This window comes from Phyllobates terribilis, unplaced genomic scaffold, assembly GCF_046119375.1.
Source record: "Phyllobates terribilis strain yellow unplaced genomic scaffold, ASM4611937v1 Scaffold_125__1_contigs__length_5108534, whole genome shotgun sequence".
Classification (NCBI taxonomy): domain Eukaryota; kingdom Metazoa; phylum Chordata; class Amphibia; order Anura; family Dendrobatidae; genus Phyllobates; species Phyllobates terribilis.
Genome location: NW_027362885.1, coordinates 2,327,781 through 2,399,869, shown reverse-complemented (window position 1 = coordinate 2,399,869; position 72,089 = coordinate 2,327,781).

The window sequence follows — 72,089 nt, the reverse complement described above, 5'->3', positions numbered from 1 at the left end:
GCCCAGAGACTCCAGTGTAGGGCCAGCAATGGCAGCCCTGGGAGCAGCAGCACAGTATATCACTATAACCATAGTGAGCATCCAGGAGATGTGTGGCTGGCATGGCCGTGCTGTTTCTGTAGCAGAAGCCACATGATATAAAGACAAAGTAGCACTCTGTAGTGCTAAAGCATGGAAGCATGAAATACATGGAATTTGAATGTCATTACTGCTTTAGATAATAAGAAAAAATGGAGATGTTTAGCACATAATTTGGCCAATTCATGCAAACCCAGCAGCCAACGACAAGGCACTTTCCGGTTTGCTGGGAACTGATCTAATGTGAATCCTCTGCTAGGCTAAAGCCTGAATTTATGGGTAGCTAGGATCCTGCTGCAATTAAATCCACCACAGGCTGGAGGGTGGAGCGCTCGGTCAGAGAGACCATATACAAATAGCAAAAAACTGACTGTCACTTCCAAATCAGAAAACTGGTGTGTACAAGGCCACTCTGGAGCGGGGCTGCGCCCACTAGTCGGGTTCTGCCCGGGAGTATGTATAATGCATATATCACCGCCGTCCCCGGGTCAGAAACCAGCGACTCCGCACAGTGCACAGTCTCTGCGCTGGAGGATTTATAAGTCTGCAGTTACACAGTGACCCCACAACCCCTTACAGCAGGGGTCTCAAACTCGGGTTGGTATATGGGCCGCACACGGAAAAAAAATTTATTTGGGGGGGTCATTCTTTGCAGGACAAAGTGACATTTTTAGTGATACCATTTTTTTTCTATACACATTCTAAACATTTTTGCTGTTTTATTTTTTATAGCTTGGGTCGTTGTGGATGTGGCGATAATAAAACATGCACTTTTTTTGCTTACTTTAGTTTATACAGTACAGACCAAAAGTTTGGACACACCTTTTCATTTAAAGATTTTTCTGTATTTTCATGACTATGAAAATTGTACATTCACACTGAAGTCATCAAAACTATGAATTAACACATGTGGAGTTATATACTTAACAAAAAAGTGTGAAACAACTGAAAATATGTCTTATATTCTTGGTTCTTCAAAGTAGCCACCTTTTGCTTTGATGACTGCTTTGCACACTCTTGGCATTCTCTTGATGAGCTTCAAGAGATAGTCACCGGAAATGGTTTTCACTTCACAGGTGTGCCCTTTCAGGTTTAATAAGTGGGATTTCTTGCCTTATAAATGGGGTTGGGACCGTCAGTTGTGTTGTGCAGAAGTCAGGTGGATACACAGCTGATAGTCCTACTGAATAGACTGTTAGCTGCTTTTTTCTTGCCATAATACAAATTCTAAGTAAAGAAAAACGAGTGGCCATCATTACTTTAAGAAATGAAGGTCAGTCAGTGCGAAAAATTGGGCAATCTTTGAAGCTGTCCCCAAGTGCAGTTGCAAAAACCATCAAGCGCTACAAAGAAACTGGCTGACATGAGGACCGCCCCAGGAAAGGAAGACCAAGAGTCACCTCTGCTTCTGAGGATAAGTTTATCCGAGTCACCAGCCTCAGAAATCCCATGTTAACAGCAGCTCAGATTAGAGACCAGGTCAATGCCACACAGAGTTCTAGCAGCAGACACATCTCTACAACAACTGTTAAGAGGAGACTTTGTGCAGCAGGCCTTCATGGTAAAATAGCTACTAGGAAACCACTGCTAAGGACAGGCAACAAGCAGAAGAGACTTGTTTGGGCTAAAGAACACAAGGAATGGACATTAGACCAGTGGAAATCTGTGCTTTGGTCTGATGAGTCCAAATTTGAGATCTTTGGTTCCAACCACTGTCTTTGTGCGACACCGAAAAGGTGAACGGATGGACTCTACATGCCTGGTTCCCACCGTGAAGCATGGAGGAGGAGGTGTGATGGTGTGGGGGTGCTTTGCTGGTGACACTGCTGGGGATTTATTCAAAATTGAAGGCATACTGAACCAGCATGGCTACCACAGCATCTTGCAGCAGCATGCTATTCCATCCGGTTTGCGTTTAGTTGGACCATCATTTATTTTTCAACAGGACAATGACCCCAAACACACCTCCAGGCTGTGTAAGGGCTATTTGACCAAGAGGGAGAGTGATGGGGTGCTACTCCAGATGACCTGGCCTCCACAGTCACCAGACATGAACCCAATCGAGATGGTTTGGGGTGAGCTGGACCACAGAGTGACGGCAAAAGGGCCAACAAGTGCTAAGCATCTCTGGGAACTCCTTCAAGATTGTTGGAAGACCATTTCCAGTGACTACCTCTTGAAGCTCATCAAGAGAATGCCAAGAGTGTGCAAAGCAGTCATCAAAGCAAAAGGTGGTTACTTTGAAGAACCTAGAATATAAGACATATTTTCAGTTGTTTCACACTTTTTTGTTAAGTATATCATTCCAGATGTGTTAATTCATAGTTTTGATGCCTTCAGTGTGAATGTACAATTTTCATTGTTATGAAAATACAGAAAAATCTTTAAATGAGAAGGTGTGTCCAAACTTTTGGTCTGTACTGTATATAGAGCAGCATTTTTAGTGGCAAAATATTTTTTCATGCTTTATTTTGAAGTTTTTCTGCCAAAATCTAGTAGTAATGTGCCCCAACCTGGTCTGCGTCTTGTAATGTCCCCCATCTTTGTCCCCATCGTGTTGTAATATTCCATACTGGGCCCCATATTGTCGTAATGTCACATACCGGTCCCCATATTGTAGATATGTCCCCATCTTGTTGTAATGTCCCCATCTTCTAGGAATGTCCCCATCCTGGTCCCCCTCTTGTAGTTCTGTCCCCAGCCTGGTCCCCATGTTTTAGGACTGTCCCCAGCCTGGTCCCCATGTTTTAGGACTGTCCCCAGCCTGGTCCCCATGTTTTAGGACTGTCCCCAGCCTGGTCCCCATGTTTTAGGACTGTCCCCAGCCTGGTCTCCATGTTTTAGGACTGTCCCCAGCCTGGTCTCCATGTTTTAGGACTGTCCCCAGCCTGGTCTCCATGTTTTAGGACTGTCCCCAGCCTGGTCCCCATGTTTTAGGACTGTCCCCAGCCTGGTCCCCATGTTTTAGGACTGTCCCCAGCCTGGTCCTCATGTTTTAGGACTGTCCCCAGCCTGGTCCTCATGTTTTAGGACTGTCCGCGGCCTGGTCCTCATGTTTTAGGACTGTCCCCAGCCTGGTCCACATCTGTTAGGACTGTCCCCAGCCTGGTCCCCATCTGTTAGGACTGTCCACAGCCTGGTCCCCATCTGTTAGGACTGTCCCCAGCCTGGTCCCCATCTGTTAGGACTGTCCCCAGCCTGGTCCCTACCTTTTTAGGACTGTCCCCAGCCTGGTCCCCACCTTTTTAGGACTGTCCCCAGCCTGGTCCCCACCTTTTTAGGACTGTCCCCAGCCTGGTCCCCACCTTTTTAGGACTGTCCCCAGCCTGGTACCCATCTTTTTAGGACTGTCCCCAGCGTGGTACCCACCTTTTTAGGACTGTCCCCAGCCTGGTACCCATCTTTTTAGGACTGTCCCCAGCCTGGTACCCATCTTTTTAGGACTGTCCCCAGCCTGGTCCCCACCTTTTTAGGACTGTCCCCAGCCTGGTACCCATCTTTTTAGGACTGTCCCCAGTGTGGTACCCACCTTTTTAGGACTGTCCCCAGCCTGGTACCCACCTTGGAGGACTGTCCCCAGCCTGGTCCCCATCTTGGAGGACTGTCCCCAGCCTGGTCCCCACCGTTTTAGGACTGTCCCCAGCCTGGTCCCCACCTTGGAGGACTGTTCCCAGCCTGGTCCCCATCTTGGAGGACTGTTCTTTATGCCGTTCTACACATACAAGAGAAAAAAAAGATTCTTCTCACCTGTCCTCGGTTCCCTCGGCGTCTTTTCTGCACCTGTGGCCCGCAGGCACCATAGACCCCGATCCAGGAGCTGCCGGCAGCTGCGCTTCAGTTCAGTGTACTGCCGCGCAGAGACCGGCTCTCTGTACAGCAATACCAGTGGCAGCCGCCGGCCTATCAGAGGCCAGCAGCTGACATCTGCGCGTGTCAGTGACGTCATACACTGCTGCGCTGGGACGCAGATGTCAGCTGCTGGCCTCTGATAGGCCGGCGGCTGCCACTGGTATTGCTGTGCAGAGCAGTACACTGAACTGAAGCGCAGCTGCCTGCAGCTTCTGGACCGGGCCGCCATCGGGGTCTATGGTGCCTGCGGGCCGCGTGTTTGAGACCCCTGCCTTACAGCAAGCCAACCATTTGCTTTGTGTGTAATACCAGGGTGAACCCAAGGTTATGGAATGATTTATACTCACAGAACTATAATAAAATAATAGATTTGTCACTTAGTTGATTTTCTTATAGAATGATCAGACTCGCAGAATTGCAAGAAATCAGTTCTGCAGTTTTGTAGGAAAGACTTTGCCCATAAATCCAAAAGACTTTGCTAAAACATCTGAAAAGAATTCTGCCACCATCCCTTTCTTTTAGGAAGGATAATGGCCGTTCTCTTTCTTCCCTTTCAGAAGGCGTTTAATGTGTCCAGCGACTGCTCTGCACTTATACCGCTGGCAAACACCGCAATGAGGAGCGACGTCCAGGAAAGTCAGGCGCGCGGCTTACTACGTCTGGGGAGGCGCAAAGAAGCGCTGGAGAGCGCAGAACTGCTGGCAATGGAATTGGAGACATTATAGGGAAACATTATTTGTCCAACTTGAGAAGAAAAAGTTGCTTTATTATGTTTAAAAGTAAAAATGGATGAAACTTACTATTATGCTCTAGTTAAAAAAAAAGGTATGGAAAAGTTGTCATCTTTGCATTGGTCCAGGATCTCCTTCTGCCAGTGACACCTATGTGGGAATGGAGCTGCCAACACCTGGGACCAGCGCTGATATAGTGTTGTGGGAAAACGCTGCAAAGTCAGAATGCTTTAAAAAATAAGTGTTGTGTAGGGGGGGCATGTCCGGCAGCCATTGGGTGCGTATGTGTCCAAGGGGGCTCCGAGCTACACAGAGGGCTCATCCCGGCATGGAGGGCCATCAGTGTGACTCCTCTTGGTTACAAGAAGCTTATGGGCCCATTTTCAGATGAGTTTGGCTGTGCTCCATTAGCATGGCCTACGCGATGCTCAGAGTTGCGGCCTCACTTGAGCTGAGGTGGGAGACCAGAGGACCTTGTCTGCCATTGTCCTGTTACCAATGGGCCCCAGACTGTGAGACCCGACTCAGAAACACATGGCCCCTTAGCAGCGCTTCACTAATTGGTACTGTCCCTTACCACAAGATGGCGTAGTTGGCCCAGACCAAGGGTGCAGTTGTAGGTAGACATTGTTCCCCCTGATACCATCACCTATTTACCAGCGCTCAGAGGGAGAGCGAGAGGAGACTGAGGAACAGGGCACAGATACGCCCTCACAGACATTATCGGGCGCACTTACAGTCTGATGTCAGCCATACCAGTGCAAGTGGCAGTATCTCTCATTAGTCAGCACATGTAATATGCAGGTACTGTTATGTCTGACCTTATTCTGAGCATAGTACTCTGCTGCCCTCATGTGGTGAATGTGAAAACTGAAACATCTCTGCACATATAAATAAAAATGATTATTGTATCATAGCACCAACATATTCTGCAGCACTTTCCAATTAAGTAAGGACCTGTACAGTCAATAAAAACAATACAATGTAACACATTTTATCCGTTACAGGAGGAGTGAGGGCCCTGCTCGCAAGCTTACAATTTATATACTGAACTCTCTCAGTATCTTAAGCTGTGCAAAGCCCCCCGCTCTCATTGTCTGATGCCGGTGACATCTGCAGCATTAACTCTGGCTTTGTGGGGTCCGTCCTTTTCAGGCTCATTATAGCTCATTTGCTAATTCTACTTTGGCTACATGAATCCAGTTCTCTATGAATTTGTCTGTCACCCCTCCCCCATCAGATCCTCTTGTTTGTGTGTCTGGAGTAGATCATTAGTGATCCGGTCTCCTTGGGAAACTGTGCGATCTCCTTTTGCATTGGATTCTATCCTTCTCTTCCTGCCCCTCTTGGAGTTGTACACCCCCGGTAGCACACCGGACCCTTACCTTATTCTGTGACAGAGACCACCTACTACACGGCTCATTAGAAGGGGAGATGTAGTGTCCGTCCTTTGCTCGGCTTCACCTGCATCCGGCTATTGCTAACCCGGGCTGTGGAGTCAGTAAGCCAAACCTCCGACTCCTCCATTTCCAGGCCTCCGACTCCCTCATACACGGCTCATGTGTAAGTGATGAATTTACTGTAGCACAGATTCATCTCAGCTAAAAGTCTAGACCCTTAGATCAGGAATAGGACAGACATTTATAGGACATTTCAGAACTTTACCAAATTCTTGTGAAAAAAATATTCCCCACAAACTACTGTACCCAATTTATTATATATTTTAGGAGTCTGAGCTGATCCATTTTATACGGACTCCACCAAAATGGGCTTCATCTCACAACAGAACAGCAGATAAGCTGCAACTTGTTAGGGTGCTTTCACCTTGCATTCTGTGTCCCCATCGGGGCATACTTCCGAAGTTCCCCAAAAAACAGGGTCCAGGCGTATTCACTGACTGGACATAGTAGACTGGGTCTGGGTGTCTGTCTCCGGGAGGCGTATACTGGACGTTCGCTCAGTTTGCATCATTACAGTCTATGGCCCCTTTGGCGCATTCTCCTGGACCTTGTTTTGTGGGGGTATTTCAGACATATTCCCAAATATCCACGGCTCTTTTTAGGGAATGTACTGATCTCCACCTATGGCCGGGATAGTTTCTCGGCTATGTACATTGCAGAGGGCATATCACATCCCTCCATCCCTTGCCCCTTGGGTCTGCACCTTACACCTTCATTGCAAAATTCTTCAACTGTAGGGTCAGAGACTTTCTTCTTTGCTTGTCTCGAAAAGACCATATGTAGTTTGAGAATACTCGCTCAGTTCTGTCAAATTCCTGAAGGAACTCAACCTTATATACTCCATGTTCTCTCTGTCTCGCCTGAAGGTCATTGCTGACAACCAGTCTGACTTCTTTGAAATCCCACTGGAGGCGTTTTCACGTTATCTGTCTTCAGGTGGGCTTACTATTCAGTCTTTTGTACATATGCCCGGGAAGTTTCTATCCTAGTTATGCGCACCCTAAATTGTACCCTTTACAACATTGAAATTTATATAAAGAAGGTATGTGTGTATTCTTGTACTGTACGGCCAAGACATATGCAAACACTAAGAAAATAAGATCTAAACTGCACTATTGCTAAATAAAATGTACTTAGAAAAAATCACGGTTCTTAGCGCATAAATTGGCCAATTCATGTGTGCCCATCAACCACGGCAAGGTGACCTCCGCATGATGGGTAACTATTTTCCTAAACATGCCTCTCTTGGGCTATAAGCCTACAATTTTAAGTGGGCAGTTAGAAAGCAACACTAATTAAAAGCACCCTTGGGTTGATGGGTGGAGTGCAGAGTCAGAAAAGGAGGCAGTCAAAACCTCCATGGTAAACTGCAAGAAAACAAAAAACCTGACCACCACCTCTTGGCCCTTACAGAGTGCTGCTGTTCTTTCTTATTTTATGTTATGCAGTCATTGCAGCGTGCACCTGTTCACACTATATGGAGGGTGTTAGGGATCCGGGTGGTGGAACCTCTGTGCTGCGGTGCAAGGAGGGACCAGAGGGGCGTAACTAGGTATCTACTCGAACTGACCAAGGTCGCACAGCGGCTCAATCGACTCCGTGAACCAGGGAAGGACCGAGCAGAGGGACTAGGTGCTACTCTGGGCCAGTCCTTGTATGAGAGCAGGTGACTCCCATGGGTCAGAAGGCAGGGACTGACCAGTACAGCAGATGAGCACGGCAGGCAGACTGACGGGTGATCTGGGTAGACGGACTGGCTTACACCACAGGTAACTGGCAGGAGCCTCCGGGTAGGCTGGCTGGTAGGCACGGCAGGTAACTGGTACGTTCTCCGGGTAGGCAGGCAAGCCTGGCCCATAGACAGACTGGCGGGTTTGGACCGTAGGCAGACCATCGGGCTGGAGAGTGTATTTGGCTGGCGGACTGGACTGGTAGTCAGGCTGGCGAACTGGACTGGTAGTCAGGCTGGCGGACTGGACTGGTAGTCAGGCTGGCGGACTGGACTGGTAGTCAGGCTGGCGGACTGGACTGGTAGTCAGGCTGGCGGACTGGACTGGTAGTCAGGCTAGCAGCGGGACCTGAGGGCTGAAGCAGAGTTTAGAACACCGAGCTACAACCTTGCACAGGCACCTCCATTTTGGAGGAGGTTCCTTTTATATGATAAGACCTCCGGCCATTGGCCGGGGAGTTCTTAGGACGGCGCGTGCGGCCCCTTTTAAGAGGGAGGGAGCGCGTGCCATAAGCACAGTGCCCGGGAAGCTGCGCGCGCCGGCAGCAGCAGGAGAGCCGGAAGGTGCCGGGCCGGGAGCGCGGCGGTAAGGGGGACGGCGTCTCTGCCTATCAGGGGGCAGAGACGCCGATGCTACAGAGGTTCTGGTCAGGTTTTTGTTTTCTTGCCTCTCCCACATAGATCTTGCCCTGGTGCCGGACTCTGCCTTGGCTGCAGTCATTTTCTATTATTACCTCTGTCACTCCATCCCAGATCTTACTCCTCTCCCTGTTCCCCTCTTGGGAGGGTCCATTTCCAAGGCCACTGTGACATATAAATCCATCTTGTGTCTCTCTCCTTCTCCTTTTTTTTTTTTATTATAAAATAACAATGAGGACCGTATAATACAACAGGTATGGGAAACTTTTGAAGCATTTGCTCATGATATCCTGGCTCCTGCTGTGAGGGATGTGGAGATGACTGAGGTATCACACAGGAGCTCCAGTACCTGTGGAGCATAAGTCCCAGTGGCCGGCAGCCTTACTTGTTACACTCCCTCTGCTTAGAGATGATGAGCAACATGCTCCTTTTATGTATGACAGGAATACTAAATGGGGACAAATGTGGTAAACTACTTACCTATATGGCAAATCGTTACTGTGACCCCCATGGTAATCAGGGCACTTAGGGGCGAGGAGAGGAGAACTAGAGGGGACCCTAAACATGTTCTGTCGGAGTTTGATAATTTTTACCAATCTTTATTCCTCATACAGGCCTGTTTATTACTTCAGTTTGATGTAAAAATTCTAGATAAAGTATTGGAAATTCCTCTACGTTCATATATTCGGCAAATTATTCATTGTGACCAAAGTGACATGGTGCCAGGAAAGTCGACAACCCTCAACCTCCAGCGTTTTTATTTATTTTTCTCTAAGGAGGACACGTTATGGTCTCACTTGATGCCAATAAAGCCTTCAGCTCTATTGAATGGTCTGTTCTTTGGGCGACCAAGCGTTGGATGGGCTTTCGGCCAGTGATTACTAAATGGGAGAAGCTCCTATACGCGGACACTGTGGTGCGTATATGCTTCCCCCTGATCCAGGGCGCGCAGCAGGGATGTCCGCTGTCCCCAATGCTGTGACTGTAGTGGAGCCACTGGCCGCCCTTATCCGCTCCACCCCAGAGATTCAGGGGTTTATCCCGGCCCCAACACACAGCAAACTTAGTCTCTACGCAGACAGCACTTTCCTGTACCTGCAAGGTGCTAACGTGTCAGTACCAGCAGCGCTGAATGTGATTGATGAGTGCGGCCTCTTCTCAGGTCTAAAAATCAACTGGGATAAGTCTTTTGTCTTCCCTGTAGACCTGAAAGTCCCCTCCAGACAAGCCTCCCTCCTATCTTTAATATGGGTTTCAAAGTTCTCTTATCTAGGAGTCCAAGTATCTACATATTTAGGTGAATTCGCTACACAGCTTCGCTCTTTTGTTGATTTATAAAAGCTAAGATAAGGAGATAAGAGAAGTTACTCCTGTCGGTCGCGGCTCACATCAGGTTATATCCCCAATATATGTGAATTTCAATACCTTCAATAAGCGTAACTCCATGTTTTCCTCATTCATTTTGCAGGGTCATAGAACTGGGATCCATCTGTTATGTTCTGCTACCAGAGCTAAGGAAAGAGAGGAGATCTGTCCCTACGATAGAACTCAGCTGAATCCCTACGATGTAACAGGGAACCTGATCCTGCGATCAGACCTGCTAAAGTCCTAAGCTAGTCTGTACGAAGACCTATAGATGTGGGGGAGGAATCCCTACAAGTACTAAGGACTGGGAGGAATATGGGACACCTCCTAACAGAAATAGTAGCAGACAGATGAACAAACAAAATATAAAGAACATAGAGGTCAGTAAACCAAGCAAACTAACAGAGCAAGACACAGAGCACAGGCTAGCTAGAAAGTAGATATACAATGAAGTCCAGCAAAGCCAGAAGGGCGGAGCAGGATTAAATAGGCCAACAAGGTCATGTGACCAGCAAAGGAAAAAAAACCTAACAGCAAGGTTCTAACAGTACCCCCCCTTCTAAGAGGATCCTCCGGATCCCCTAGGACCAGGCTTATCAGGAAATCTCCTGTGAAACGCTCTGATAAGTCTGGACGCGGAAACATCATCTGACCTCACCCAAGAGTTATTCTCGGGTCCGAAACCTTTCCAGGCCAAAAGATACTGCAAACTACCTCTATACCGTCTAGAGTCAAGGATGCGAGAAATTTCATATTCCCCGTCCTCCACCACCGGAGGAACAGAGGCAGAGGCGTCACCATCCGACACAACAGCTTTTTTTAACAGAGAGACATGAAAGACCGGATTAATTCTCCAGGAGGTAGGAACCTCCAACCTAACAGCAGATTGGTTGACAACCTGAAGCACCTTAAAGGGCCCTACAAACTTGGGACCCAATTTCTTAGAAGGAATCCTCAACCGCAGATTCCTAGAGGACAACCAAACCATGTCACCAACAGCGAACAAAACCTCCTCTCGTTTCCTATCAAAGTAGTCTTTAGATTTTCTGTTGGCCTCCTGAAGATTACCACGCACATCCGTCCAAACTCTTTCCAAATCACCGGAAAAATTCTCCTCCTCAGGCACGGCAGATCCCAACTTGGAGAACGACCCAAACGACGGATGTCTCCCAGAACAACAAAAAAAAGGCGAACAACCAGCAGAAGAAGATGTATGATTGTTCAGAGCAAATTCGGCAAGTGGCAGAAACTCAGACCACCCCTCTTGATTGTCTGTCACAAAACAACGCAAGAACTGCTCAACATCCTGGTTTTTCCTTTCTGTCTGGCCATTAGATTCAGGATGATATCCGGACGAAAACGACAAATGAATTCCCAACCTGTCACAAAAGGCACGCCAAAAACGAGCCACGAACTGAGGACCCCTATCAGAAACAATGTCAGTAGGAACGCCATGAAGTCTGACAATTTCCTTGACAAAGGCCTTAGCGAGAGTTTTAGCGCAGGGCAGTTTGATGAAGGGAACCAAGTGACACATCTTACTAAAACGGTCCACGACCACCCAGATGACAGTAAAACCCTCAGAGGGGGGAAGGTCAGTTATAAAGTCCATAGCCAAATGTGTCCAAGGAGCACTGGGGACCTCCAAAGGACAAAGCAACCCCGCAGCAGGAGTATGTGAGGACTTAGATCTAGCACATACAGTACATTGGCGTACCCACTTAATGACTTCCTTCTGCCATCCAGGCCACCAAAAACTGCGACCCACCAGTCTCTTGGTCTCAGAGATTCCGGGATGACCTGCCAACCGAGATTCGTGACACTCAACAAACAAATCTCTCCTAAAGGTCCCAGGCACAAACAACCTCCCATGAGGAGTGTTAGATGGGGCATTCTCCTGAGCTTTAAGAATCTCATCTTCCAAAACGGAGTCTAAAGCAGCTATCACAACACCTTCTTGTAAAATGTTTTCCTCTTTCTCAGCACCGACTATGGGAGAAAAACTGCGAGACAAGGCATCCGCCTTAACATTCTTAGTACCAGGGATGTAAGTAACGGAGAAATTAAACCGCGAGAAAAACAGTGCCCACCTAGCCTGACGGGCATTCAGGCGCTTGGCAGCGTCAAGATATATCAGATTTTTATGATCCGTAAGAACCTGAACGGGAAATTCCGCACCTTCCAAGAAGTGGCGCCAGTGTTCAAATGCGAGTTTAATAGCCAATAATTCCCGATTACCAATATCGTAATTCAATTCAGTCTCCGAAAATTTTTTTGAAAAAAAGGCACAGGGATGTAATCCATCCCCGTTATCCTGAGACAATACTGCGCCAACCCCCACAGAGGAAGCATCAACCTCAACCAAAAACGGCCTAGTAACATCAGGCTGCATAAGGATGGGAGCAGAGGTGAACCTCTCCTTGAGATACACAAAAGCTTCAATGGCCTCAGAAGACCACTGAACCGCATCACTACCTTTCCTGGTGAGATCAGTCAGAGGTTTGACAATACTAGAAAATTTTTTTATGAATTTTCTATAGTAATTGGCGAAACCCAAAAACCTCTGTATCGATTTCAAACCAATAGGCCTAGGCCATTCCTGCACAGCCTGAACCTTAACCGGATCCATCTCAAAACCTTTGCTGGAGATAATGTAGCCCAAAAAACTAATTCTCTGTACAGCGAACTCACATTTCTCCAGCTTAGCAAAAAGCGAATTGTCCATTAATAACTGTAATACCTCACGCACGCTCCGCCAATGAGACTCCAGATCTGGCGAATAAATCAAAATGTCATCCAAATACACAACCACATTTTTACCGATCAAAGGTCTAAGGATGTCATTAATCAGATTCTGAAAAAATGCAGGAGCATTAGTAAGACCAAAAGGCATAACCAGATTCTCAAAATGACCCACAGGAGTGTTAAAAGCAGTCTTCCATTCATCACCCTCCTTCATGCGCAACAGATTGTATGCCCCCTTAAGGTCAATTTTAGAGAACCACTTGGCCCCCATTAACTGGTTAAACAGATCAGGAATCAATGGCAGTGGGTAAGGATTGCGTACCGTAATTTTGTTAATCTCACGAAAATCCAGACAAGGACGTAAACCGCCGTCCTTTTTTTTTTACAAAAAAAAATCCAACCGCCACAGGAGACTTAGAGGGCCTAATGTGACCGGCGGCCAAACTTGTCTGTATGTATTCCTCCAAAGCCTTCCTCTCAGGAATAGTAAGGTTAAATAAACGACTTTTAGGAAGAGTCGCTCCAGGGACAAATTCAATAGAACAATCATAGTCTCTATGGGGAGGCAAAACCTGCGATTCCTTCTCAGAAAAAACTCTCCAAAAATCCTGAATAGGAACAGGCAATTCTCCCCTATCCAAAGCTGCAATACGCCCGTTACAACACTTGTCATAACATTTATGGCTCCAGGATTTAATTTCACTGGTAGACCAATCCAGTACAGGATTGTGACATTTTAACCAAGGCAATCCCAATATTACTGGAGAAGGCAAGTTATTCAACACTACCAAATCCAATTTCTCATGGTGAACACCATTAATAGTGAGAGGAAATTCACAGACCTTGAGAGTAATATTCTTCAAAGGGGAACCATCCACAGAAACCACAGCAATGGGGGATGATAAAGGTTCAGGTTTTAAATTGAGTTTTTCCACGAATCCCCCATCAATTACATTCAGAGTAGACCCGCAATCAACAAACACCCGAAATTCCATTAATTTTTCCTGAGCGATCGTGGAAGCAGCTAAAAATATACCCTTGGAATTTAAACAGGCAATACGGGCGTGACTGACCATTTTTTTTTCTTTCTTCATACGAAGCTCACAGCCTTTAATCAAATGACCAGATTTTCCGCAATAGAAACACAAGCCTTTCGAAAATCGACGGTCTTTTCCTTGAGAGCGAGGTGCCACCGATCCAATCTCCATCGGTTCACCACTGTTAGTACACACATTATCATAACCAGAAACTGACATAGCAGAGGATTTGCTCTCATTAACCCTTGCACGCAGTCTTCTATCCACCCGTATAGCTAATTGCATAGCCTGTTGCAAATCCTCAGGTGTAGGATAAGCAATTAGCAGGTCTTTAACCCTTTCACTGAGCCCAGCAAGAAATAGACTTTTCAGAGCAGAATCGTTCCACCCTGTTTGAGTGGACCAACGACGAAAATGTGTACAATATTTTTCGACATTACCTGATCCTTGTTTTAAACGTCTCAACTCAGTCTCAGCTGATGCGACACGGTCAGGATCATCATATAATAGTCCTAAAGCAGAAAAAAAACTATCCACTGATCTGAAGCATGTATCACTAGGTTGCAAAGAAAAGGCCCACTCCTGAGGCTCTTTGCGCAAAAGTGACATTATGAACCCTACGCGCTGGGATTCATCCCCAGAGGACTTGGGTCTCAAACGAAAATACAATAAGCAAGCATTTTTAAATGAAAAAAATTCTCGATGTTCACCAAAAAATAAATCCGGCAAACATACCTTAGGCTCCAAGAAATGTGCTCCAGAACAGTTACTCACGTGCTGACGGAGCTCGGCCACTTCCAGAGAGAGTCCCTGCAGGCGATGAGCCAAATCCTGAACCGACACCATGATGGAACAGAAAAATCTTTCCTTAGAGAATTTGCTGGCTGGACTTACTGTTATGTTCTGCTACCAGAGCTAAGGAAAGAGAGGAGATCTGTCCCTACGATAGAACTCAGCTGAATCCCTACGATGTAACAGGGAACCTGATCCTGCGATCAGACCTGCTAAAGTCCTAAGCTAGTCTGTACGAAGACCTATAGATGTGGGGGAGGAATCCCTACAAGTACTAAGGACTGGGAGGAATATGGGACACCTCCTAACAGAAATAGTAGCAGACAGACGAACAAACAAAATATAAAGAACATAGAGGTCAGTAAACCAAGCAAACTAACAGAGCAAGACACAGAGCACAGGCTAGCTAGAAAGTAGATATACAATGAAGTCCAGCAAAGCCAGAAGGGCGGAGCAGGATTAAATAGGCCAACAAGGTCATGTGACCAGCAAAGGAAAAAAAACCTAACAGCAAGGTTCTAACACCATCGCCCGGTCCTGTAATATGCTCGGGTGAGGGGGTGGCTTTATCGGACCCTAGACTGTATTATTGGGCGTATTATTATCCTTTTGCGCATTATTGGTTTGTTCAGCTTTCCTGTATATGTAGGTGGAACAGGGATGACTTCCTGAGAGCCCTTGTGGCCATTGTTTGACCCTATGACCCAGAGATTAAACACCCTTTGCACATACTTTTTTGCTCCTCCAAGAGCATACATGGAAAGCTCTGGCCCGCAGGGTGATTTATATTTGGCTTGCGGCACCAGAACCGCCACCCCTATGTGGGGTCCATTACCCTGTATGGAGGACTATGTGGGGCACATTATACTGTATAATGTTTGGCTCACGACTTTGTCCAAGTTTGTCATTTTGGCCCTCTGTGTGTTTGAGTTTGACATCCCTGTTCTAGAGGGCCCCTTCAATACATAACTGATTTTCATGCAGGCTATATCAATCTAGACCATGGTATGGAAACTTTTCTGTGCTCCTTTTTCTCACAATCATACCCCTCTCTGGCATAGCAGCACTCTTATTGAATTATTAGATTTGGAGTGAGGGCCTTTATGGGAAAGGGCAGGCTCGGTTTACCTGGGTCAGGTCTATGTGGCTGGTGACCCATTTCATGTTCTGAAGTGAAATCTTCTTTACCCTTCCATTTCCTACAGCTTAGACAAACTAATTCCTAGCTATTCCGAGAGAGCGGCTCAACTCTGTATCCTACATTGCACATATTACACCACAGCCAGGATGAGTAGGGTCCAGCCCCAGTTCCTGGATGTATGCCTCATGTGCCGCAAGGGCCGGGGGACGTTCCTCCACCTTCTGTGACACTGTCCAGAGATTTGAGCTTACTGGCCAAGTTGGTTAGATTCCTACATGACAGTATGGAGAAGCCCGTCGCAGAGGACCCTGTAACCTGCCTTTTGGTTCTTGACCTTGAGGAGTGCCCGGGTCACTCCTAACTGCCTACACTCTTTTGGGGCTGGTGGAAGGGTGAGAGCGTCGATCCTCATATCTGGTGGCAGAGTTTGTGGTATGGTGGAGTGTTCGTCATTTTTTTCCTTCTTACTGTTCCTGGGTCTCACCCCCGGCCCATTCTCTGTTTCCAGGCCCCCAGTGGGAGCAGTTTATTTTTATTTTTTTATTATTAAAATTGTTTGATCCCAGGCCTTCATAATGTACAATCTCATGGCAGTGCACTTGGTATACGTGATATTTTCTTTGCACATCGGTCCCTCCTAGTTGTACATTTCAATGTTAGGTTTGGAAATGTTCATAGAATATTTAGATATTCGCCGAACATTTCCGAACACCATACTGTTCAATGGGGGGGGACAAAAAAAAAAGCATATGCAACACCTTCACTCTGGCCCAAAAGCTGTCAAAACACATCAAATTAAGGGTGTAGACACCAGGAAAGTGGGTCAATTGATGCCAGAGTACAAATACTATGTTTATTATTACTATTGCAGCGACATTTATTCCGTGGTGCTTTGCATGTGAAAAGGGGTCACCGACTGGTACAAGAGGAGAGAGGACCCTGCGTGCGAGGGCGCACAAACAATCTGCAAGGGATGGTTGAGGATACAGTAGGTTAGGGTACAGCTGGTTGTGCAAAAGTACGCTGGAGTGAGGGTTACCACATATTGTACGCTTGTCAGAAGAAGTGGATCTTCAGCTTCTTTTTCAAGGTTTCCATGGTAGGCGACAGTCTGATGTGTTGGGGTACAGCGTTATCACAGTAGGGGAGATGCATGGAACAAATCTGCTGAGAGCCTAAATCACGGTAAGCTTCCAAGAGCTCACAACTGAGCAGATAAACCCCTGCACCGATTAATATGAAGGCGAAAGGCTTCTAATGACTGCAAGCTTCAACACAATGTTCACAAGGTAGACAGCAGTGGTGGTCGGTCTCCTACACAACGAGCTAACTCCATGATGATAGACGACAACATCTGCAAGTAGTTTGTATGTTCTCCCCGTGTTTGTGGGGGTTTCCTTCAGGTTCTCCGGTTACCTCCTCAGTAAAAAAGCAGCCATACAGCAGTGTTCACAGTTCAAAAAATTAGGGACTGACACCACCATTTGCGTGGCCAACAGTTTGGAGATGGTGGAGTTCGACCTCTTAGCTTTGTCATGTGTGGGAGGAAACAATCTTTTACGTGACCACAAATGCGGGACTGAGGGCTGGCTGTGGTGCTGATAGAGGACGGAGTATGGTGAAACGGACAAACTGCTGGACCGTGAGTGAGGTGCAAGCACAGATGTAACGGTGGATTGAGAAACATGGTGTGCTCAGTGAAACAAACACAGCAGGCATGTCTGCTTCTGATACAGCTGACAGGCTCTCTTTCAGCCTGACTGGAGCGGGTACAGAACTAGAAGTTCTGCGGTGGGAGACCTGCGTGACAATACTTGGCACGGTAACAGAGGAGGAGGAAGAAGCAGCTGATGCGGTTGATGGGGCAGCTGATGGTTGTTGAGGTCCGCATTTTAGCGCGGTAAGATTACCAGCGTAACACATGTTGTGTGCGCATGTGAAGGTTCATGCATGTAGTAGTCAAATTATTAGCACTTTTTCCCTCTACTGAGTTTTTTATCGCAAACTTTGCAGATAACGCGATCTGGCTCATCCTTTGCGGTCTCAAAAAAAAAAAAAAAGCCCAGACTAGGCAACCTTTGCCGCCCCTGCGAGCTGCAGACCAGCGACCGCTGCCGGTCACTGCCTCGGTTGTCGCGAAGGATGCAGTGCTCCTCGTGTTTGCATTACTTTGTGTCTGCGCCATAGGACGCAACGTAACCTTCTAGTCTTCCTCCTCCACCTCCTCAGATGAGCTATTCAGCTGCGTACCTCTGGGTTCACACCAAGTTGGATGAACAACCTCATCATCCCATGTGCTATCCCATTCCTCACCTTCAGAGTCACCCTCCTCCTCTTCTTGCCCTGACCGCACAGTACAGTCGAGGGTCACGGAGCTGCTCTTACTCAACCCCCCCCCCCCTGTATGGAGAGCAATATCTGTCCCAAAGAATTTTAAGCGGAGATGTAGCCTGCTTTATATACCAATTTTGAGTTTATCAGGTTTGTGGAGAAAAATATCTGCACCAAAAAATTTATTTCACTAGAGTATAACTATTGTAAAGGAGACCAAAACCTCTTCGAATACAGCCAACCCAGCACATCGAGATCCAATCAGGAGTGTTCACATTTCCCTAAATTAGGGCCTAAAACCACCGAAGTGGCATCAATTTCACTACAGTAGAAATTGTAGAATTAGGAAGGACACCTCTTCCCCTACAGCCAACCCAGTAGATGGAGATCTAATCAGGATTCCCCACATTTCCAAAAATTAGGGCCTAAATCCTGCAGCAGCAGCAAGAGCAGGCACACAACCCACATCAAAGACGCAATTCCGCAAGATCAATGCAGCACACTAAAAACTACAACATCGCCTACTCTGTACAGTCTGCAGTTATGGTGCAAAAGTCCTTGGAGATCCATGACTTGTTCATCTTAATGAAAGTTAGGCGGTCAACACTTTCATGGGACAGCCGGCTGCGCTTATCCGTCGGGACACGACCAGCAGCGCTGAAGACACGTTCTGAGGGAATGCTGGCTGTCGGGCATGATAAAACCTCCAAGGCGTGACAGGCGAGCTCAGGCCATTGATCCATTTTTGAAGACCAAAATATAAAAGGGTTAAAATCCTCCCTGATGGTATTCATATTGAGCTCTAGATACTCCTCCACCGTCCTCTCCAGTCGTTTACCATGTGTCAAACTTGTACTCTGTTGTGCTGGTGCATGAGCTGGTCTAAAAATGTGTGAAAGGACTCAGAAATTGCTTCTGCCACTTACGCTGCTGCTGCTAATGTTTTGGCGTTGACAAACTGACGTGCTGGAGGTTGAAAGACTACAGCTGCGACGCACACTGTGTGCCTCACTCCTATCTTGGGGAAAAGCTCTATTAAGGTTGCTTAAAAGCTTGTTTCGAAACTCCAACATTAGCAGGTCCCTTTCCAGGGCGGGAAGCATCTGGCAAAATTTAGTCTTATAACGTGGATCTAACAAGAGTGGCAACCCAGTAGTCAGCATTATTTTGAATCCTAACTATACGGGAATCATGTTGCATATAGTGCATCAAGAAGGCACTTGTATGTCAGGCTCTTCCAGGTGGCCCAAAGCCAGGCTCTGTTGCTGGCTGCGTAACACTGATGCTTTTTTCCTCAGTCCCCTCCTGCAAACCACGTTCAACAGAGAGGGGATGATTATCCTCTTCATCCTCTGACAGCTACTCGCCCATCACCTCTTCCTCCTCCTCCTCCTGCATTTGTTCCTCGGCTCTTGCACCTTCACTAACAGTATGTCTGGTGTCACCAAGCCCCTCGATCGCCGGAATCCACCGTCACTTGGCATCCGCCTGTGTGACGATAGTCTGGAACTTTGAGACATTCTTATCCCTTCCGCATCCTCCTCTTCTTCTGTGAAAACCACCTCGTGCTGCACACTATTCAAATTCTGCTCCAGCATGTGTATGACCGGAATAGTGATGCTGATGATGGCATCGTCAGCGCTAACTATTTTAACCCCTTTCCGACCTTGTCAGTAATAGTACGTAGCTGTGCCCTGGGACTTATGGACCAGCTACGTATAATTACGCGCGCTGCGATTGCGCCCGCACACAAGCGGGGCGATCGCCGCCGGGTGTCAGCAGATTGTCACAGCTGACACCCGGCACATTGCGGTGGCAAGGGGGGAGGTGATCGGTATACTCGCCTCTCCTGCCGGCGTCCAGCGATGTCTGCGGCGGCTTCCGGATGTTGCCATGACGATCCGATGTCATCATGACAACATCCGGGTCACCAGGAGGCAGGACGTTCCTTCGGTCATGCGCAGTGCGCGACCAAAGTAATGTCTCCCTGGTGTGCTGCGCTGACAGGCAGCATGACAAAGAGAGCTGCTGCTCTCTATGCCATGCAGCCGATCAGGCTGCAAAAAGTGAAAGTCCCATAGTGGGACAATGTGTAAAAGTAAAAAAAAAAAGTAGAAAAGTGGAAAAAAAAAAAAAAAAATTAAAAATGGTAGAAATATAAAAAAGTAAAAAATAATCCCCAAAAAATAAAAATATATTGAACCCTAATATTTATTTATTATGAAAAAAAAAAATAAACCAATAAAAGTACACATATTTGGCATCGCCGCGTCCGGATTGACCTGACCTATAAAACTTTCCCACTAGTTAACCCCTTTAGTGAACATAGTAAAAAAGAAAAAGAACGAAGCAAAAAATAATGCTTTATCATCATACCGCCAAACAAAAAATGGAATAAGACGCGATCAAAAAGACGAATGTAAATAAAAATGGTACCGCTAAAAACGTCATCTTGTCCCGCAAAAAAACAAGCCACCACACAGCAACATTGTCCGAAAAAAAAAAGTTATAGCTCTCAGAATACACTGTGTTCCAAATTATTATGCAAATAATATTTTCTTAGATTTTCCCAAATTACCTATATGAATTGCAGTCATTGTAATTTTCCAGTCAAATAACTATTAGATTACAATTGAAAGGTTTTTGTACAAACTGCCTATGATAACAGTATATTTAAAAAAAAAAAAACACTCAAACTGCACTCAAAATGCATGTTCCAAATTATTATGCACAGCAGAGTTTTCAACCTTTTCATTTTAATAAAGAACAAAAAAATAGTCATTTTTAAAATTATAAGCATTAGCAGGTTATTACAAACTAAAATCAAACAGTTTTCAACTCAAAACTTTATTCTAGGTGATGTTACATTTGCACATAGGACCCCTTGTTCGAAAGGAGCTTCTGAACTCTCTCATTCATTGAATTTGTCAGGTTTTGGATGGTTTCTGCTTCAATTGTTTTGCATGAGGACAGAATACCCTCCCAGAGCTGTTGCTTAGATGTGAACTGCCTCCCGCCATCATAGACACTCCTTTTGATGATGCTCCAGAGGTTTTCAATGGGGTTGAGGTCAGGGGAGCATGGGTGCCACACCATAAGTTTGTCCCCTTTTATGCTCATAGCAGCCAGAGATGCAGATGTGTTATGTGCAGCATGAGACGGGGCATTATCATGCATGAAAATGATCTTGCTGCGGAATGCACGGTTCTTCTTCTTGAACCATGGCAGGAAGTGCTGTTTGAGAAACTCAGCATACATTATGGAGTTCATCTTTACCCCTTCAGGGATCCTAAAAGGGCCGACAATCTCTCCCCATGATTCCAGCCCAAAACATTACTCCACCTCCTCCTTGTTGGCGCCGTAGCCTTGTTTGCATGGGGTGTCCATCAACCAGCCATCCTCCACTCCATCCATCTGGACCATCGAGATCATTTCATGCATGATAATGCCCCGTCTCATGCTGCACATAACACATCTGCATCTCTGGCTGCTATGGGCATAAAAGGGGACAAACTTATGGTGTGGCACCCATGCTCCCCTGACCTCAACCCCATTGAGCACCTCTGGAGCATCATCAAAAGGAGTGTCTATGATGGCGGGAGGCAGTTCACATCTAAGCAACAGCTCTGGGAGGGTATTCTGTCCTCATGCAAAACAATTGAAGCAGAAACCATCCAAAACCTGACAAATTCAATGAATGAGAGAGTTCAGAAGCTCCTTTCGAACAAGGGGTCCTATGTGCAAATGTAACATCACCTAGAATAAAGTTTTGAGTTGAAAACTGTTTGATTTCAGTTTGTAATAACCTGCTAATGCTTATAATTTCAAAAATGCCCATTTTTTTGTTCTTTATTAAAATGAAAAGGTTGAAAACTCTGCTGTGCATAATAATTTGGAACATGCATTTTGAGTGCAGTTTGAGTGTTTTATTTTTTTAAAAATATACTGTTATAGGCAGTTTGTACAAAAACCTTTCAATTGTACTCTAATAGTTATTTGACTGGAAAATTACAATGACTGCAATTCATATAGGTAATTTGGGAAAATCTGAGAAAATATTATTTGCATAATAATTTGGAACACAGTGTAAAGTGACACAAAAATATTTTTTCTAGAAAATCGTTTTTATTGTGTAAAAGCAGCAAAACATAAAAAAAACTATATAAAAAATGCACTGACCTGAAGAATAACGCTGCATTATCAATTTTACCACACGCGGAATGGCATAAAAAAAAACGCAAAAAAACAATTCCTGAATTTTTGCTTTTTGTTTATTCTGCCTCCCAAAAATCAGAATAGAAAAAAAATGTCACGTGCCCGAAAATGGTACCAATAAAAAAAACTCAACTTGTCCTGCAAAAAACAAGCCATCACATGACTCTGTCGGCCAAAATATGGAAAAATTATAGCTCTCAAAATATGGTGATGCAAACACTAGTCTTTGCAAAAAAAGCGTCTTTTAGTGTGTGACCGCTGTCAGTCATAAAAGCCCGATATGAATCTGGTATTGCTGTAATCACACCGACCCGAAGAATAAAGTAGTCTAATCACTTATACCACGCGAGGAATGGTGTAAAAAAATAAACTTTAGGGTTACAGATGTGCTAGGGTTAGGGTTGGGGTTGTATTAGGGTTGGGGCTAGGGTTGGTTTTTTTACAAAAGTAAAGAAAAAAAAAAATGATAATATGGCGACCAGTGTTGAGCGCAAGTGCTCGTTACTTGAGTTTGCATCGGGTACTCGGGTATGCACTGAGTATCGCGGGTGCTCGAGTGACATGCTCGAGTCTCCGCCCCATATGCTTCGCGGCCCAAAAAAAAAACGTTGCTGGGATCGCCTGCCATGCACGAGCGATCCCCGCATGTTTTTTTTGGGTGTCTAACAACCGTGAAACATGTGGGGCGGGGACTCGAGCGTGTCATTCGAGCACCCGCGATACTTGGTGCATACCCGAGTACCCGATGCAAACTCAAGTAGCGAGCACTTGTGCTCAAGACTAATGACAACTTATTTAATATGTTGACCTAATGTTATCAAATTCTGTCGTACCTTTGGGTTCAAAATGTACACTATACACCTTGATAAAATTCTTGAGGGGTCTAGTTTCCAAAATGGGGTCACTTGTGGGGGGTTTCCACTATTTCGGCACATCAGGGGCTCCCGAAATGCGACATGGCGTCCGCTCTTGATTCCAGACAATTTTGCGTTCAAAAAATCACACAGTGCTCCTTCCCTTCTGAACCCTGACGTGCGCCCAAATAGTGTATTTTCCCCACATATGGGGTATTGGCGCACTCAGGAGAAATTGCACAACAGTTTTTAGGTTCCATTTTCTCCTCTTACCCTTGTGGAACTAAAAAAAAATCACTGATCAAATTTTAACCCTTATAGCGCACTAATAAAAAAAAATTTTGGTTCCAAAATTATGCTGATGTAAAGTAGACATGTGGGAAATGTTATTTATTAACTATTTTGTGTAACATATCTCTCTGATTTAACGGAATAAAAATTGAAATTTTGAAAATTGTGAAATTTTCAAAATTTTCACCAAATTTCCAATTTTTTCACAAATAAACGCAAGTGATATTGAAGAAATTTTACCACTATCATGAAGTACAATATGTCACGAAAAAACAGTCTCTCATAATCAGCGGGATCCGTTGAAGCGTTTCAGAGTAATTACCTCCTAAAGTGACAGTGGTCAGAATTGTAAACATTGGCCTGGTCATTAACGTGTAAACCACCCTCGGGGGTAAAGGGGTTAATAATAGCCATTTAAAAACTGTGCAGAAGGGTGCAGAGGTCCTTAATCTGTTCCCACTCCATAAACGTGATACGCCCCACGTCCGTACTGCGTTGGCACAGGCTATACGACATGACATACTGCGTCAGGGCTCGTTGCTGCTGCTACAGTCGCTGCAACATGTGCAGAGTGGAATTCCACCGCGTTGGCACATCACTATCAACCTGTTAACTGTCATGGAGAAAGACCTCTGTATCAATGCAAGTCGATGACATGAGGGGTGCGAACGGCGGAAGTGAGCACACAGCTTCCGGACTTTCTGAAGCAGCTCATCCAGGCCGGCATAGTGGCGGAGAAATCGCTGTACCACCAGGTTGAGGACATGAGCCATGCAAAGCACGTGTGTGGGTTCGCCTTGGCGTAGAGCCGCAAACAGGTTCGCACCGTTATCGTCCATGGCCTTCCCTGGCTCCAGGTTCAGTGGAGACAGCTATTGCTGAAACTGAGCCTGGAGAGCTGTCCACAACTCTTCAGCTGTATGACTGCGATCTTCAAGACATATTAATTTGAAGACTGCCTGATTGCTGTGCTGCGCAGTATGGAGGTGGTGTGAATTTGCTCTGCACTGTTGGAACGCGTGTCTCGTTAAGGCAGAGGTTGATTGCCAAGTGAAGCACAGTGGATGGTCCATGCAATTTAGCAAATGAAGTTAGGGATTTAGTCAGGATTGATGGCTAATTATCTGCCTTTATTTTTCAGCATTAAGGACTCCATCATACAATTCCATCAGGGAGGCGTCTGATTGCCTCCAACATTATTCTGCAGCAGCAAAACGACCACAAATATACAGCCAATGTCATTAAGAACTGTCAATGGCATAAAGAAGAAAAAGGAGTCCTGGAAGTGGTGATATGTCCCCACAGAGCCCTGATCTCAACATCAAGTTTGTCTGGGATTACATGAAGAGACAGAAGGTTTTGCGAAAGCCTACATAGGATCTGTGGTTAGATCTCCAAGATGTTCGGAACAATCTCCCTGTCGAGTTCCTTCAAAACTGTGTAAGTGCATCCAGAAGAATTGATGCTTTGATGATGTATTGTGTTCATTCACTTTGTATTTTGTTAATTGATAAAAATAGACACTTCTACTTTTTAAACCATTTTCACTGTGCAGCATTTCTCCACACCTGCCTGTCTAGTTGATTGGAGGGGTTTCGGTCCTGAGGAAAGGTCTTGGGAGCCTGCCGACAACATCGTTCTCCCCCCTCTTCCCCCCTGTGATTTTTGAGCAGTTTCTCCGTCGGGTTGGCCTAAAGAACAGTGGGGCGTCAGGGGGGTGCTGTCACAGCAGTAACTCACGTGCCTCCTCAGCGTCGTCCTACTCTCCATCGTCAGCGTTCAGCGTCTCCTCCCATCAGGTCGGCTCGCTGAGGTTCGCCTCTTGCAGCTCTCCTCTGCACAGCTGCAACAGCATGGTGTTTTCCATTTGGCCTTAGGGGGCGTGGCCGGTCTCTGCAGGAATTTAACCCTGCTTTGTCCTGCAGAGATCAGGAGTGGTACCTGGCGACTACCTGCGGCCAAGACTATCCTCGCCACCAGAGGCTCTAGTGAAAACCAGTTAGTTGCTTAGTCACGCCACTCCAGGGTCAGCCCGGCCCCAGGAGCAGTGGGTCCACACCCAGCCGTGTTACAGGAAGTTTCATCAGTTTTTATTTTAAGTACATTAAGACAACTTTTTCTGTTGAACAACTTCCTTTGTAGAGAAGCTGTCACTTGACATAAATGTGTAATTTTTTCCGTTCTCATGAATCTGCGTCATTTAGTTTTTCTTTCCTGTGCCCCTTCGTTTCTAAAATATGGCACTTTACGCCTTGTGTAAAGTAGTCTTTTTAGCCAACTCGGAGTGGTCTTTAACCCCTTACTGGCCAGGGGTTATTAGTACACCCCAGGCCATCACCCCTGGTTCAGCACTGGCTCCGGCGCTGAGCCCGCACTGAACCAGGCACATGTCAGCTGATTCTTACAGCTGACATGTGGCTGCAACAGCCGTTGGTGGAATTGCAATCCACCCGCAGCTGTTAACCACTTAAATGCCGCTGTCAATCTGCAACAGCGGCATTAGCCCCGCCCATCGGTGACCTGTCACGTGATCGCGGGTTACCGATGCGTGGGCATGGCAACCCGGGGTCTGCAGGAGACCCTTGTGGTTGTCATGTCTTGCTTGCTATGAACGCCACCTAGTGGTTGGCGCTCATAGCGCATGAGCATTTATGCTACATAGAGGCAATCTGCTCATCGCCTTTCTGAAGCCGAGCCGATCAGGTATCTGCAGCTTCTGGTCTCCTGTGGAGACTATTGAAGCATGCGGAAAGTGGAAAAAAATGTTTTTAAAAATATGAAAAAGGTAAAACAATATATAAAAGTTTAATTCGCCCCCTTTCGCCCCATTCAAAATAAAATAATAATAAAGAAAAAACACATATTTGGTATTGCTGCGTTCAGAATCGCCCATTCTATCAATATAAAAAAAAGAATTAATCCGATCGGTAAACGGCGTAACGAGAAAATTCTAGACGCCAGAATTATGTTTTTTGGTCGTCACAACATTGAAATAAAATGAAATAACGAGCGATCAGCTCGACACGCAAAAAATAAGCCCTCACTTGGCCCCAGATCCCGAAAAATGGAGACTCTACGGGTCTCGGAAAATGGCGCCATTTTTAGCAAACTTTGGATTTTTTTTTTCACCACTTAAATAAAAAAGAACCTATACATGTTTGGTGTCTACAAACTCGTAATGACCTGGAGAATCATAATTGCAGGTCAGTTATAGCATTCAGTGAACCTGGTAAAAAAAAAACAACCGTGGAATTGCATTTTTTGTTGCAATTTCACCGCACTTGGAATTTTTTTCCCCGTTCTCCAGTACATGATATGGTAAAACCAGTGATGGCGTTTAAAAGTACAACTTGTCCCGCAAAAAATAAGCCGTCACATGGCAATATTGACCTAAAAATAAAAAGGCTATGGGTCTGGGAAGAAGGGGAGCAAAAAATGAAAATGCAAGAATGGAAAATGCTCCGGTCATTAAGGGGTTAAAAAGCCTCCCATGTAGAGGAGTTTTGTATCACTACCACTTAGCTAAAGGGAGAAGATGAATATATAAGTAAGAGGAGTGGAGTGGCCGATGGAAAAGGGAATAAACCAATCCCAGATTCAGAAGAACAGCGGCATTTACACCAAATAAATGTCACAGATTTATGACAAGTGACAGATCCTATTTAATGTGATTGTTTCTGTGACAAAACAGACATTTTCTGATGTTCTATAACTCCTTTCCATATAAATGTATTGTGGGCTGTAGATGGCACCGTGTATGCTATCATTGTAATCTCCATTACTGGATAGAATTAGAGAAGAAAGACTAAGGCTCGAAGCTGTGACCAAAAATTATCAAAAGTGACTGCAGATTTTATTTGTATTTTTTTTAGGCAAAAGGAGTTAATAACAGCGACCACCTGACCGGGGTCTTACATCTTCAAGCAACTATTCCCAATCATCCGGGGAATCTACAAGAAGAAATGTCTTGTTTGCAGCCACTGATTTCTCTGCCTCCATTCAGTCCACAGTTGTGGATTTGTCCGGCTGAATCTTCCATGAGGCTTTTCCTCTCCATCACTGACTGCGAGGATCCATCACATAACTGCCATAGATTCAGCTTATGTGCTCAGACATCACTGGGAGCCCCCCAGCAATGTATACATGACATTGCCAGAGCAGACCACCCCACTGTATCCAGAGCTGATCACTCCGTACTAGGACCCTGTAATAGAAGTGGACGGCCCCCACACACAGGGAGCAGCTGTGGACGTGGTCCTGTGCCGGCTTCATTAGGGCAAGGTATATAGAGGATCTCATCTGTACCGAGAAGCCGGACGAGCAGTCCTGCAGCAGAAGTGACCGAGCACTGCGAGGGTCAGTACCTAGGACCACCTCTTGGGAGGAGGACGATGTTTTAATGCATTATAAAAACTTAGGACACTATAGTCCTGATTGATCAATGCAATTATGCCAGAATTCTGGTGTAAATCACTTTGAAAAGTCACAATTTTTGTGCATTGTTGAGTTGATCAAAAATGTTGTGACTTTTGGTGTTTTCACATCAGTTTTGCCCAGCTTCACCAAAATGGGCAGAGTTGGGGCAAGATGGAAGTGTGGCACCACAGCTTGTCTAATTCATAGCGAACTGTGGCTTCCCTTACACCAGAAATCTTACTCCAGTCCGTGACTGGAGCAAGATTTGTGGCAAGGTGCACGCACCACTTGTCAGAAGCGCATAATTCATGCGCCACTTAATGAATCTGGACCGTCTGACTCCAGCACGCTCCCTCATCAAGAGCAGCTTGAATATGGCCAGTCTTAATGAATCCGTGTCCTAAGTGCTTTATTAGTTAAAGAATAACCGTTGTTTTAATTTTTGTTTTGTAAATTAATATTACACATGAAAATAAGTAATTTTATAATCTTATCAGAGAAGTCTTCTTTTTCCTGCTGGATTGATCTTTCAGTCTCAATTGGCGGTAACATCTGTAAAATCTGTATTCAGTGAAGACAAACTTTATTATTAGTGAGATAGATGACAGTTAGTGCTATTAATACTCTTTAAAGAAGGAAGGGGGAGGAGCTAGCGGAAGGGGAGGAGCTAGCGGAAGGCACAGACCTTCTGCTGCAAGTTCTCCTGAAACCACAGTTACTTCTCCATGGAAGATTGCAGCTGGTGTTTATACATAGAATCCTAGAACATTAGAATTGGAGGAACCTCCAGGGTCCTAGTGTCCAACCCCTGCTCAATGCAGGATTCACTAAACCATCTCAGACAAATGTCTGTCCAGCCTCTGTTTGAAGACTTCCATTGAAGGAGAATTCACCACCTCTCGTGGCAGCCTGTTCCATTGAAGAACGCACCAAATCTGCAGCGTGTGCACACAGCCTTGTTGTTCTTTTGGTCACAGGCAGGTCTTTGCACAGTCCTGAATGATAAGTACAGCACATACACGCTAAGGCTATGTGCCCACGTAGCAGATTTGATGCAGAGCGTTTTTGCCTCTCTCTGGCAGATTTACATGCAGATTTACATGCATTTTTTCTGCCAGAGAGAAGTGTTTTTTCAGCATTTTTTCAGCGTTTTCGCATGCGTTTTTTCAAGCACTTTTCCAAGTGATTTTGAGCATAACTTGGAAAAGTGCTTGACAAGTTGGTCACACAATATAAATCCATACAACCGGCATGGATTTATATTGTGTGACCAACTTAGATGCTTTAAATGCTGCATCTATAGTAAAAAAAAAAGAATTAAAAAGTTAAAAAAAACAAAACTAACCTGTATACTCACCTCTCCAGTCTCCTCCCGGCGGCGTTCTCTCTCTTCAGCGTCCCGCGGTATACTGGCAGGATCTGCGGTGACGTAATTTAGTCAGCTGATGGTCACGCGACCATCACCTGACCTCTGACGTCAGCGGTCGCGTGACCATCACCTGACTAGATGACATCACCGCAGGTCCTGCAAGTACACCGCTGGACGGCGAGGAGAGAGGATCGCCGCCGGGAGCAGACCGGAGAGGTGAGTATACAGGGTTTTTTATTTTTAACTTATTTATTTCTTTTTTTCACCGCTTGGTAGCCGGGATGAAGAGGAGTTGTAGTCTCTTCTTCATCCTGGGTACCACACGCACCCCGATTACGCTGCAAATTCTCGGCCATTGAATTTAATTGAAACGCAGCAAATCCACATATACCTGCGGGGTTGCTGCTTTTCCATGGCCGCGAATTTGCGGCGTAATCGCAGTAGAAATGGTCATGCTGCGTTTTGCAACGCAATGTGAATTCGGCTCTCTAATTAGCGCATCATGTGCACAGCACATCCGAATTCACATTGCTTTGCATGGCAGACGGTTTTACAAGCGTTTTCATGGGCACATAGCCTAAGAGCGGGGAGCGGCTCTAGTGTCACCTGCTGGGATGGCACAATCACTGTCACCAGGATACAGGGGACATTATCAGAAAGGAGGAGATGACGTCTCTTCCCTCTCGCCTATCAGAGAATAGATTGCTGTATACGGGGGGCCTTATCCTCCTCTATTACACATCACTCAGTTCCTAAAGGGAATGATTTGACCATAATACAATATATTTGAGTGGGGCCAGTGCTCCAGGTTTACGTTCATAATGTTGAATGGAGATTGATCAGTTCCAGTGTGTCTGAACAGGGTCCGAGCCCACATCTCCTGAGCTCAGGCTTTACACTGAGCATCACTGTCACGGACGTCAGATGAGAAGGGCATGGAGCACGATGTGGATGGTTGCCTCCGTATCCGCCATTACCTGGACTGCTAGCTTTACCTGGACACTCTGGATCAGCTCCTCCGTCTAAGGGCCTGTTCACACAAGCAGATAAAATATCATTCAGAGTTTCATCCAGAAAAGTGGGAGAATTCTTTTCTCACCTGTCATCCATGTGCAGTCCAGATCTAATCTGGCTTTTTAACCATTTACAGTTTCCAGGGCTACAGGATTGCAATGTATCTGTATAAAGCAGATTTTTTTCTGTACCCATAGACTTGAATGGGTGAATCTTGTCTGACGGATGAAACGAGGACATGCTGCCATTTTCTTTCTTTATTTTTTGCTCACACACAGATTCGATCAGTGACAAAAAAAAAATGACTCCTCTGCACTTTCCCATTGAATAGCATTGGTCTGAGTGCTGTCCATTTGTTCCACAGACAACTTTCCTACTGAAAATACATTCGTGTGAACGAGTCCTAAGAAAGACATTGTAATTGGTTATTAGATGTTGACTGAAGTTTGGCTCTGAAAATGCAGGGCTCTTAAAGACGTTCTCTAATACTTTAATGCAGATGATTTATGCATAAAATAGGTCGTCTATATCAGATGGTTGTAGGTCCGACTCTTGGCTCCCCACCAATAAGTTGTTTATAGCTCTGGCAACGGCCGGATGTAACTTGTGCACAGAGCGCACCCCAGTGGCCACTGCCTGGTGCTGCAGATCACCTCCGGTACTCCTCAATAGCTGGTCTGCACCCGGCAGCGGCCGCAGTGTACGGAGCGGTTTTGTTCCACTTTGAACATTGCCTGCATCTTGCCAGAGGTGATGGCGGCTGATCATCGGGGGGCCGATGGTTGGACCCCCACCTATCTTATATTAATGACCTATCCAGTGGAGTATAAAAGTGTTTGATAACTCCTTTTAAAATCTTGTTTCCATACCATTGTCTTATACAGCGTGTATCTGTGTTCTTTCTGTAACCAGATCGGCCTGACCTCTGATGGTTCTTCTAGGCCTCTATTACAGCTCTTACAGCCCCAGCATGCATCATTTGTGCTGGAGAGGAATATGAAGACGCAGGAGCAAATAGAAGAACAATTAGGAAAGCTTGGATTATTAGAAGAGCAAAAAATGCTCATAGTGGAGGTGAGCCTATTATTATTATTTTATTTTTTTTAACTTTCATTTTTATATTTTTTTATTTTTAGGACATTTGTTTCCTCTCTTCAGAAAATAACAGTAGATAAGATTGATTAAAGCTTCTGGAAAGGTGTTCAATAACGTCTGATCAGGTGGCTGGTTTGTAATGGTTGTCCCATCTTACCAATCCCTCTCTCCTGCGGTGAATGTGACATTGTGGGATGAATATATATATATATATATGTGTATGTGTGAAAAGTTGTTTGCCCCTTCCTGATTTCTCATTCTTTTGCATGTTTGTCACACTTAAATATTTCAGATCTCAAAACAAATTTTAATATTAGACAAAGATAACACAAGTAAACACAAAATGCAGTTTTTAAATGAAGATCCTAATTATTAAGGGAAAAAGAAATCCAAACCTACAGGGCCCTGTGTGAAAAAGTGATTGCCCTCTAAACCTAATAACTGGTTGAAGCACCCTCAGCAACAACAACTACAATCAAGTGTTTGGGATAATTGGCAATGAGTCTTTTACAACACTCTGGAGGAATTTTTTCCCACTCATCTTTGCAAAATTGTTGTAATTTAGCCACATTGGAGGGTTTCCGAGCATGAACCGCTTTCTTAAGGTCAGGACTTTGACTAAGCCACTGCAAAGTCTTAATTTTGTTTTCCTTAAGCCATTCAGAGGTGGACTTACTCCTGTGTTTTGGATCATTGTCCTGCTGCATAACCCAAGTGCACTTCAGCTTGAGGTCATGAACAGATGGCCGGACATTCTCTTTCAGGATTTTTTGGTTAACCAGCAGAATTCATGGTTCCATTTATCACAGCAAGTCTTCCAGGTCCTGAAGCAGCATAACAGTCCCAGACCATCACGCTACCGCCACCATATTTTACTGTTGGTATGATGTTCCTTTTTTGAAATGCAGTGTTACTTCTACGCCAGATGTAATGGGACATACACCTTCCAAAAAGTTCAACTTTTGTCTTGTCAGTCCACAGAGTATTCTCCCAAAAGTCTTGGCGATCATCAAGATGTTTTCTGCCAAAACTGAGATGAGCCTTTGTTCTTATTGCTCAGCAATGGTTTTCGTCTGGGAACTCTGCTATGCGTGTCATTTGTAGTCATGAACACTGTCCTTAACTGAGGGAAGTGAGACCTGCAGTTCTCTGGATGTTGTTGTGGGGTCTTTTGTAACCTCTTGGATGAGTCGTTGCTGCGCTCTTGGGGTAATTTTGATCAGCCGGCCACACCTAGGAAAGTTCACCATTGTTCCATATTTTCGCCTATTGTGGATAATGACTCCCACTGTGGTTCGCTGGAGTCCCAAATCTTTAGAAATGGCTTTAGAACTTTTTCCAGACTGATAGATCTCAATTACTTTGTTTCTCATTTGGTCCTGAATTTCTTTGGATCGCAGCATGATGTCTAGCTTTAGAGGATCTTTTGTTCTACTTCACTTTGTCAGGCATGTCCTATTTAAGTGATTTCTTGATTGAGAACACGTGTGGCAGTAAACAGGGCTGTGTGGGGCTACGGAAATTGAACTCAGCTTCCCAAAGATGTGACAAATCACAGTTAATTTATGTTTTAAGGAGGGAGGGGCATCACTTTTTCACACAGGGCCCTGTAGGTTTGGATTTCCTTTTCCCTTAATCATAAAAACCTGCCTTTTAAAAACTGCATTTTGTGTATACTTGTGCTATCTTTGTCTAATAGGAGTCTGCTGCTGACATTGGTATTGGGGTAATGTCCCCCAATTCTGTTAATATCCTCTATCCTGGTATGTATGGTCCCTCCTTCCTGGTATATGTGGCCCCCATCCCATTTTGGTATACGTGGCCCTCATCCCCATCCTGGAATGCATGGCACCCATTGATCCCCCATCCTGGTATTCATGGCACCCCTTTGATCTACCATCCTGGTATGCATGGCACCCCTTGATCCCCCATCCTGGTATGCATGGCATCCCTTGATCACCCATCCTGGTATGCATGACACCCCTTGATCCCCCATTTTGGTATGTATGGCACTCCTTGATCACACATCCTGGATATATACAGTAACAGACCAAAAGTTTGGACACACCTTCTCATTTAAAGATTTTTCTGTATTTTCAATGACTATGAAAATTGTACATTCACACTGAAAGCATCAAAACTATGAATTAACACATCTGGAATTATATACTTAACAAAAAAGTGTGAAACAACTGAAAATATGTCTTATATTCTAGGTTCTTCAAAGTAGCCACCTTTTGCTTTGATGACTGCTTTGCACACTCTTGGCATTCTCTTGATGAGTTTCAAGAGGTAGCCACCGGAAATGGTTTTCACTTCACAGGTGTGCCCTGTCAGGTTTAATAAGTGGGATTTCTTGCCTTATAAATGGGGTTGGGACCATCAGTTGGTTTGTGCAGAAGTCTGGTGGATACACAGCTGATAGTCCTACTGAATAGAATTTGTACTATGGCAAGAAAAAAAGCAGAAAAACACGTCCCCAGCATGAGACACCCATTCAGGGCCAGCGTAAGGGCAGGCAGACTAGGCATCTGCCTGGGGCCCCCAGCCCGTGGCGTGCCGCTATAGGGCCTGTGAGTTCGTCCCCCCGCATCGCGCATTGAACTGTATCGGCAGCGGGGGAATGACTGTGCCTGCAGAGTGGAGCTGCTGAGACGCTCTGCAGAGCATGGAGCAGCTGGAGAACGAGGAGAGGTGAGTATTGTATGTATTTGTTTTTTATACGTGGTGACCATAATACTGCAGAACTGGGGGGCTGCACTATACTGTATGGAGTGGCTGAATTATACTCTATGGTTGGGGCCGAATTATACTTTATCGAGGACTATGGGTTGCATTATATTATATGTACTATATGTTTGGCTGCATTATACTATAGGGAGGCTGCATTATACTCTATTAAGGACTGAGGAGAATGCATTATACTTTATGAAGGACTATGGGGAGTGCATTATACACTATGAAGGACTATGGAGAGTGCATTATACTATAGGGAGGGCTATGGGGAGTGCATTATACTATAGGGAGGGCTATAGGGAGTGGCATTATACTATATGGAGGGCTATAGGGAGTGCATTATACTATATGGAGGACTATGAGGTGCATTCCATTATATGGAGGACTATGGGGAGTATATTATACTATATGGAGGGCTATGGGGAGTGTATTATACTATATGGAGGACTATGAGGTGCTTTATACTATATGGAGGGCTATGGGGAGTGCATTATACTATATGGAGGACAATGAGGTGCATTATACTATATGGAGGACAATGAGGTGCATTATACTATATGGAGGGCTATGGGGAGTGTATTATACTATATGGAGGACTATGAGGTGCATTATACTATATGGAGGGCTATGGGGAGTGTATTATACTATATGGAGGACTATGGGGAGTGTATTATACTATATGGAGGGCTATGGGGAGTGTATTATACTATATGGAGGACTATGAGGTGCATTATACTATATGCAGAACTATGAGGTGCATTATACTATATAGAAGGCTATGGGGAATATATTATACTATTTGGAGGAATATGGGCCACATTATACAATATGGAGTGCTGTGGGGCACATTATACAATATGGAGGACTATGGGGAGTACATTATACTATAGGGAGGGCTATAGGGAGTGCATTATACTATATGGACGTCTATGGGGCAGTGTATTATACTATATGGAGGGCTGTGGGGCAGTGTATTATACTATACAGAGGGCTATGGGAAGTGTGTTATACTATATGGAGGACTATGGGGAATGTATTATACTATATTGAGGAATATGGGCCACATTATACAATATGGAGGGCTGTGGGGCACTTTATACTATATGGAGGACTATTTGGAGTGCATTATACTATTTGGAGGACTATGGGCCATATATTATACGATATGGAGGACTTTGAGGAGTGCATTATACTATTTAAAGGGCTATGGGGAGTGTATTATACTCTATGGAGGACTATGAAGTGCATTTTACTATATGGAGGGCTATGGGGAGTGCATTATACTATATGGAGGGCTATGGGGAGTGTATTATACTACATGGCGGACTATGAGGTTCATTATACTATATGGAGGACTATGAGGTGCATTATACTATGTGGAGGGCTACGGGGAGTGTATTATACTATTTGGAGGAATATGGGTCACATTATACAATATGGAGCTCTGTGGGGCACATTATACAATATTGAAGACTTTGGGGAGTGCATTATACTATAAGGAGTGTATTATACTATATGGAGGGTTATTGGGCAGTGTATTATACTATATGGAGGGCTATGGGGCAGTGTATTATATTATATGGAGGGCTATGGGGAATGTATTTACTATATTGAGGAATATGGGCCACATTATACAATATGAAAGACTATGGGGAGTGCATTATACTATATGAAGGACTATGGGGAGTATATTATACTATAGGGAGGGCTATGAGGTGCATTATACTATATGGAGGGCTATGAGGTGCATTATACTATATGGAGAACTATGAGGTGCATTATACTATATAGAGAGCTATGGGGAGTGTATTATACTATTTGGAGGAATATGGGCCACATTATACAATATGGAGGGCTATGGGGAGGGCATTATACTATATAGAGATCTATGGGGAGTGTATTATACTATATGGAGGACTATGGGGCACATTATACAATATGGGGGGCTGTGGGGCACATTATACAATATGGAGGACTATGGCATGTATTATACTAAACAAGCAAAATGCTGCCTATTCATCGAGTAATTGGATTGTTTATGCCAGAACAAAAATCCTTGTTCTCAGCAGCACATCGCCCGGTGTAACCTGCAGATGTGCTGCTGATAACATGATGCTGTATGGGGACAGATTGATCTATTAGTGATTGTTCTGTATCCATCATTCTTCCTCAGCTGGTGTAAAGAGGTCGGGAAACAAGCGTCGAACGGCTTCAGTATTGTGGATTGCGCTCGTTTAGCTGCCTGATCTCAGCGCATGTAAATACAAGCTAAATGTTTGTGCGGTGCTGTATGTCAGCATTTGGGACCCCACTTTAAACTTTTCCCCAGGGCCCCACTTGACCGTATACGGCCAACCCGGGTTCCACCGTTCATATGCTTCCGCCCCCATCTTACCGCACTTACATACTTTAACAAATAAAAACACTGCACCTGTAATTTTCTTTGGATAAATTTGGCCACAGCGGCCATTTTATTAACAAACAACATTAACATATATACATTATTATGAAATAAATAAGAAGGGAGGGTTCTTGGAGTTAAAAATTGATCTGGCAAAACTAAACCGAAGTCGAACCACCGTGTTACCCTCAGCCGTCCATCACCAGCTCGAGGGCACCAAAAGCTCCCAGGGTAAAACCCCGTCCAGAGCCCCAAAAACCAGATGCCAGATCACCCCACTTAATCAAACCACTGCCTGTAAAATTCAAATAATTTTCCACCGACACTTCTGTGCCAACTCCAAGAACCCCACCCCCCGCCACAAACGAACAGCCCTGACCACCTCAGGCTTGTGAGCGCCCCAACACCGCCATGGCCCTCTCAATCCCCTCCTGTATAGCCAATGTCCACAAATCAATTCCAACATCGTTCAGATGTACGCCATCCTTTGCCCAAAATTCTCCAACCCCTGCCTCAAGATCAAGATGCCGAACACTTATTCCCCCGTTCCTACCGACAAACGCTGCTATGGCCCTATTTAACTTAACTCGTGCCCTTCACTGATCTAGCCTCCCTCCATTTTTTTCTCGGTACAATGTCAGACCAAACCGTTAACACCCCCGGAAAAGATGTCCACAACCTTAAAAAAATCAATCTGAATATCCCTCATCAATTCCCTAACCGGCCGAGACCCCAAATCATTCCCCCCCAAATGCACTACCAAAATATCCGGCGCCCGGTCCAAACGAGCCGCCTTATGGAATTCAGACAGCATCCTCCTCCATACCATCCCTCGAAAACCTAGCCACTGAACCACCGCTTGCTCCCTGCTAAAACCCAATTGCCTACCGTTCGGCCTCACATCCGCCCGCAGCGCCCCCCAATGAACGAAAGAGTGTCCGAGAATCCAGACTAATAACGAGATGCCACCTGCAAAAAGACAACCAAAGAATTGTATTCACTTCTGACCAGATAAAACATAAGCCTGCACACTTAATGCCGTACATAGGACAGATAACGATCTGAACTCCACCTCCCGATGCGCTTTATCACCTCCTGGCTTAAACCCAAACCGTCCGCTTCTGACGCCGCACCGATTCTGAACGAATGCGACCCGTATACCTCAGGGCTAAGGCCCAATTCTATGATCCCTTTCTTAAACACTGCAATAAATTGAAAACGAGACAAAAACTCACCATTTTTATGACACAATAATGGGCCCTTACGTCCCGACCAGACTTGCCAATAAGCCATTAAACATCTCCTAGGACACATAAACGATCCATCAACTTCCCCCAATACCACTCGCTTGCCTCTTCCCAATTGATCCGTCTTCCCCCTCCTGATCCAGAATTCAATGCACCTGTCCCGACCGCTCACGTCCTCGGCAAACAAACCCCCAGCCTTATTCCTACTTGGTGCCACCAACTCACCTAATCTTAGTGCGCCGAAAAACGCCCATGAAAAAGCCAACCTAAACAGTGTGGCTTCAAAAGCCGAACAACAGATCTTATCCAACGCAAAACCCAACTGCTCTAAAATACTAAAAGTCACCGGTCTTCGTTTATCTAACACTTTACTTCCCCTCCTAAAGCCCTTAATTGCTTGTTTCACTAAAAACGATTTTGTAACATCTTTTAACCCCTGTAATCTAAAACCGAATGCCAATCCTGCAACAAATTTACTAACTTTTGAAACGGACCATCCGCTCTCCGCTGCCTTTCCCACAAGAAACAACACCGCCATCTCTCTATCTCCCTCACTCTCCACGCCACCCCACTGCAAAATCCAGCTTTGCCATACTCGCCATGATGCCTCGTATGATGCCCAAGTCTGCCTTGTAATGGACTCCTGTATTAAACGTCCTGCTCTTCCATAACCAGCTGCCACAAATGCGAAGGGCATTCCTGTCCCACGTCCTCGGCCTCTGGTGCTAGCGCCCGAAAACGGTCCCACTGAAAACGAGACAAGGCATCTGCTATGGTATTTTGCACACCTGGAACATGTACCGCTGTAATCCAAGCATTCAAGTTAAGGCAACAAAGAACTAGTTCCCTCAGCAGCCTAATCACAGGCGGGGACGAGGCCGACAAGCTGTTTATGACAGACACCACTCCCATGTTGTCGCAATGAAACTGAATTCTCCTGTTGGCAAAACACTCACCCCAAATAGTAACCGCAACAACGATGGGAAACAATTCCAAAAAAGCCAAATTCTTCATAAGACCCTTCTCCGTCCACTCGCTCGGCCATACTCCAACACTCCACCTCCCTTTCCAATAGGCCCCATAACCAGCACCTCCTGCCGCATCCGTAAATATCTCACAATCAAAGCTGCTTAAGAACTCCTGCTGGATTAATGACCTGCCGTTATAACTTTCCAAAAACAGCTTCCAAACCTTTAGATCCTCCTTGTGTTCCCTATTTAGCCGAATAAAATGATGGGGGGCCCGCACTCCTGCTGTCGCGCCTGACAACCTGCGACAAAATATTCTGCCCATTGGCATAATCCTGCATGCAAAATTCAGTCGCCCTAACAGCGATTGCAACTCCCTCAGGGTCACCTTGCGCAGCCTCCCGACTCTATCAACCTCCTGCTTGAGCAAAATCAGTTTGTCCTCCGGTAACCGACACTCCATCCTTTCTGTATCAATTACAATGCCCAAAAAACTTATGGTTGTGCAAGGGCCTTCTGTCTTTTCTTCAGCCAATGGTACGCCAAAATGCTCTGCCACCCACACCATAGTACCTAATAAATTCCTACACAACAACGATTGCGGAGGGCCTATAAACAAGAAATCATCCAAATAATGAATGACTGACTTAACTGATGCCAGGTCCTTCACAACCCATTCCAAAAATGTACTAAACGTTTCAAACAAAGAACACGAAATTGCACAACCCATTGGCAAACACCTATCCACGTAATATGCCCCATTCCAAAAACAACCTAACAACGGGATACTATCCGGGTGAACTGGCAGCAACCTAAAAGCCGACTCGATATCCGTTTTTGCTAGCAACGATCCTGACCCATATCGCCGTACCCATTGCACCGCAGCATCAAATGAAGTATATTCAACTGAACACAATTCTTGTGCAATGCCATCGTTCAACGAGAGCCCCTTGGGGTACGACAAATGCTGAATTAACCGAAACTTATTCCTCTCTTTTTTGGGCACAACCCCCAGTGGCGAGATAATCACTTTGCTACTAGGTAAGTCCTGAAACGGTCCCGCCATCCTGCCCAACTCCACTTCCTTAGCCAATTTCACACTGACCACATCAGGATGAAGGGAGGCAGACAACAAATTTTTTACTGAAACGGGGACCTCGTGCTCAGGAAGAGGTATTCTAAAACCTTCCAAAAAACCTTCCGAAATAACCTTAGCCTTCAACTGATCCGGATACCTACTTAGAAAGGGGGCCATTGCGTGCACCCTCACTGGAGTCACCCCCTTGACCGGTACCCACTGTCGGCTTTCCCTTACCCTTTTTAAAACATTTTGTTGCTCCGTGTGACCCTCCACTACAATGGGAGCACACATGTTTAAATTTACAGGAGCTCCCATATTTGCAATGGCCATCGTTGAATTGCCAGCAAGTTCCCGCTTCTTTCTTAGTGCTTTGTGCCCCCTGACTGTTTCCCCCATGTCCTGCTGATTGGTTCCCGCCACTGTTGCTCCCGTGAAAGGATTGCCCATACCTCACTGGGGTCATAACCTTCAGCCACAATCCAATGTCCTTTTGATCCCATCTAATCTCCGGGCGAACTGTCTTCCTCTGACGAAATTGCTCGTCATACCGTAACCATGCCTGACCCCCATAAGTCCTATGAGCCTCCCCAATGGCGTCCAAGTAGCAAAACAGCCCCGAGCAATTATCAGGAGCCTTTTCCCCAATAACGCTAGCCATTATTGCAAAAGCTTGTAACCAGTTAACAAACGTCTGTGGAATCAACCTCCACCTGTGCTTTTCTTCCTCCTCTTTCTTACTGTCGTCCTTTTTTCCCTTATCCAGGTTAAACTTTTCCATCGGAAGAAGGGAAAAAATTTCCACATACTCATCCCGCCAAATTTTTTCCTTAACCTCTTTTTTTAAATGCGCCCACAACGGCCCCTCAAAACACACATATACTTCCCCTTTCGCCCTATCATCCAGTTTTACGGTATCCCCTTTCTCCTTTTCCGTCACCGACACGTCACACACACCGACACCCCAGACGGTATCCCAGCTGCCACCGCCGCTGACCTGGCCGATTCGCTCCCCTCCTGTGACAGCGCCACTTGACTATGTACCCAAGCCCCCGCTGGTGACGACCCCACTTGATTAGCCCCACCGCCTTCTAATCTGGCCAGAATGAGCGACATGTTAACCAACATATCCCTAATCCCGCATACATCCGACCCACTACCTCCTCTAACATTTCCCCCGCTGGGGCCCGCCAACTGCCTATCCCCCACCCCGTCCGCTAAAGACCCCGCGGGCGACAAACCATACATATATGCATACTCACCGAGCTGCACGGGTGCTGTGTCCCCGCCAGCCGTACGCCCCGAGTCCTGACGATTCCTTGCTTCGCCTTGATCTCCACCGAAGTCCAATCCACCCGCCTCCATGCGCTCAGGGCCCGCGCCCCTGGCCTCCACGTCACCAGGGGGGACCCGAGCCCGTGTTGATGTCCCAGCCGCTCGTCCTCCACTCATCTCTGCTCCGGTCCTCACCGCCATCCATGTACGGCCTTGATTGACAGATCCGGACTCCCTGGCCCGATCCGTGTCAGACAGCGAAAAACTGCTAGGCAACCCCATGCTGCTGCCTGCCGCCTCATCCCTCTGCCTGGTGTGACTTGGCCAGGCAGGAGGTCCTGGAATTGCTGCCTGCCCTTGCGCCTCTGCTGCATCCTTCCCCTGCTGGTCTGTCTAGCAGGCACCCCGACAGGTACCTCGCCAGGTGTGCCTGCCGTGCTAGTGTTCCCTCCGTTATCCGCCTCTGCAGTAGCGCTGGTGCTCCGACTTTTGAATTTCCCGCTCCGTACGTTGCCGCGGGATCTTGGAGTGGGGGGCGTGTCCCCACGCCCGCCGCTGATAGGCCTGTCGTTCCTGCCGTCTGTTTCCTGGGGCGGAAGTGACGTGGGCCACCCTTCCGGTGAGGCCCTGCCCCCTGGATGACGCGTCTGCAGCATGTACCACAACGGAGCGGGGCACCATCTTCCTGGACCGCAACCCGACACTTGGGGAGCCAGCAGGCCGGCTGGATGGATTCCTGCCGCGGCGTGCACGCTGGCGGGGGGTTCCGCTGGCATGGTCACCAGACGCAGGGTCCCCTGAGGGGCTCCGCAGCCTGCGCCTGCTGCCCGTACCCACCATCTCCGGGGAGAGCCTCTCGGGTGGCCGCGTCCTCCTGGCGGTTCTTCCTGATCCCGACGTGGATTCTTCTTCGCCTGCATTCCCCAGCAGACCAGACAGCTGGGCCTCGAGCCATCCTCCTCGCCTGGATCTTGCTGCCTCCCTCAACCTAGCGACAAGGGACTCCACAGACTCCATGACAGCCAGAGAAGCGTCCCAAACGACTTGGAATTAAGGTAAGATTTTTTATTTTTTTTTTTAATGTTCCTCTGTTACTTTTTCCTATGCTCTTCTCCTCTGGACTAACAGTTTCCCGCACTTTTCCTTCTTATACCTCTCTTCCCCCATCTCCATCCCGTCCCAATGCCCGCCCTTCCTGACCTCTACCCAATCCCAATTATTGGGATTCAAATTACACCCTGCTGGCCCATCCCGGTCATGTGGGGCTTCCTTCTAGGTTGCCCTGCCTCCAGCCCCTTTCTTTATCTAAAATCGGCCCTGCACCCATTTAAATGGTTCCCGTCCGCTGCACAGACTGGGAGAGAGAGGGGAGACTATTTGTGGCTTATGTAGTGGCGCTCAGTTTTGTGGACATCGGAGGGAAAGTTTTCTTTTAATTTATGAAATTCAATTCATGTGCTAAATTTAAAAAAATAATATTAGTAACAATTCAACTTTATTTTAGTCCTTAGGTTATGGGTGAGGATCTTTTGGCAGAAAGAACAGAGGAAGGACAAACGGACACAAAAACCACTCAGACATTGGCCTCTTACATAATGCCGTCTGACGCCGAGTTCAGAGTCCAATGGTTTCAGAAAGCGACCACTTTCCTAATGAGCAGCGAGTAAAGATGATCAGCTCTCCGCCATCACTGACTGTCTGCCAACTGGAGCTTGTCCATCTCTAATCATTCCTGCTCAATGGGGGCCACAATATTTTAACTTCACAGTAATCTCTGACATCTTTTCGGAGTATATTGTATACATAGTGATATTTATACGGCTGGAGCACTTAGCAAATCAGATGGCATGCAGGTAGCGTTGTGCGAGATACAGTATGCCGTCCTGCTTCTATCATTAGAGGGTCCTGCTAGAGAACAGCAGCCACACTATTATACTGTGTCCAGAGTTACAGGAGTCTGTCAGATGTGGACTGCTACGTTGCAAAAAATGCTTAATAAGTTATTTTTTTTCAAACTGGATTGATATGCAAAATATTTTTAATAAAATCATTTTCTTATACTTGCAGGGTTTCTGTTTATTCAGTAATGTTGTAGCTGTTTTCTCTCACGCTGTGGATGATTGTAAATGAATACAGTTTCCTACATAATCATTGCAGCGGATCAGTTAAAAACGGGTGCCGTATGTGTTGTAGCCACGGCCGGCATCACCACCCGGGCAAGTGCCTGGGCCCTGAGCGAGCAGGGGGCCCACTCACCCTCTGGGACACCAGCGCGCTATGGGGCCCATGAGTCGGCGGGGCCTGATGCCAGCGAATGGGCACTTGCACTGGGCCTTCCCCAGTGCTTTAAACTGTTTGCAATACTTACCTCTCCCTGTTCCTCTGCTGCTCCTCTGTCTTCTGCGTCTTCTTACTCTGTGACATCTCAGGGCAGAGGGCGCGATGACGTCACTACAGAGCGCCCTCTGCTGAGCAGTCCCAGTGCAGAGAGTCGGAAGACGCTGATGAGACAGGCCTGCTTCCAGCAAGGAGCGGTGAGTATTTGATTTTTTTTTTTATGTAAGGAGTATTATATGGAGCTCATTATGTAAGGAGTATTATATGGGGCTCATTATTTATTGAGCAATATATGGGGCTCATTATGTATGGAGTATTATACGGGGCTCATTATTTATTGAACAATATATGGGGCTCATTATGTATGGAGTATTATACGGGGCTCATTATTTATTGAGCAATATATGGGGCCCATTATGTATGGAGTATTATATGGGGCTTATTATCTACTAGATGGTGGCCCGATTCGAACACATCGGGTATTCTAGAATAGGTATGCGGCCGACGGGGCGCAATTAGCAGAGCGGCGTTTAAATTTGGCGCCCAAATCGCTGATTAGTTGCGACCAATCAGCAGAGCGGTGTTTAAATTTGGTGCCAATACTGCTGATTGGTCGCGACAAATCAGCGAGATTGGCGCCAAATTTAAACAACGCTCTGCTGATTGGTCGAGGCCGGCGACCGCGACCAATCAGCAGAGCGATGCAGAGCGGGGTTTAAATTTGGCCCCAAAGTCGCTGATTAGTCGCGTCTGACGGCCGCGACCAATCAGCGATTTTGGCGCAAAATTTAAACAACGCTCTGCTGATTGGTCGCCGGCCTCGACCAATCAGCAGAGCGATGCAGAGCGGGGTTTAAATTTGGCCCCAAAGTCGCTGAGTAGTCGCGTCTGACGGCCGCGACCAATCAGCGATTTTGGTGCAAAATTTAAACAACGCTCAGCTGATTGGTCGCCGGCCTCGACCAATCAGCAGAGCGTTGTTTAAATTTGGCGCCAATCTCGCTGATTTGTCGCGGATGGCGGCCGCGACCAATCAGCAGAGCGGTGTTTAAATTTGGCGCCAAAATCGCTGATTAGTCGCGACCGCGACCAATCAGCAAAGAGGTGTTTAAATTTGGCGACAATAATGCTGATTGGTCGCGGCCGGTGGCCGCGAGCAATCAGCAGAGCGATGCAGAGCGGTGTTTAAATTTGGCGCCAAAATCGCTGATTAGTCGCGGCTGAAGGCCGCGACCAATCAGCAGAGCGTTGTTTAAATTTGGCGCCAATACTGCTGATTGATCTCGGCCAGCGACCGCGATCAATCAGCAGAGCGTTGTTTAAATTTGCCGCCAATCTCGCTAATTCGACGCGTCTGGCGTCCGCGACCAATCAGCAAAGCGTTGTTTAAATTTGGCGCTAAGCTCGCTCATTGGTCGCGGCTGGCGTCCGCGACCAATTAGCACAGCAGTGTTTAAATGTGGCGGCAAAATCGGTGATTGGTCGCGGCCGCTATTTAAATGTGGCGCCCAAATCGGTGATTGGTCGCGGGCAGCGGCCGCGACCAATCAGCATCACGGTGTTTAACTTTAGCGCCAAGATCACTGGTCGCGTGCAGAGAGCGCGACCAATCAGCGAATCGTATTGGTGAGGAGCGGGGAGCGGAATCGTATTAGTGAGGACCGGGGAGCGCCGCTGCCTGTGCGGATACTTCCGCTGCGAGAACCCGGGACATGAGCGACTGCTCGCAGCAGAATTATCCCGACCCGCAGCGCTGCTCCCCGGTCCTCCCTTCACACCCTAGCCGCTGATGTCCCCACAGTATCCGCATGGTGTTACAAAGGTCCGGACATTTGTGTTAAAAATCGCTGATCGGTCACAGGCGCTGCCCGCGACCAATCACCGATTTGGGCGCCAAATTTAAATGTCGGACGCGACCAATCACCGATCTTGGCTTCAGATTTAAACACCGCTGTGCTGATTGGTCGCGGCCGATATTTAAATTTGGCGCCCAAATCGGTGATTGGTCGCGGGCATCCATTATACTGAATGGAGCAATATATGGGGATCATACTGTATGGAGCATTATATGCGGTCCATTATTCTGTATGGAGCAATATATGGTGCCCATAGTACTGGATGCAGGACCATGTGCTGCCCATAATACTATATGGAGGACCATGTGGTGTCCATAATACTGTATGGAGGACCATGTGGAGTCCATAATACTGTATGGAGGACCATGTGGTGTCCATAATACTGTATATGGAGGACCACGTGGTGCCCATAATACTGTATATGGAGGACCACGTGGTGCCCATAATACTGTATGGAGGACCATGTGGTGTCCATAATACTGTATATGGAGGACCACGTGGTGCCCATAATACTGTATATGGAGGACCACGTGGTGCCCATAATACTGTATGGAGGACCATGTGGTGCCCATAATACTGTATATGGAGGACCACGTGGTGCCCATAATACTGTATATGGAGGACTACGTGGGGCCCATAATACTGTATATGGAGGACTACGTGGGGCCCATAATACTGTATAGAGGACTATATTGTCTGCACTGTGCGCTGGGAGGATTCGCCGGTTTCTGAGCTGTTGTAGACTTTACAATAGATATCACTCATGTAATGTGAGAAGTCAGTGAAATCTTTAGCATTGTACTATACCTATATTTCTGTGCATCATGAATCGTGGTAGGTGTGAAAGGGGCCCACTGAGACTTTTGCCCGGGGCCCATGAAATCCTGGAGCCGGCCCTGGTTGTGGCATCTATTTCTTTTTGTACTGTATGCATGAGTTTTAATGGCGAATTTCTTTCAAAAAACAGTGGGATAAACAGTCATCTGAACTTGTCCCTTAACTTACATTGGTCTGTGAGGTGATCTGAAAGAAGAGAATCCAATGCTGACTTCTATAACATTTGGGGTAACTTTCCCGCATTGGTCTCTACATAATCTGTGAATTCAGGGAACTGCTAGATCTGCAGCAGATAAAAGAGGGATTATATCAAAATGCCATCATGCAGACCAGCAAGTGACACATCGCTGGGATAAGGTCCTCTGCCCCGACTTGTTGCTTTTAGATTACATAGCAAAAACCTGATGACAGTTTCCCTGTAATAAAATATCAGAGCTTCTCACATGGGAAATACAGCGGGTGGCAGATACTGGCCTGGAATCCTGCAAATACACAGTACTGCCGTCGCCTATACAGTGCATTGTGAAAGGATTTGGCCCCCTTGAGTTAATACTTTGTAGTGCCACCTTTTGCTGCGATTACAGCTGCAAGTCGCTTGGGGTATGTCTCTATCAGTTTTGCACATCGAGAGGCTGAAATTCTTGCCCATTCTTCCTTGCAAAACAGCTCGAGCTCATTGAGGTTGGATGGAGGGCGTTTGTGAACAGCAGTTTTCAGCTCTTTCCATTGATTCAGGTCTGGACTTTGACTTGGCCATTCAAATCCGGTTTTGAACTTCGCCACAACAGTATCTCGGACCTGCCTGGTGTGTTCCTTGGCCTTCATGATGCTCTCTGCACTTGAAACAGAACCCTGAGACTATCACACAGCAGGTGCATTTATACAGAGACTTGATCACACACAGGTGGATTCTAGTTATCGTTACCAGTCATTTAGGACAACATTGGATCAGTGGATTCTAGTTATCGTTACCAGTCATTTAGGACAACATTGGATCATTCAGAGATCCTCACTGAACTTCTGGAGTGAGTTTGCTGCACTGAAAGTAAAGGGGCCGAATAATATTGCACGCCCCACTTTTCATTTTTTTAAATTTTTTTAAAAGTTTAAAATATCCAATAGATTTCATTCCCACTTGTTGATTCTTCCCAAAAGAATTAGAATTTTATATCTTTATGTTTGAAGCCAGAAATGTGGCAAAAGGTAGAAAAGTTCAAGGGGGCCAAATCCTTTCACAATGCGCTGTATGTACCACTCGCCGACCTCCCTCTGTGAGAAGCTGATGGTTATTAATTATGGAATACAATGTTTTATTATAGCGGTGAGTGCTGCATTCACTTCTTACACTCATTCATGTGGATTTGTCTGATTAGTGACCTGCACCAGCTTATATCATGGGGCTGCTCAAAGTATAACAATTTACCAAAAAGGTGTGGTCTGTTTATTTTCTTTTGGTTTCCATTTTTTTTTACTTTTTTTTTTTTCTTTACCTGGATCTTTCTGTAAAAAATAAATAAATAAAAAATAAAATATAGTCAACCTCTGGTATGCTCTACTACCATGAGATCCCCAGAATAAAGGCAGAATTTAATAAAGGGTTACACATTTATCCAAGACATTGAAAGTTACGGTTAAAAAGGTAAAAAGACTTTTCTTTTTTTGCAGCAAAATTGGCTACAATTGCCCAGCCAGGTTATATTTGCCCACAGCGTCGGACTGGGGAGACTGGGGCCCACCCTACAGCTAGATGCAGATACCTGTTAGCCTTTATCCCCGTTATAGTGGAACCTCGACTGTAAAACACAGGCGGCTCCTGCACATCTACTGTGCGCACAGCACAACTGGGATGGACAATTACGGTAGTTTGCATTAAAGGGCTTCTTTGGTGAAAACAAGTTATCACCGATCCATGGGCTCCTCAGGATTGGTGATAACTTAATGACCGTTTGGGTCCGTCCATTGGAAACCGCACTGATCAGGATTGGGAAGTTTTATCCCTGACAGGACACTTTTATCCCCATTTTAAAATGCAGCGGCAGGTGGGATGTCTGACCGCAGATCCATTCATTCTCTTTGGGGCTTCCAGAAAAAAACAAGAGCAGCGCTCGCAGCCATTGAGGGAATGAATGGATCAGTGGTGAAGTCGCACATGCTGCTCCAGTCTAGTGGGGATAAAAGCTCCACATTCTACCAATCGGTGCGGGTCCCAGCAGTCAGACCCCCACCAATCAATACCTTATCACTTATCCTTTGGAGAGGTGATTACTTGTTTTCACAGTAGATTTCCTGTAAGTGCATCTTGTTCCAAGTATTTAATCACAAATCTAAATAAAGATTATTCTCCTAATTAATATCTGAGAGAACAATTGACTTCTATACACAACACAATCCACTTTTTCAAGACCAATAATACCACATTCAAGGGAGAACTAACGCGACACTGTGACCAGACCACATATTACCAGCATAAAGCGACCGAATAATCCCACGTAGAAGGGAGAAATACAGCCACACCGTGACCAGACCACATATTACCACCACATAGTGACCGAATAATACCACATATTGTATAAGGGACAAATATCGCCACACCATGACCAGACCAGATTTTACCAGCATATAGCGACCAAATTATTCCACATAGAAGGGAGAACTACCGTCACACCGTGAGCAGACCACATATGATCACCACATAGTGACCGAACAATACCACATACTGTAAAAGGGAGAAATATCGCCACACCATGACCAGACCAGATATTACAAACATATAGCGACCAAATAATTCCACATACAAGGGAGAAATACCACCACACCATGTCCACACCACATAGTGACCAAATAATAACACATACAGGGATAAATACCACACCATGACTGGACCAGATATTACAACATAGTGACCGAATATTACAATACTGATCATTAATGAAATGTCCTCGGACGCACATTCAGTTGAAACCAGTGGGCCCCCTCTACGTCCAGCTCAGGGTCCTGCCAAGGACCCTGGCCCACCGGATAATCGTCCAGTGTCCCGGTGCTCCAGTCAGACCCTGTTTGCCCACCAAACTCATCCATTTAAATGTCTGATTTTAGAGTTTGCATTGTGTTCCTTTTCTTTGCTTATAAAAACATAATAATTATAGTCTATGGACCTTTTCTGATGCTGATGGTTCACAAAAGAAATTTGAGACATGTTTGATTGTAATCTGATTTGCAGATAAAACTGGCCCATTCAAATGATTGGATTGGCAAAAAAAAGATACATTTGCATCCTTGTTCTGTATGTTTTTCACTGACTAATGTTAGAAGTTTGTAAACCTTCATCACTTTTTTTCTCTCATCAATAGGTGGCAGAAAATGTCATTTTTCAACATGAGGAGAGAAAACTTCCTTCCATCACTTTACCTGATGGGCCCATGTGTCAGATCAGCACAGAAGCAAATAGGCAGCAATTGCTCATTTTTAACTCCTCTTTAGCTCATAATGTGGAGTAACATTGTGTGGATCAGACACACAAAAACTCTGTTCAAAGGTCGGCTTAGGGTTTACTTCATGTACACACAAATTGCCAAAGGCAAATAGAGATCCCTTAATAAAGACCGAAATATAAAACATAACTTTTATTTTGATTATTAGATATAATAACGGAAAAGATAACACACACTTAAAATCACACAGTACTGGATGTTTCTGATAATTCAGCGCTGGGTTCTATGAGCCATAACTATTAAAGTGCTTGTGCTTCTGTTATGGCAGTTGTGTATCGAGGGCTTATTTGTCTAATATATTATTCTTCAGAATAAATCACCACCAATAGTGAGTCCTCAATATAATCCTACTCGGTATACACTATTCACTTTATTATGAGGGCTTATTTCTCAGGAAATTGGATAAAAGGGATTATGCTATACGTAGCAAGAGAAAACTGCTTCTATGTACAACTACACTGCTCATCCCGGTGTTCAGCCGTCTCTCCAGTCTCTATAGATAGAAAACTATTTGGATCACAATAGATATCTTTTCATATCCAAATGAGCCTTATTCGGCAATATTTGGTTTCATTCATTAGTGGGCAGTGAGGTAAATGCTTCTACTGCCGCCCTTGTATCTCATCTATTAGACTTATGAGCTGTAGCACTTATTTATCATTGTAGTGCTTTTCAATTGTCATACAATAGGGCTTCTTGTAGCATGCATTCTTACCTGTAGCAGCTACTCCAAACCATAAAATGTACTGATTTTTATCAATTGTATATAAAGCGGAAATCATACTGCTCCTGTTATTCAGCCCTTGTATTTTGATCAACAGTTACTAATACAATATGATGTACCACCCGGCCCGGCACCTAGAATGACATCCCCACAAAGCCTCACTACACAGTATTATGTCCTCACAGAACGATATGCTCACACAGCCCCCTTACACAGTATTGTCCCCACAAAGTTCCCTTAAACAGTATTCTGCACCCTGTGACAGTCACTGGTGTTATATGCAAGAGGAGGTATGTGTCACTCCGGCTGCTAGCTTGTGTGAACTGAAACCTACAAACTTTCCTCCAGCATGTTATATGTTGGGGGTTAATTCCTAAAGGGTGTGGTTTTATGTGAATGGCAAAGAGGGTGGGAGGTCATTCACCCTATGTCCCCTCAGGGTGTAGCTGAGCAAGCTTAAATGCTCAGTCACTGTTTTTTTTTCTGTAGTGTGTGGTCTGGAGAGTGAATTTTCCAGGCTGTGTTTGCCAGAGAGCAACACCGAAGGACTGGTGTTTGGGGCACTTCACTGTGCTGCTTTGAGTGGGCAAAGCCTCGCTAATGGACTCTGCTATACTTTATCTTTTGTTTTCCAGTTAACCCGGAGAGGGCCTGTTTATTTTTGTGGAACGCTGCTGGAGTTTATGCCATACAATAAACCAGCAGGAAGTTAACCCGAACCGTGTGTCCTGTGTCTGCCTCTGGAAAGCCTAGCAAGTCGCTTTACCACAATTGGTGTAGAATACGGGCAAGATTCCAGGAACACTTGTACCTGCCATAGAGAACGGTGGATGTCCTGGGTGAAGGCCGTCAGCCAGCCACAGATGTCCGGAAACATGGAGGAGCTTATTAAGCATTTAGTCCAGAGCCAAGCGCAGCAACACCAGCAGCACCTGCAGCAATTACAGCAGCATCGGGAGCTACAGCAGCAACAAGCTCAACAGGAGACGACCAAACTTGCTGCAACAGTTGCAGCAAAAGGCGCAGCAGCAGCACCAGCGGGAGCAGCAAAAGAAGATACAGTTTCTGGTGGATGCCATCCAGGGTAGAGCAACCGCCCCACCCCCTGGGCCGACTGATGACTCACACGTCAGGAAGGCGGTAAGATGGGCCATGCAGAAGATGACCCCTGGGATGATGTAGAAGCCTTTCTGACAGTCTTTGAGAGGGTGGCTGATCGGGATTGACTTCCACCAGAACAGTGGGCAGAGGTTCTGGCACCATATTTGTCTGAGACATGGTTATGACTAAGGATATTTTTGCTCGAAACGCGTAATCCCTTGGATCCACAATTTTAACAGCATGATTTTAAAGGAATTCTAATAAACATGAAGTTTTAATACACATTCAGATTCTCATTTGGATGTTTGTTGCTGGATCCCTGTTTTTTGTTGTTGGACTCTGGGAGTCTGGTGACCTTAATCAGAGCTACCCTTCCCCACCAGTTGGTCCCTACCAAATCCGTGGGCGTTTGGTAAATCTATGAGGATGCCAAGCACTACCCCGTGGCCACAGTGACAGTGGGAAAAGAGTGTGGTGCCCAGTCCCACGAGGTCGGGGTGGTAAAGGACCTGATATATCCCGTATTACTGGGATGTGATTTTTCTTCGTTTTGGGACTTGTGGGGAAAGGGAACCGGACTATGTAGCATGGGCCAAAGCTTGGTCCCTAGGTAAGAACCCCCGATGAAGTCTCAAGTGGATGAGTTCCCACTGTGCATCCTTGCTGGCAATGAGGGTGAGATGGTGACCGACGAGGCCGAGCTTCCTGAATTAGATGTGTCCAGAGAGAACTTTGGGACTGCTCAAGTTCGGGACCTGACCTTAAAGGGGGCGTTTGACCAGGTTACTGTATGTAATGGGGTTGCTCAAGAGCCGGGGGCCGACACCAGGTTCCCCCACTTTGCAGTTCAGGGGGAGTTGTTCTATCGGGTGGCCAAACTAAGGGGCGGTGAGATAGTGGAACAGCTGTTAGTGCCGGGGCCCTACCGACGGAGGGTATTAGATATGACCCATTCACATGTTCTGGGGGGACACCTAGGGGTCGAGAAAACTCAGGAGAGGATGTTGAGAAGGTTTTATTGGCCAGGGTGTTACCGAGAAATTCTAAACTATTGTAGGTCCTGTCCCACCTGCCAGTTAACCACTCCGTCTTCCCACTTCCGTAGCCCACTAATCCCACTACCTGTGATAGAGGTCCCCTTTGAGAGGATTGCAATGGACCTAGTGGGGCCCTTAGTCAAATCAGTCCGGGGCCACCAATACATTCTGGTGGTCATGGACTATGTGACCTGGTATCCAGAAGCGGTACCGCTAAGGAACTCATCGACTAAGTACATAGCCAGAGAACTTGTCAATATATTCACCAGGACCGGTCTGCCGAAGGAAATACTAACCGATCAAGGGACCCTATTAATGAGCAAGGTAATGAAGGAGCTGTGTAAGGTCCTACAGATTAACCAGTCCATTAGACTCAGGATGATAACCAGACGAAAATGACAAATGAACTCCCAACCAGTCACAAAAAGCACGCCAAAAGCGAGCCACAAACTGAGGTCCTCTATCACAAACAATATCCGTGGGAACGCCATGGAGCTTGACAATCTCCTTAACAAACGCCTTAGCGAGTGTCTTGGCGCAGGGCAACTTAATGAATGGAACCAAATGACACATCTTACTAAAACGGTCTACGACCACCCAGATGACAGTAAAACCCTCAGACACAGGAAGATCAGTAATAAAATCCATAGAGAGATGCGTCCAAGGCGCACTAGGAACCTCCAGAGGGCAAAGCAACCCCGCAGCAGGAGTATGTGAAGCCTTTGACCTGGCACACACAGTACACTGACGCACCCACTTGATGACTTCCTTCTGCCATCCAGGCCACCAAAAACTGCGACTGATAAGTCTCTTGGTCTCCGAAACTCCTGGATGACCTGACAACCGAGACTCATGACACTCCACAAACAAATCTTTCCTAAAGGCTCTAGGCACGAACAACCTCCCATGGGGAGTGTTAGATGGAGCATCATCTTGAGCATTCAGAATCCCATTCTCCAAATCAGAGTCCAATGCCGCCACCACAACTCCTTTCTGCAAAATGCTCTCCTGCTCCTCGGCACTGACCGTAGGAGAGAAGTTGCGAGATAAAGCATCGGCTTTAACATTCTTAGTACCAGGGATATAGGTAACAGAAAAATGAAACCGAGAAAAAAAAAGTGCCCACCTAGCTTGACGGGCATTCAAGCGCTTGGCAGCATCCAGATAGATCAAATTCTTATGATCTGTGAAAACCTGAATAGGAAATCTAGCGCCTTCCAAAAAATGATGCCAGTGTTCAAACGCAAGTTTAATAGCCAGAAACTCCCGATTTCCAACATCATAATTCAGTTCGGTTTCCGAATTTTTTTTTGAAAAGAAGGCACAAGGATGTACTCCACTCTTGTTCTCCTGAGACAAAACTGCTCCGACCCCCACTGATGAAGCATCGACCTCGACCAAAAAAGGTTTGGTCTCATCAGGCTGTATAAGGATAGGGGCAGAACTGAACCTCTCTTTGAAATACTCAAACGCTTCAATGGCCTCAGTAGTCTACTGGGTCGTATTGGCACCTTTCCTGGTGAGATCGGTTAGAGGTTTAACAATTACAGAAAAATTCTTAATGAATTTCCTGTAATAATTGGCAAAACCCAAAAACCTCTGTATAGATTTCAAACCAATAGGCCTAGGCCATTCCTGCACAGCCTGAACCTTCACAGGGTCCATCTCAAAGCCCTCGCTGGAGACAATGTAGCCCAAAAAACTAATTTTCTGCACAGGGAACTCACATTTCTCTAGCTTAGCAAATAGTGAATTATCACTCAATAACTGCAAAACTTCACGTACACTCTGCCAATGGGACTCCAGACCTGGTGAATAAATCAAAATATCATCCAAATACACAACCACATTCTTACCAATCAAAGGTCTCAGGATGTCGTTAATAAGATTCTGAAAAAATGCAGGTGCATTGGTAAGACCAAAAGGCATAACCAGATTCTCAAAATGACCTACCGGAGTGTTAAAAGCAGTTTTCCATTCATCACCCTCCTTCACATGTAACAAATTGTATGCCCCTCGGAGATCAATTTTTGAGAACCACTTGGCCCCCACTAACTGGTTAAACAAATCAGGAATTAATGGCAATGGGTAGGAATTGCGCATGGTAATCTTATTAATTTCACGAAAATCCAGACATGGACGCAAACCGCCGTCCTTTTTTTTTAACAAAGAAGAATCCGACTGCCACAGGCGACTTAGAAGGTCTAATGTGACCAGCAGCCAGGCTAGTCTGTATGTACTCCTCCAATGCCTTTCTTTCAGGGATAGTCAGATTAAACAAGCGACTTTTGGGAAGAGTAGCACCTGGAACAAACTCAATGGTGCAATCATAATCCCTATGAGGAGGTAAAACTTGCGACTCCTCCTCCGAAAAAACCCTACAAAAATCTTGAATAGGTACTGGTAATTCACCTTTTTCCACAGCCACAATGCGACCATTACAACATTTATCATAGCACTTCGGACTCCAAGACTTAATCTTGGAGTCCGAAGTTATGATTTGCAACATAAACTAAGGAAAGAATGGGAAAAGCTGTCCCTACAGTAAGACTAAGCTGAATCCCTACAATGTAGCGGGCAGCCTGTTCCTTGTGAACAGACCCGCCTTCATCCTCGGCTAGTCTGAACGGAGACATATAGAATAAAGGGAGGGGTCCCTAAAAGAACTAAGGACTGGGACAAAAATGGGACACCTCCTAACAGAAGTTGTTGCAGAGCAAAAAGACAAACTGACAAAAAGTACTAGAGGTCCCAGAGGACCAAGCAAACTAGACAGATAGGCACCGAAGCATCTGGCTAGAGAGACAGGCAAAAAACACTGAAGTCCAGCAAAGCCAGAAGGGCGGAGCTGGAATATATAGGCAGCTGGTCACGTGACCGCAAAACACAAGATAGCAAAAACTAACAGGAGGGTTCTAACAATTGCAGCTGTTGCCTATTTGAAGGTTATAGACTCTAACAATGAAGCCCATGTTGGATTTCTATTTGGAAAGGCTAAACTGGCTCCTAAACCTGAACACACCATACCCAGACTTGAGCTCTGTGGAGCTGTACTAGCCATCGAGATTGCAGACTTCATACAGAATGAACTACCTATTCACATGGATGACACAAGATTCTACACAGACAGCAAGGTTGTTCTGGGCTACATATACAACCAGACAAAACGCTTCTATGTCTATGTCAGTAACCGCGTTGAAAGGATCAGGAAATCCTCTAAACCTGAGCAATGGAAGTATGTTCCATCACATCTTAACCCTGCTGACATTGCTACTAGGCCAGTGTCTGTTGGTGCCCTCGCAAACTCTTCTTGGTTAAAAGGACCGGGGTTCCTTTGCGGCCAGTGTGAAGAGACTGCTGTTGAAGACAGCTTCAGTCTTCAGGATCCAGACGTTGACCCAGAGATCCGTCCTGATGTCAGCACCCCCATTACCAAAGAGAAGGTTGGCTTGGGCTGACAGCAATTTGAACACTTCTCCAGATGGACAAGGCTTGTTTGCACCAACACATCTGGAACTTGAACTTGGAACTTTCAAGAAACTTTTGGACTGCTAAAAACACTCATCTGATTGCAACCAGGAACTGTAACCACTGGATTACAATTGGGTTGGAGACAGTTTGGCCTAGTGCGGCTTCTCCAATCTGAAGATGGGCATCCTTTGGATTGCTTCAGGAACTGTTATAGACATTCGTCTACCTTGTTTGTTATATGTTATTGTTGCATTGCATGCATTGTTTGTCTTTCAGGTTGAGGTATCCCTCAGTACTTCAGGAAAACACCCCCACCTCAAGACTGTTAATATAGTGAAATCCAGGGATTTCAGACGGGGAGTGTGCTGTCCAGCTTTTTATTTGAAAATACTTTCAGACATTTGGGGCATTACCTAATGTTACATGATTATTGTATTGTTGTACTTTGCTGCCATCTACTGGCCGTTGTTATAATACTGTATGTTATAACATGTATTATTCTTGTGTTTTACCCACAAACCCCTTCGGTCTGTAACTCCTCCTATCTCCTGCTCAGCACTTCCTTCTTCTTCACATCCATCTTGACTACTCATGCTGCAGGACTGGAGAAAGGATTCTCTTGTTACCACTTTACCTGGCGCTTCTAATACCTACAATTCCTACCCTTTCCTCATCCTTCACTTTCCCTCATCTCACCTCATCAAGAACTGTAAATAAATCTGTTGAATTCATCACTGCATCATCATTCCGGATTACCACGTGCAGTTCATGAGGAACAGGAGCGCAGGTCAGTGAGTTAGTAGAGAAGTAACCTGGCACTCAGAAGACTGATGGGTTCTTTTATAGTTTTTAATAAAGTAGTGCAGAAAAATAAACAACAGACGTTTCGGTCACATTAGACGTTCATCGGTGTACTACAAAAATAAAAATGGCAGTAAGTATCATATACACATGTATAAATAATACAGATGTGACCAAACATGATCAAATCAAACCAATTAGTCATGAAAAAGTGCTTAAAGGGAGTACAACATGGGAAAAATAGGATGGGAAGGGGAGGAGGATTAGGAGAGGGAATGGTAGCAGATCCTGAAATCTTATAAAAAGGAACCTACCAGTTAGCAGAAGTGGGTATATTAAAGCAGTAGCCTATTAGGTTCTGTAAGCTGTGGGGATAAAAATAAAGGCATAAATGCCATGGACCAAGGCTATTACTAGTATGAAGAGTGAGGGGATTGTCCCTATGAAGTTACCTGTAGATGTGTGGTAGCCGGACACGGTGTCCACCATTTGTCAGGAGGTGCTATGAGGGACTGAGGACCTTATGGGTCTTAAGTAGGTAGTGGAGAGGGTTAAAGGTCACTCTCTGGGCTGATCATTGGTAGCAGTGGGATTAGAGCGCGCATATAACAATCAGAAGGACCTGAGGAGCGGAAGTAGCGTCATTTGACGTTCTTTAAGGTCCTACAACGAGAAGGGCCGGTCACGTGACCGGAAGTGACGCGCGATTGCGTTCCACGCTATGTTGTATGCGTTCCACTGCATAAGAGTAGCGCTGGAGACAGTTTGGTAGGATGGAGGGATGTGATAGGATCAGGATAGGAGTCCAGGAGGGTAGGGGATCAGGAGGGAGGAACACCAATTAGGATGGGATCTAAAGAAAATGAGAAAAAGGGTATAAATAACATGATCATAGTATGCATCATTAAACCAACATAGAATAATATAGATCATATCAGCAAGGCATCGCATATTTCAAGACATCAGAGAATCAGAGTAATGATTACAATAACAGGGTATCCCATATAGGTCAATATGATAATGACAACTGAGTTAGTAGTCCCTTGGATAAACGGTATCATATGTAGAAAATCAAAGGTCCCTGTTAAATGCCATAGTTAAGCCCATGTTCAATATGATTGCATGAGCTAATTGATAACTAAGTGAATGAGCTAAGATCATATTCTTTATTGAGTCGTTTAGGGGATAGTGATTGTAGCTCATGGATCCAAAAAGACTCCCTGCGTTTTAACAAACGGATTCGGTCTCCTCCCCGTCTGGGAGGGGGGAAATGTTCAATCACCTGGAATTTGAGTTGTGACACCAGATGACCGTCTGTCACAAAATGTAAGGGAACTGGTAAGAGTAAATTTTTACAACATATTGTTGATTTACGCTTAGAGATCCTATCTTTGATACACTGAGTAGTCTCCCCCACATAAATCAGGCCACAAGGGCATTTTGAAAAGTAAACCACGTAGGAAGAGTTGCATGTGAAATAATCCCTAATTTTATACTGTTTGCCTGATTGTGGGTGATAGATAGTATCTCCCCGGATAATGTTATTGCATTGGTGACATTGTAAACATGGAAAAGTCCCATGTTTCGGTGTGGATAGGAAGCTCTGTCTTGGTTGAGTGTTAGTGGTACCGATGTCTGAGTGGATGAGTTGGTCACGGAGGTTGGTGGATCTTTTATAACATGGTAAGAACGGGACCTTAAATTCTGGAACTGTTGGATAAGCTGTTTTCAATATGTTCCAGTGTTGCCTTATCTTTTTATGTAATATTGAAACCATAGGATGGTAAGTATGGACGAATGGTATGCGTTTGTTAGAAGTAAGACGAGTGCTTGTAGTGGGCTCTAAGGCTCGAGATGACAGAGGTTATCCACCAGCCATGTTAAGAATTTTTTCCCTCATCTCAGTGATCCTGACATCCTGTGTAGAGGGATTACTAACAATGCGTTGAACCCGGTGGAATTGGGATCTGGGTACTGAGGTAAAGATGGATTTCGGGTGAAGGCTCGTGTAGTGTAGAAGACTATTTCTGTCTGTGGGTTTCACATACAAGTCAGTAGAGAGGAAGCCCAACTCATCTTTGATGATGGTGGTATCAAGGAAATGAATAGATTGTCTACTGGAAGACATGGTGAAACCAAGACCATCCCAGGATGAGTTCAGAATTTCAAAAAATTGTGTCAAAGTCTCCATGGGCCCTGTCCAAATGCAGAAAATGTCATCTATGTATCGCTTCCATAACCTAGAGTGGGTCTTGAATAGTGGATTTGTGTATACTACCTCTTCCTCAAATCTTGACATGTAGCAGTTAGCATACAGGGGGGCTACATTAGACCCCATTGCGGTACCCTGTTTCTGTAGGTAAAAAGTGTCTTGGAATAAGAAGAAATTTTTAGATAGGACCAAGGTTAAAAGATCTAGGCAGAGGCGGTTGATCTCTGGTGGTGTATGGGAAATAGCCAGTAGGTTTTTTACACAAGTGATCCCTTTCTCATGTGGGATGGAGGTATATAGGTTATTGACATCAAATGTGACTAATAAGGATTCTGGGTGGATCTGTGCGATCTCTTTAATAATAGTGTTTAACCAAAGGGGTCAATATTTTTTCCAAGAAAATCGCTAAAGGTGATAGAATGGAATTAGTGGCAGCGACTATCGGACAGCCCGGGGGGTTTTCGAGATTCTTGTGAATTTTCGGTAAGGTATAGAACACTGGAGTAATTGGGAAGGTATTGGTTAAGAATTCACGGGTTTTGTTGTCAATTGTTCCCTTAAGGCAATGATGTTCCAGGGTTTTGGAGATAGCCTCCTTAATAGTGGAGGTGGGGTCGTGTGTAAGTCTCTCATAAACTGAGTTGTCGTCTAGTTGTCTATGAATCTCATTCAGATAGGTGGGTTTGTCCATTACTACTATCGCCCCGCCCTTGTCCGCTGATTTGATGATAATGGAAGAATCAGATTGGAGTGTTTTTAGTGCTTGTCTGTCCAAAGAGGACAGATTCCGTTGGTAATGTAACCGGCCTAAATCAATATCTGATCGTAATTTTTGGAAAGATTGTTTAATAAAATCGATGAAAGTTTCTGCAGCATGGTAGTTCTGGGGGGGGTCGATAAGTACTTTTATTCTTTAATCCTAGGCTAGCCGCTGTGATGCTGACTGGATTAATGATAGGTGTAGTGGTATTGGGAATAACCTCCTGAGAAAAGTGAGCCTTGAGTCTAATAGATCTGAAAAACCTTTGTAAATCCATCTCTAAACCAAAAGTATTACACTTGTAAGACGGGCAGAAAGACAGGCCTTTCTGTAACACCGATAGTTCCGCTATGCTGAGGGATCATGACGAAATGTTCACAACTAATGGGGTCATACCTGGGAGCGTGTAACCCTGACGAAGCTCCTGTCGCCAACTGTTGGTACCGCCTCTCCTCGTCCTCCTCTTTTTCGGTTGTACTTCTTCCGAAAACCTAAATAATGAGTAGAGGTGGATGGGTGATTTGGTCTGTCCAATTCCGAGCCAGAAGAGGAAAGGTCGGTGGAGGAGTGACCCGGTTGTCCCGGACCACGTCGTGTGCTGGAGAAGTCGCACCATTTGTATACTCGATCCTTCTGGTAGTCCTCTGCATCACGGATGAATTTCAGTCGTTTCCTTTTTTCAGTATCCCGTCGGTGTTGTTCCAGGTTCTGATTTACCTTGGTCTTTAGAGAATTCAATTCTTCTATGGAGATTGTGGATGCTAGTTGAGTTTCAATGCTAGAAATCTGTTCTTTGGATGCGATGATTTCCTTCTGTAAGAATTCAATCGTTAAAGTCATGAGATCAAACGAGCATTTGTTTAAAATAAGTTCAAACTTTATGCAATAGTCCTCTTGGTCATAGAAAAGTGTAGGGCGTAGTGGGACTCTAAGTCCCCTTGGAATACGTTGGACTCTGACGTATTTAGAGAGTGTGGCACAATGTAGTTCAAGATTAGTACAGTGGCGTAACTCCTTTTCCCAATCTCTACCTCTCGTCTCCTTCGGCGGTTCCTCCCTCCTGATCCCCTACCCTCCTGGACTCCTATCCTGATCCTATTACATCCCTCCATCCTACCAAACTGTCTCCAGCGCTACTCTTATGCAGTGGAACGCATACAACATAGCGTGGAACGCACTCACGCGTCACTTCCGGTCACCTGACCGGCCCTTCTCGTTGTAGGACCTTAAAGAACGTCAAATGACGCTACTTCCGCTTCTCAGGTCCTTCTGATTGTTATATGCGCGCTCTAATCCCACTGCTACCAATGATCAGCCCAGAGAGTGACCTTTAACCCTCTCCACTACCTACTTAAGACCCATAAGGTCCTCAGTCCCTCATAGCACCTCCTGACAAACGGTGGACACCGTGTCCGGCTACCACACATCTACAGGTAACTTCATAGGGACAATCCCCTCACTCTCCATACTAGTAATAGCCTTGGTCCATGGCATTTATGCCTTTATTTTTATCCCCACAGCTTACAGAACCTAATAGGCTACTGCTTTAATATACCCACTTCTGCTAACTGGTAGGTTCCTTTCTATAAGATTTCAGGATCTGCCACCATTCCCTCTCCTAATCCTCCTCCCCTTCCCATCCTTTTTTTCCCATGTTGTACTCCCTTTAAGCACTTTTTCATGACTAATTGGTTTGATTTGATCATGTTTGGTCACATCTGTATTATTTATACATGTCTATATGATAGTTACTGCCATTTTTATTTTTGTAGTACACCGATGAAGGTCTAATGTGACCGAAACGTCTGTTGTTTATTTTTCTGCACTACTTTATTAAAAACTATAAAAGAACCCATGAGTCTTCTGAGTGCCAGGTTACTTCTCTACATGACTACGGGCTTGTAACCCTACCTGGGCACCACCATCACCCCAGGAGTGCGGTAGTTTTCATCTATTCAGGTCAGTGAGTTGACGCTATCCGCCACTGCTTATACAGAGATCCGTGTCACATCCCTCAGACACATCTCGCCCCACGTACATCGGTGGCAGAATATACTCCATACAGTATTATGGGCACCACATGGTCCTCCATACAGTATTATGGACACCACATGGTCCTCCATACAGTATTATGGACACCATATATTGCTTCATACAGAATAATGGACCGCATATAATGCGCCATACAGTATAATGAGCCCCATATATTGCTCCATTCAGTATAATGGACTCCATATATTGCTCCATAAAGTAAAATGAGCCTCATATATTGCTCCATACAGTATGGGCCCCATATATTGCTCCATACAGTATGGGCCCTATATATTGCTCCATAAATAGTGGGCCCAATATATTGCTCGATAAAGAATAGGCCCCATATAATGCTCCATAGATAATGGGCCCTATATAATACTCCATACATAATGAGCCCCATATAATACTCCTTACATAAAAAAAAAAAAAATCAAATACTCACCGCTCTTTGCTGGAAGCAGGCCTGTCTCATCAGCGTCTTCCGACTCTCTGCACTGGGACTGCTCAGCAGAGGGCGCTCTGTAGTGACGTCATCGCGCCCTCTGCCCTGAGATGTCACAGAGTAAGAAGACGCAGAAGACAGAGGAGCAGCAGAGGAACAGGGAGAGGTAAGTATTGCAAACAGTTTAAAGCACTGGGGAAGACCCAGTGCAAGTGCCCATTCGCTGGCATCAGGCCCCGCCGACTCATGGGCCCCATAGCGTGCTGGTGTCCCAGAGGGTGAGTGGGCCCCCTGCTCGCTCAGGGCCCAGGCACTTGCCTGGGTGGTGATGCCGGTCCTGGGTACAACACATACGGCACCCGTTTTTAACTGATCCGCTGCAATGATTATGTAGGAAACTGTATTCATTTACAATCATCCACAGCGTGAGAGAAAACAGCTACAAAATTACTGAATAAACAGAAACCCTGCAAGTATAAGAAAATGATTTTATTAAAAATATTTTGCATATCAATCCAGTTTGAAAAAAAATAACTTATTAAGCATTTTTTGCAACGTAGCAGTCCACATCTGACAGACTCCTGTAACTCTGGACACAGTATAATAGTGTGGCCGCTGTTCTCTAGCAGGACCCTCTAATGATAGAAGCAGGACGGCATACTGGATCTCGCACAACGCTACCTGCATGCCATCTGATTTGCTAAGTGCTCCAGCCGTATAAAGATCACTATGTATACAATATACTCCGAAAAGATGTCAGTGATTACTGTGAAGTTAAAATATTGTCGCCCCCATTGAGCAGGAATGATTAGAGATGGACAAGCTCCAGTTGGCAGACAGTCAGTGATGGCGGAGAGCTGATCATCTTTACTCGCTGCTCATTAGGAAAGTGGTCGCTTTCTGAAACCATTGGACTCTGAACTCGGCGTCAGACGGCATTATGTAAGAGGCCAATGTCTGAGTGGTTTTTGTGTCCGTTTGTCCTTCCTCTGTTCTTTCTGCCAAAAGATCCTCACCCATAACCCAAGGACTAAAATAAAGTTGAATTGTTACTAATATTATTTTTTTAAATTTAGCACATGAATTGAATTTCATAAATTAAAAGAAAACTTTCCCTCCGATGTCCACAAAACTGAGCGCCACTACATAAGCCACAAATAGTCTCCCCTCTCTCTCCCAGTCTGTGCAGCGGACGGGAACCATTTAAATGGGTGCAGGGCCGATTTTAGATAAAGTGGGGCCCTGGGGAAAAGTTTAAAGTGGGGTCCCAAATGCTGACATACAGCACCACACAAACATTTAGCTTGTATTTACATGCGCTGAGATCAGGCCACTAAACGAGCGCAATCCACAATACTGAAGCCGTTCGACGCTTGTTTCCTGACCTCTTTACACCAGCTGAGGAAGAATGATGGATACAGAACAATCACTAATAGATCAATCTGTCCCCATACAGCATCATGTTATCCACCGGCCGATGTGCTGCTGAGAACAAGGATTTTTGTTCTGGCATAAACAATCCAATTACTCGATGAATAGGCAGCATTTTGCTTGTTTAGTATAATACATGCCATAGTCCTCCATATTTTATAATGTGCCCCACAGCCCCCCATATTGTATAATGAGGCCCATAGTCCTCCATATAGTATAATACACTCCCCATAACCCTCTATATAGTATAATATACTCCCCACAGCCCTCCATATTGTATAATGTGGCCCATATTCCTCCAAATAGTATAATACACCCCCCATAGCTCTCTATATAGTATAATGCACCTCATAGTCCTCCATATAGTATAATACACTCCCGATAGCCCTCCATATAGTATAATGCACTCCCCATAGCCCTCCATATTGTATAATGTGCCCCACAGCCCTCCATATTGTATAATGTGGCCCATATTCCTCCAAATAGTATAATATATTCCCCATAGCCTTCTATATAGTATAATGCACCTCATAGTTCTCCATATAGTATAATGCACCTAATAGCCTTCCATATAGTATAATATACTCTCCACAGTCCTCCATATAATATAATGCACGCCCCATAGTCTTTCATATTGTACAATGTGCCCCACAGCACTCCATATTGTATAATGTGGCCCATATTACTCAATATAGTATAATATATTCCCCATAGCCTTCTATATAGTATAATGCACCTCATAGTCCTCCATATAGTATAATACACTGCCCCATAGCCCTCCATATAGTATAATACACTGCCCCATAGCCCTCCATATAGTATCACACACTGCCCCATAGCCCTCCATATAGTATCATACACTGCCCCATAGCCCTCCATATAGTATCATACACTGCCCCATAGCCCTCCATATAGTATCATACACTGCCCCATAGCCCTCCATATAGTATCATACACTGCCCCATAGCCCTCCATATAGTATAATAGACTGCCTCATAGCCCTCCATATAGTATAATACACTGCCTCATAGCCCTCCATATAGTATAATACACTGCCCCATAGCCCTCCATATAGTATAATACACTGCCTCATAGCCCTCCATATAGTATAATACACTCCCTATAGTATAATACACTCCCTATAGTATAATGCACTCCCAAAAGTCTTCAATATTGTATAATGTGCCCCACAGAGCTCCATATTGTATAATATGGCTCATATTCCTCCAAATAGTATAATACACTCCCCATAGCCCTCCACATAGTATAATGCACCTCATAGTCCTCCATATAGCATAATACACTCCCCTTAGCCCTCCATATAGTATAATGCACTCCCCATAGTCCACCATAAAGTATAATACACTCCCCATAGCCCTCCATATAGTATAATATACTCCCCGTAGTCCTCCATATAGTATAATGCACTCCCCATAGTCCTCCATATTGTATAATGTGCCCCCCAGCCCTCCATATTGTATAATGTGGCCCATATTCCTCAATAGAGTATAATACATTCCCCATAGTCTTCCATATAGTATAATACACTCCCCATAGCTCTCTATATAGTATAATACACTGCCCCATAGCCCTCCATATAGTACACCGCGTGCAGAATTATTAGGCAAATGCGTATTTTGATCACTTTAATACTTTTTATACATGTTGTCCTACTCCAAGCTGCATAGGCTTGAGAGCCAACTACCAATTAAGTAAATCTGGTGATGTGCATCTCTGTAATGAGGAGGGGTGTTGACTAATGACATCAACGCCCTATATAAGGTGTGCTTAATTATTAGGCAACTTCCTTTCCTTTGGCAAAATGGGTCAGAAGAGAGATTTGACGGGCTCTGAAAAGTCCAAAATTGTGAGATGTCTTGCAGATGGATGCAGCAGTCTTGAAATTTCCAAACTTTTGAAGCGTGATCACCGAACAATCAAGCGTTTCATGGCAAATAGTCAACAGGGTCGCAAGAAGCGTGTTGGCCAAAAAAGGCGCAAAATAACTGCCGATGAATTGAGGAAAATCAAGCGTGAAGCTGCCAAGATGCCATTCGCCACCAGTTTTGCCATATTTCAGAGCTGCAACGTTACTGGAGTATCAGAAAGCACAAGGTGTGCGATACTCAGGGACATGGCCAAGGTAAGGAAGGCTGAAAAACGACCACCTATGAATAAGAAACATAAGATAAAACGTCAATAATGGGTCAAGAAATATCTTAAGACTGATTTTTCAAAGGTGTTATGGACTGATGAAATGAGCGTGACTCTTGATGGGCCAGATGGATGGACCAGAGGCTGGATCAGTAAAGGGCAGAGAGCTCCACTCCGACGCCAGCAAGGTGGAGGTGGGGTACTGGTATGTGCTGGTATCATCAAAGATGAACTTGTGGGACCTTTTAGGGTTGAGGATGGAGTGAAGCTCAACTCCCAGACCTATTGCCAGTTTCTGGAAGACAACTTCTTCAAGCAGTGGTAAGGAAGAAGTCGGTATCGTTCAAGAAAAACATGATTTTCATGCAGGACAATGCTCCATCACATGCATCCAACTACTCCACAGCGTGGCTGGCCAGTAAAGGTCTAAAAGAAGAAAAAATAATGACATGGCCCCCTTGTTCACCTGATCTGAACCCCATAGAGAACCTGTGGTCCATCATAAAATGTGAGATCTACAGGGAGGAAAAACAGTACACCTCTCGGAACAGTGTCTGGGAGGCTGTGGTGACTGCTGCATGCAATGTTGATCAAAAACAGATCAAGCAACTGACAGAATCTATGGATGGAAGGCTGCTGACTGTCATCATAAAGAAAGGTGGCTATATTGATCACTAATTTTTTGGTTTTTGTTTTTGCATGTCAGAAATGTTTATTTCTAAATTTTGTGCACGGATATTGGTTTACCTGGTGAAAATAAACAAGTGAGATGGGATTATATTTGGTTTTTATTAAGTTGCCTCATAATTCTGCACAGTAATAGTTACCTGCACAAACAGATATCCTCCTAAGATAGCCACATCTAAAAAAAACCCACTCCAACTTCCAAAAATATTAAGCTTGGATATTTATGAGTCTTTTCGGTTGATTGAGAACTTAGTTGTTGATCAATAATAAAAATAATCCTTTAATATACAACTTGCCTAATATTTCTGCACACAGTGTATAATACACTGCCCCATAGCCCTCCATATAGTATAATACACTGCCCCATAGCCCTCCATATAGTATAATACACTGCCCCATAGCCCTCCATATAGTATAATACACTGCCCCATAGGCCTCCATATAGTATAATGCACGCCCCATAGGCCTCCATATAGTATAATGCACGCCCCATAGTCTTTCATATTGTACAATGTGCCCCACAGCCCTTCATATTGTATAATGTGGCCCATATTACTCAATATAGTATAATATATTCCCCATAGCCTTCTATACAGTATAATGCACCTCATAGTCCTCCATATAGTATAATACACTGCCCCATAGCCCTCCATATAGTATCATACACTGCCCCATAGCCCTCCATATAGTATAATACACTACCTATAGTATAATGCACTGCCCATAGTCCTCCATATTGTATAATGTGCCCCCCAGCCCTCCATATTGTATAATGTGGCCCATATTCCTCAATATAGTATAATACATTCCCCATAGTCCTCCATATAGTATAATACACTCCCCATAGCCCTCTATATAGTATAGTACACTGCCCCATAGCCCTCCATATAGTATAATACACTGCCCCATAGCCCTCCATATAGTATGATGCACTCCCTATAGCCCTCCCTATAGTATAATGTACTCCCCATAGTCCTCCAAATTGTATAATGTGGCCCATATTCCTCCAAATAGTATAATGCACTCCCCATAGCCCTCCATATAGTACAATGCACTCCCCATAGTCCTCCATATTAGTATAATGCACCTCATAGTCCTCCATATGTGTGACGCTCGCAGCCCTGCCCTGGGAAAAGATGGTGGGGGTACTCGGAACCGGGTCAGATGTTAGGGGGGATGCAGTCGTGGACCGGACCCGTTCCGTGCCCAGGGCCGTCACATTGAAAAGGATGTAAGGGCTTTCAGGGTTGAGTGGTATTATCGACTACGCCACCTGCGGTGTCTGGTGATGCGCCACCAGCGCTGCTAGCAGTCCTCTGAGGCCGGGAGTTGTGGCAGCTTGCGATGGTATAACTCCCCACAGGCGGAGCTGTGCCTCAGGGCAGATGAGACAGGAGGATGGGGAGAGTAGTCCTGGGTCACTCGAGTGCGGTGTGGTGCAGCGCAGAAATAAAGGAACCATAGGCCATAAGGATAGTCTTTCAGGTCTTTTACTCACAGTTCTTTTAGCTCAGCCGCAAGGCTTCTACCTGCTCCTCACAGATGACTGCGGCCACCAGGGATGAGGGCTCAGCGCACCCAAGTCCTTCAGGTGCCTGGATCAGGACCCTCAGAGTGTTCCTAACTCTCCCCTTTTTGGACCTCTCCTGTCCGTGTGTAGACTAAAGGCTGGGTATCCCTCTGGACTTTCCACAGATTTGGGGCACGGCGGCAATTGCTGTTGCGTCCGTCCCGCGACGGGATCCACTGTAGCCCACCGGGCTTCTCTGACGGAGACCTAAAGTGACAAAGTCAGATATCGGGGGCCGGTACCCCTCTTGCAGCAGGAGTCCCTCTGGCTGGGCCAGTATAGCGAGGACAGGTGGCGTATACCGCTCCGTCTGCATCCTCCTGGGATCCTTTTGCTATGGAGCTACACTATAGCTCCCGACCTTCTTAAGCAAGGGAACTTGACCGGGGTAGAGACTCTGTTAACTCGTACCCGCTCCTCGTGTCAAGGTCAGAGCACGAGGACTGTGCATCTTCAGCACACTGCAGGCTCCTCCACAAGGCCACTGTCAGCTGCAAAGATCACAATGAAAGAACAGGAGCCAAGAAACAGGAATCAAGAACCTTGTGCTTAAGATGGCTGGCTATTATATATGAAACTATGTGTGCAAACTAAAAGTGTGTTCTACACCCTTCACCCACTACATGGTTCCCCTAACTTTTGGTTCCCCCCACTCGTGATCCTGCTGAGGCAGCACTATGGTGCATACTTGCCTCCCATAGGTCAGGAGTGTGTAGTGTTGGATGCAAGACAGGGTCCTGACCAGTGCACCTTCCTTACCTGGGTGAGGAGACACTACACCTGCTGACAGGCTGCAGTATCCCCTCTTGTGGCGACCGAACCCTCAGGGGCGCCACACATATAGTATAATACACTCACCATAGCCCTCCATATAGTATAATATACTCCCTATAGCCCTCAGTATAGTATAATGCACTCCCCATAGCCATCCCTATAGTATAATGCACTCCCCATAGCCCTCCCTATAATATAATGCACTCCCCATAGCCCTCCATATAGTATAATGCACTCCCCATAGTCCTTCATATAGTATAATGCACTCCCCATAGTCCTTCATATAGTATAATGCATTCTCCTTAGTCCTTAATAGAGTATAATGCAGCCTCCCTATAGTTTAATGCAGCCAAACATATAGTACATATAATATAATGCAACCCATAGTCCTCGATAAAGTATAATTCTGCCCCCCCATAGAGTATAATTCAGCCACTCCATACAGTATAATGCAGCCCCCCAGTTCTGCAGTATTATGGTCACCACGTATAAAAAAACAAATACATACAATACTCATCCTCGTTCTCCAGCTGCTCCATGCTCTGCAGAGCATCTCAGCAGCTCCACTCTGCAGGCACAGTCATTCCCCCGCTGCCGATACAGTTCAATGCGCGATGCGGGGGGACGAACTCACAGGCCCTATAGCGGCACGCCACAGGCTGGGGGCCCCAGGCAGATGCCTAGTCTGCCTGCCCTTACGCCAGCCCTGAATGGGTGTCCCATGCTGGGGACAACGTCCCTTATCCTTACGTGAAACAGCCTCAGCAGAGGAATCTAACATTCTGTTTGGATCTATAATGTAGGTAACTTGGCAGACAGTGGGGAGATTAAAAGAAATGCAAGTGCAAAGTGAACACATGTTTCAATTGGCACTTGGAAAATTATATATATACACACACACATACACACACACGTGTGTGTGCGCGCGTGTGTGTGCGCGTGTGTGTGCGCGTATGTGTGCGGTGTGTGTGTGGTGTGTGTGTGTGGTGTGTGTGTGGTGTGTGGTGTGTGTGTGTGTGGTGTGTGTGTGTGTGTGGTGTGTGTGGTGTGTGTGTGTGGTGTGTGTGTGGTGTGTGTGTGTGGTGTGTGGTGTGTGTGTACAGTACAGACCAAAAGTTTGGACACACCTTCTCATTTAAAGATTGTTCTGTATTTTCATGACTATGAAAATTGTACATTCACACTGAAGGCATCAAAACTATGAATTAACACATGTGGAATTATATACTTAACAAAAAAGTGTGAAACAACTGAAAATATGTCTTATATTCTAGGTTCTTCAAAGTAACCACCTTTTGCTTTGATGACTGCTTTGCACACTCTTGGCATTCTCTTGATGAGCTTCAAGAGGTAGTCACCGGAAATGGTCTTCCAACAATCTTGAAGGAGTTCCCAGAGATGCTTAGCATTTGTTGGCCCTTTTGCCTTCACTCTGCGGTCCAGCTCACTCCAAACCATCTCAATTGGGTTAAGGTCTGGTGACTGTGGAGGCCAGGTCATCTGGCGTAGCACCCCATCACTCTCCTTCTTGGTCAAATAGCCCTTACACAGCCTGGAGGTGTGTTTGGGGTCATTGTCCTGTTGAAAAATAAATGATGGTCCAACTAAACGAAAACCGGATGGAATAGCATGCCGCTGCAAGATGCTGTGGTAGCCATGCTAGTTCAGTATGCCTTCAATTTTGAATAAATCCCCAACAGTGTCACCAGCAAAGCACCCCCACACCATCACACCTCCTCCTCCATGCTTCACGGTGGGAACCAGGCATGTAGAGTCCATCCATTCACCTTTTTTGCGTCGCACAAAGACATGGTGGTTGGAACCAAAGATCTCAAATTTGGACTCATCAGACCAAAGCACAGATTTCCACTGGTCTAATGTCCATTCCTTGTGTTCTTTAGGCCAAACAAGTCTCTTCTGCTTGTCGCCTGTTCTTAGCAGTGGTTTCCTATCAGCTATTTTACCATGAAGGCCTACTGCACAAAGTCTCCTCTTAACAGTTGTTGTAGAGATGTGTCTGCTGCTAGAACTCTGTGTGGCATTGACCTGGTCTCTAATCTGAGCTGCTGTTAACCTGCGATTTCTGAAGCTGGTGACTCGGATAAACTTATTCTCAGAAGCAGAGGTGACTCTTGGTCTTCCTTTCCTGGGGCGGTCCTCATGTGAGACAGTTTCTTTGTAGTGTTTGATGGTTTTTCCAACTGCACTTGGGGACACTTTCAAAGTTTGCCCAATTTTTCAGACTGACTGACCTTCATTTCTTAAAATAATGATGGCCACTTGTTTTTCTTTACTTTGAATTTGTATTATGGCAAGAAAAAAGCAGCTAACAGTCTATTCAGTAGGACTATCAGCTGTGTATCCACCTGACTTCTGCACAACACAACTGATGGTCCCAACCCCATTTATAAGGCAAGAAATCCCACTTATTAAACCTGTCAGGGCACATCTGTGAAGTTTAAACCATTTCCAGTGACTACCTCTTGAAGCTCATCAAGAGAATGCCAAGAGTGTGCAAAGCAGTCATCAAAGCAAAAGGTGGCTACTTTGAAGAACGTAGAATATAAGACATATTTTCAGTTGTTTCACACTTTTCTGTTAAGTATATAATTCCACATGTGTTAATTCATAGTTTTGATGACTTCAGTGTGAATGTACAATTTTCAAAGTCATGAAAATACAGAAAAATCTTTAAATGAGAAGGTGTGCCCAAACTTTTGGTCTGTACTGTATATATATATATATATATATATATATATATATATACACTAGATGGTGGCCCGATTCAAACGCATCGGGTTTTCTAGAATATGTATGCGGTACACCGGGCGCAATCAGCACAGAGGTGTTTAAATTTGGCGCCAATATCGCTGACTGGTCGTGGCCGGGGGGCGCGACCAATCAGCACAGCGGTGTTTAAATTTGGCGCCAATATCGCTGACTGGTCGTGGCCGGGGGGCGCGACCAATCAGCACAGCGGTGTTTAAATTTGGCGCCAATATCGCTGATTGGCGAACCGTATTACTGAGGACCGGGCAGCGGCGCTGTCCCTCCCTTCATACTTGCCATCGGGAGATCAGCGGCCCAAGCCGCTGATCTACCGATGGTAGCCGCATGGGGGTCAGCGGTGCCACAGGTTGGGGTACTTATGCTGCTAGCAGCCGAGAGATGAGTGGCTAGCGCCGCTCATCTCCCGCTGCATCGCCGCTGATCTCCCGACGGTAGCCGCATGGAGGTCAGCGGCGCCGCCCGTCGGGGTACTTGTGCTGCCAGCAGACAGGAGATGAGCGGCTAGCGCTGCTCATCTCCCGGCTGCATCGCCGCTGACCTCCGTCCGGCAGATGAGCCGCTAACGGCCGCCATCTTTTTCTGAAAACCCGCGTCGCTGATTGGCCGCGGCCGGACCAATCAGAGACGCAGGATTTCCTGGACAGACAGACGGGATAAGACGATTATATATATTAGATATACACATATGCATATATATATATATATATATACACACACACACACA